Source organism: Nicotiana tomentosiformis, chromosome 7 (genome assembly GCF_000390325.3).
Source record: "Nicotiana tomentosiformis chromosome 7, ASM39032v3, whole genome shotgun sequence".
NCBI lineage: Eukaryota > Viridiplantae > Streptophyta > Magnoliopsida > Solanales > Solanaceae > Nicotiana > Nicotiana tomentosiformis.
Window position 1 is genome coordinate 7,047,002 of NC_090818.1, and position 72,089 is coordinate 7,119,090.

General features: G+C 36.6%; 4 protein-coding genes across 5 annotated transcripts; 3 read left to right on the plus strand and 1 right to left on the minus strand.

Moving 5' to 3' along the window:
- Positions 1 to 3,099: 3,099 nt before the first annotated feature.
- Positions 3,100 to 4,726, minus strand: LOC138895214 (golgin candidate 1-like). The gene is made up of 4 exons (XM_070179880.1): positions 4,181 to 4,726; positions 3,886 to 4,089; positions 3,409 to 3,777; positions 3,100 to 3,342 (listed from the first exon to the last, which is right to left on the minus strand). Exons 1-4 carry the CDS (start codon positions 4,724 to 4,726, stop codon positions 3,100 to 3,102), a joined length of 1,362 nt encoding a protein of 453 aa, XP_070035981.1.
- Positions 4,727 to 12,839: 8,113 nt separating this feature from the next.
- On the plus strand, positions 12,840 to 20,214 carry LOC104097368 (uncharacterized oxidoreductase At1g06690, chloroplastic). Its single transcript, XM_009603925.4, has 10 exons — positions 12,840 to 13,175; positions 16,099 to 16,190; positions 16,288 to 16,328; positions 16,432 to 16,596; positions 16,695 to 16,717; positions 16,820 to 16,891; positions 17,084 to 17,251; positions 18,529 to 18,611; positions 18,690 to 18,752; positions 19,826 to 20,214. The coding sequence occupies exons 1-10, from the start codon at positions 12,965 to 12,967 to the stop codon at positions 20,009 to 20,011; spliced, it is 1,104 nt and encodes a 367-aa protein (XP_009602220.1). The 5' UTR covers positions 12,840 to 12,964; the 3' UTR covers positions 20,012 to 20,214.
- A 2,273-nt stretch (positions 20,215 to 22,487) lies between these two features.
- Positions 22,488 to 26,996, plus strand: LOC104097367 (transcription factor PIF4). Its single transcript, XM_009603924.4, has 10 exons — positions 22,488 to 22,624; positions 22,748 to 22,819; positions 23,274 to 23,355; positions 23,446 to 24,196; positions 24,279 to 24,377; positions 24,474 to 24,539; positions 25,150 to 25,215; positions 25,455 to 25,757; positions 25,870 to 25,996; positions 26,577 to 26,996. The coding sequence occupies exons 3-9, from the start codon at positions 23,285 to 23,287 to the stop codon at positions 25,957 to 25,959; spliced, it is 1,446 nt and encodes a 481-aa protein (XP_009602219.1). The 5' UTR covers positions 22,488 to 22,624; positions 22,748 to 22,819; positions 23,274 to 23,284; the 3' UTR covers positions 25,960 to 25,996; positions 26,577 to 26,996.
- Positions 26,997 to 57,829: 30,833 nt separating this feature from the next.
- Positions 57,830 to 63,670, plus strand: LOC104097366 (polyamine oxidase 2-like). 2 transcript variants are annotated; one of them, XM_070181267.1, is made up of 11 exons: positions 57,830 to 58,269; positions 59,726 to 59,841; positions 59,917 to 60,005; positions 60,116 to 60,229; positions 60,387 to 60,474; positions 60,640 to 60,725; positions 60,829 to 60,931; positions 61,782 to 61,879; positions 62,003 to 62,432; positions 62,819 to 62,900; positions 62,993 to 63,091. In XM_070181267.1, the coding sequence occupies exons 1-10, from the start codon at positions 58,230 to 58,232 to the stop codon at positions 62,864 to 62,866; spliced, it is 1,212 nt and encodes a 403-aa protein (XP_070037368.1). In that variant the 5' UTR covers positions 57,830 to 58,229; the 3' UTR covers positions 62,867 to 62,900; positions 62,993 to 63,091. The 2 variants fall into 2 exon arrangements, with proteins under 2 accessions (XP_070037368.1, XP_009602218.1); XM_009603923.4 differs by lacking the exon at positions 62,819 to 62,900 and having other exon boundaries at positions 62,993 to 63,670.
- The last annotated feature ends 8,419 nt before the right edge of the window (positions 63,671 to 72,089 follow it).

Here is a 72,089-nt window from a genome sequence, read left to right on the forward strand (position 1 = left end):
AGGCATACCTATCATCACCACCCCTGCTTTCAAAACCTAAACCTGGGGAACAACTCCTCATCTATCTAGCTATCTCCGAAGTAGCGGTAAGCATAGTCTTGATCTGCAAAAATAAAGGTACGCAATCTCCCATCTATTACATTAGCAAAACACTCATCGACGTTAAGACGAGGTACCCACACATCAAAAAATTGTCTCTGGCCTTGGTCGTAGCTTCACGAAAGCTTAGACCCTATTTCCAATACCACCAATATTTCGGTCGTCACAACTTTTCCCCTGGGGAGCATTTTGCATAAACCCGAGCTATCGGGGAGGCTGGTCAAATGGGCTATCAAGCTAAGCGAGCACGATATCATATACCAGCTGCGGACGGCGATAAAGTCATAGGTGGAAAGCCGACTTTGTCGCCGACTTCAGTTCAAAAATAATGCTTGAAGTCGAAAGGGAAACCGTCCAAACTTCCTTCCAAACATAAGACCTCTAGGTCCTATACACCGATGGCGCATCCAATGCATCAGGGTCCGGACTGTGACTCGTACTCGAGCTCCCTACAGGCGAAGTAATTCGTCAGTCCATTAGGTGCCCGGATATGACTAACAATGAGGCCGAGTATGAGGCCATAATTGCAGGGTTGAGGCTAGCACTCAAGTATGGGGCGAAACGATTGAAACTCCGTTGTGATTCCCAGCTTGTAGTTAACCAAGCCACATAGACTTTCCAAATCAAGCATCAAAGGTTGCAAAAATACCAAACCAAAATCTGCAAGCTCTTACCTGAGTTCAATGAATGCCAACTCGACCAGATCCTACAGGCGCATAATGCTGAAGTAGATGGCCTCGCCAAACTGGCCAGCTACCAAAAGCATCACGATCGGGGATAAAAACATAGTCCATCTCCTCAATTGATCACTAGAATAAATCGAGGTAAGAACCATAAACCTAACTTGGGATTGGCACAATCGTATTATCACATATTTGCAAGATGACACACTCACAGGCGACAAGAAAGAAGCCAAGAAACTAAGAATGCAAGCGGTCAGATACAGTCTCCTTCATAACGACCTACACAAGAGGACTTACGGCTGCCCTCTGGCGAAATGTTTGGGCCCGAACCAAACCTAACACATCCTCGAAGAAGTCCATAAAGGCCATTGCGGTGCCCAGTCCGGCAATCGAGCACTGGTCAGATGCCTCATACGGGCAGTATACTATTGGCCCAACATGAAAAAGGACGTCGCAGACTTCATGAGGAAATGCGAACAGTGCCAAAAGTACGCCCCAATGATTCATCAAGCAGGCAAACACCTCCACTCAGTCACCTCCCCTTGGTCGTTCATCAAATGAGGAATGGACATAGTAGGCCCCCTCCCCTCCCAGCAAGGGCAGTGTAATGTACTCCTTTTGGTTTTAACTGACTATTTATCTAAATGGGTGGAAACATGAGCATTCACCTAAATACGGGAACAAGAGGTAATCAACTTTATATGGAGAAATATCATCTGTCGATTCGGCCTACCCAAGGAGATCAGTTGTGACAACGGACCCAGTTCACGGGAAAGAAAATAGCTGAATTCTTCAAGAAATGACATATCAAGAGGATACTCTCAACCCCATATCACCTAGCGGGCAGCTGGAAAGCATAATCCTCCAACAAGTCCATATTAAACATCATGAAGAAAAAGCTCGAAGACGCCAAGGGATTGTGGTCGAAAATACTACCAGAGGTATTATGGGACTACCGAACATCCCCGAAGATAAGTACAAGAGAGATGCCCTACTCTTTGGTCTATGGGACCGAGGTAGTAATATCGGTCGAGGTCGGAGAACCCATCCTAAGGTACTCCCATGAAAGAGCCACGAGTAAAGATGAGAGCAGAAGGCAAGAACTCGATGAAATCGACGAACGAAGAGATATGTCGTACATAAGAATAGCAACCCAAAAACAACAAGTAGAACGCTAGTACAATAAGAAAGCAAAGGTTCGGCTGCTTAAAGTTGGGGATTACGTACTGAAAGCCAAAACTCAAGAGAGCAAAGACCCCCGGGAAGGCAAACTGGGGACAAACTGGGATGGCCCGTACAAAATCACAGCCAAAGCGAACAAGGGTTCATTCCAACTAGAGACAATGGAAGGAAAGCAACTACCAAACAATTGGGACATCAACCACCTCAAATACTTCAACTTCTGAGAGAAAACGTGTCCCCTAAGTCACACTCTTTTTCCCTCACTTGAGTTTTGTCCATTTGGGTTGTCTCAAGGAGGTTTTTAACGAGGAGACGAAGGGACCACTTTGAGTTAATGTGCGCGAGGGTAGGACTGTTATTAATCTTTCATTGCTCAACTTCTCAATACTCTCAAAGTCAAGCAATGAAGGGACTAGGTAGACTGGGACTGGAACACCAGCCAACACTCAAAGTTTGTAACTTTCTCCAAGTATGTACCCAAAGAAACAATGTCATAGTAATAAGAAACTTACGTTTATCAGAACACCTTCGTATTAAGGTTATGTTCGACCTAGCTCGAACAAACACATATCGGCCCTCGGGCGCGATTTAACGAAAGTTTATGTTCGGCTAAACTTGAACAAACACCTGCCGGCCCTTGGCCATGATTTAACGAAAGGTTATGTTCGACTAAAATCGAACAAAAACCTACCGGCCCTCGGCCATGATTTAACGAAATGTTATGTTCGACTAAGCTCGAAAAAATACCTACCAGCCCTCGGTCGCGATTTAACGAAGGGTTATGTTTGACTAGGCTCAAATAAACATGTACCAGCCCTCGGCCATGATCTAACGAAAGGTTATGTTCGACCTCGTTCGAACAAACACATATCGTCGCTCAACCACATCTCAATAAAGAAACGCACGTGACATATGAATATTCGGCTCCAAGGCCACGACCAACTAAAAGACAACAACAATAAGAAGGAAAACAGCGAAACGAGCAAACAATATAATCAAAAAACATACAAGTACAGAAAATAAACCACGGGAAGGGTAAAAGATGCAAGGAACAACTTTGATATTTCATACTTAAACTGTTTACAAAGGCTTGTGAAGACGCCGGCAAAAATACACAAAAAAGTCAAAAAGAAAACTACTGGTCGCCACCATCATGACCTTTAGCGCCCTCGCTAACTCGTTCTTCAATGGCGTCGTCACCGTGACCACTGAGACCCTCACCTTCTTGATCTCCCTCGCCATCGCCACCTTCGCCCTCAGGATAAGCGATATCGTACCAGGGGTTCTCCTCAAGCCGGTCTACACCCTCGTCCCCATCCTCCTCATCGGCCTCAGGCGTAGCGGGATCATATCCTCTAGCGACTCGAGCTTCATAATCCTTAACACGAACATCTTCAAGGGCAGCCTCAGAAATGGACCTCACCGCATGCAAATCTCAAAATACATCTAACTGGGCCTCGATATGAATCCATTCTTTATATAACTCCCGAGGTATATTGGGAAAATCTGAAGTGTGGGAAGAGGATGGCTGTGCAAGTAATTGGGCCTTCTCGGCCTCCAAAGCGGCCACTCGATCATGAAGAACAGAGTTATCTTTCTCCAGCTCTTCGATACTCTCCTTGAGTTGATCTTCCTTAGCTCTCGCCGTTGATTGATTGTTCTCCCACTTGGCTCGAAGAGTCCTATTCACCAACTCAAGCAACTCTATCTTCCTCCGAGCATCCAAATGAGAGGACTTCGCCTTTTTGAGATCCTTTTGCTTCTCGGCGATCTCAATATTGAGGGCCTCCAGCTGAAGTCGACACTCTTCTAACTGCCCCCGCAACTCGACCACTTGAGCTTGAAGGTCGTTGCATTGGGCCTCTATTCCCCTGCTGACCTCAAGCTCCTCTTACTTACTCCTCAATGTCCCCTCAAGGACGTTACATTTCTTGATGGCCTTCACCAACTCATCATCTTTCTTTTTCAACTCGTCCTGAAGGGCCTGCATATTGTCGTATTCGCGAAATCGCCTGCATAGATCTCGGTACTTGCCACGATACTCAAAATACTTAGCTTTCAATTTCACAAAGATTTCTATATGCCTCTTCTCACTCTGGGCGCTCTTGATTTCCAAAATCACCGTCTGCAATCATTAAAAGGAAAGAGAAGAAAGAAGTCAGAACCAAAGTTGCTCTGAAAATAAAAAATAAAGAGGTCGAAGCACAAACACGCACCCTAAGAGCAAGGCTAGCAATGCTCCTCGACAAAGCACCGTCGTTTATTTCTTTAAGGGTCTTACCCTCTATCTCGAAACAGAGAGGGTCGAGGGCATGAACTACATCCTCGGTGTTCTTCAACAGGTCACGATCCATGGGGATCGCGATAGTCCTTGTAGGCCCCTCTAACCTTATCTCAAGCTGGGTAAGCCCTTCTTCCATCATCCTCAGGTCGTCCGCATCAATGTTAGAACCTGACTTATCGCCCTCCTCAGCGATGTCGTTGCCCCTCTCGTTAGCAGGCAAAGAGGTATATGTGGCAGTCCGAGAAGTTGATGCTTCCTCTCGCCGCGAAAGGTCAAGAACATCAGTAACCGTCTCTCCGGTCTCCATCACCGCAGAAGGAAGAGACAAATCTACATCGGCTCCCACCAACCTCGGAGCCTCAGAACTCGGCTCAATATCATCCCCCACTACAATAGTCACCGTCTCATGCAGTAAAAAGTCCCCTTCAGCCACATCAACGGCTCGGGTGGCTCCTTCATCGGCGCCCATAGACCTCATCTTACGAGGTTGGAGAGCTCCATCACCAAGCAAAGGCTTATCATCCTCTTCAATGAGAGAATATATAGGAGGAGCCTAAGTCTCCATGGCCGAAGTGGAAAGAGAGTCAGGCACGGCAACAGGAGGAGTTGGGACAAAGATAGGATCAGTCGCGGTCGAAGTAGGAGTGAAAACTGAGGGCGTAGTTGTAATGACCCGGCCGGTCGTTTTGAGTATTTCAACCATGTTTTCCCCTTTACTGCTCAAATTGTGCTCTACGGTTATTATTTGACTTGTCGGGGTAATTGGTTCGGGTCCGGTGAGGTTTTGGAATGAATTGGAATACTTAGTTCCAAGGTTTAAAACTTAAGTTAAAAAGATTAACCGGATGTTGAATTATGTGTCAACGACGCCGGAATAGAGTTTTGATGATTCAAATAGCTTCGTATGGTGATTTTGACCTTAGGCTTGAAATGGCTAAAATAGAAATTTAAGTTTGAAAGTTTGACCGGGGAGTTGACTTTTTGATTTCGAGGTCGGAATCCGATTCTGGAAATCAGAATAGGTCCGTTATGTCATTTGTGACTTGTGCTTGATTTGACCTTAGGCTTGATTTGATAGGTTTCGACATCGAATGTAGAAGTTGAAAATTCTTAATTTCATTAAACTTGAATTGGGGTATGATTTGTGGTTTTAGCGTTGTTTAATATGATTTAAAGTTTCGACTAAGTTGGTTTAATATTTTAGAACTTGTTGGTATGTTTGGTTGAGGTCCCGGAGGCCTCGGGTGAGTTTCAGATGATTAATGGATCGAAATTTGGATTTAAGGAAAAAATCTGATTAATGGTGCGAGCTCGTAGAAGCGAGCTGGGCAAGCGCAGAATCGGGGAGGGGCTGGCAAGGCAGTGTGCGCAGATTTCGTTATATCTGCGAAGCCGCAGAAGCGACTTTGTGATCGCAGAAGGGTGTCCGCAGAAGTGGACTGAATTCCGCAGAAGCGAGCTTCGCCGCAGAAGCGGCAGCTTCGCCGCAGAAGCGAAAAGCCTGGGCAGAATGTTAAAAACAAGGGTTCGCGATTTTGACTTCATTTCTAACATTTCAAGCACGGTTTGGGCGATGTTTAATAGGGAATTCACGGGAAAACTTGAGGTAAGTCACTTGTGATCATTGTTAGTCAATAATATTGGATTATCATTGAGTATTTCCCCTAGATTACGTGTTTTTGAGTTAAAATTAGAGGATTTGGGCCTAGGAATTTTAAAATAAGAATTTTAGATTTGGAGGTCGAGTTGATGTCGGAATTTGATAAAATTTGTATGGTTAGACTCGTGGTTGAATGGGATTTCGGATTTTGTAATTTTTGTCATGTTCCGAGATGTGGGCCCCACAGGAGATTTTTGAGTTAAATTTCGGATTTTGTTGGAAAATTAGTATTTTCATATGGAATTAATTCATATAATTTGTATTGACTGAATCGAATTAAGTATGACTAGATTTGAGGCGTTTGGAGACCGATTTGCTAGGTAAAGGAATTACACGGTTTGAGGTAAGTAACAGTTCTAAATTTGGTCATGAAGGTATGAAACCCCGGATGTGTTATGTGATTGGTTTTGAGGTGACACACATGCTAGGTGACAGGCGTGTGAGTATGCACCGTACGAATTATGACTTGGTCAATTCCATGGATATGTGTAGTCGAATAATTTGTTGTTACCCGTACATTTTTCCAAGTATTAGAGAAATCAAACTATAAATTATGTTTAAACCATGTGTTTACACTGTTAGGACCCATAGAGGTCGTGTACATGTTAAATTATCTGCTAAATTGTTGTTTCATACTCAGTCACGATTTTACTTGCATATTACATCTCAGTCTCTATTGCTCATTATTGATGCATCATATCATTACTGTCGGGCTGCTTATCATTATTTATGAGAGCCCGAAAGACTGGAGAGGTTGATGATTGAGTGAGGCCAAGGACATAATTGTGAGGATATTTATGGGATCGGGTTGTACGCCATAGCATGTTTCATTAATTTATGCCATGATTAGCCTGTTATAGCACTTGGGCTGAAGGAGTCCCTCAGGAGTCTGTACACATCCCCAGTGAGTGCAGGTACCTACTGAGTGCGAGTGCCGAGTGCTGAGTGATTGAGAGGAATGAGTGACTGTGAGGAAAGAGTGATTATGAGGTTGGAGCGAATGGGAGGACTGAATGATTGTTGCTCTGAGAGGATGCATTGATTTAATTATTGTTGCACTTCAGCTGTCATATATCACTGTTTTGATAATTTTTGAAAGATATTATCTTCTGTTTCAGTCGAATTTGATATGAAATTACTGTTTGAGTTTTAAATGATGAACTTTAAAGCATGACTACCTTCTTATGTTGGAAATTACTGTGATTAGACTTAGCTGTGAAGCTCGTTACTACTTTCAGCTCTTTATTTAGTATTGTTACTTGCTGAGTTGGTTATACATATACTACACCCTGTACTTTCGAACACGACGGTTGCTAGTGTTTCGGAGCTTTATCTGATGGAGACTATCAAGGTAGCTGCTTGGCGTCCACAGACCTTGACTCTCTTTCCTTTCAGTTTTTGTACTATTCTATATTTTCAGACAATGTTTTTATTAGTCAGACCTTGTTATCATTTAGATGCTCATGTACTCAGTGACACCGGATTTTGGGAATGTATTTTATGTCAGTAATTTGTGAGATTTTCTATGAAATTCAAATATTATGTTTTCAAACTTAAAATAAATTATGATTTATTGAGGTTGTCGGTTTTCCTAGCATCGAGATAGGTTCCATCACGACATGCAGATTTTGGGTCGTGACAGTAGTAGCCTTCCTCTTTCGGAACGAAGGCGCGGGAGCTCTCGACCTCCTTGGAGACCCCTTGGCCGAAGCTATGGAAAACCAGGAAAATGGAAAATCAGCGATGGAAAATGAGCAAAGAGATCAAGGCGCTGATGATAAAAAGAAAAAACTACCTGCCGAGGGAGGAGATGACCGAAATCTCAGAGAGAAGCTCGACCAGTCGCGTACCCCCGCTGTATGGGGAAGGATCCTTCTAACCCAATCAGCAAGGTGGGATACCATCTGAAGAGGCCAAATAGTAGCTGTAAAAAGGAAAAACCCGATTAATCGACCCACAACAAGGAGAACATTGAAAACATGAAATATGTAATCTAGTACGAGTACAGAGTAGGGTTCCAAGCCTTGGGGAAGTCTGCGGCAGTGGACACTATGTCTTTGGTCCTAACATAGAAGTAGTCGAGCCAGAAGTGCCGACTAGCTTTGTCATCCATCCTCACCACCAAGCATTCTCCCCACTGGTAGCGAAGATTTAACAAGGTCCCTCGGTAGAAATGAGGGACGAAGAGATGGACCAGGTGGCGTACTGTGATGTCGACACCGGCTAATTCGACGAATTTCGTCAACATCATGGCCACCTTAAAAATATAAGGGGCGAGCTGCGCCAAACACACATTGTAGTACCTGCACAGGTCTTCTATCAGCGGCGACAAAGGAAACGAGTATCCGATCAGGAACGAGTATGCGTAGAGGGCGCAGAAGCCAGGATGGCGTACCCGAACCTCATCCTCACCCGCTGGGATCAAGTCCACGTGACCCAGAAGGCCAAGTCTAACCTTGAGCTCGGCTAATCGCTCAACCGTCATCGTAGATTTTAACCGCTCCGTCACCACTTCCGTCGCTTTATGGAAGTCCGATTTGGCATCTGGGTATCAGGGCATAATCTCTTCTACATTGGGTAAACCTTCCTCCTCGGCGGCAATTCTGCCATCTTCTCCCTAATTGGGAAAAATGACGTCTAAAGGAACAAAGTGATATTCCATATGAACATCCGACAATTGCAAAGACATTGTTGCAGAGAAAAGATGGTGAGGCAAAAGAGAATAATCGTCGAAGAAAACAGAGAGTTGAAAGGATTCTGCGAAGAAGATGAAGGAGAAGCTATTGCTTAAAGAGAAGGAAGAGTTTGGAAAAAGCTTCAAAATCAACAAACCTTACCCTATTTATAAGGTTTGAGAGGCACCAGAATCAAAATGGCAGGTCATGATTAGCATGGAAATCGAAACGACAGAGCCAATCAAGGGTCACACCTAAATCGACACAATGCGTCGGGAAACAACGTCAGTATGACGCATGATGTCATGACGTTATTTTTTCTCTTTGACCAGATGGCTCCAACAAACTTCTCGAAAAATTCAAAAAATTCAAAATATGCGGACCTCAAAAGGCCACGTAGCCCTGTCTTTACGACCACAACCTGCATAGCCAACTCTATAGAATTGTATCACAAGCTACATTGTCTACTTACCAACCTCGCCCGCAGGAACGACCTCGATAAGCGGATGGACTAACTGTATGGGTCAAAATACATCTTTAGTTGAAATGTATTAGTAAAACATTCATGGGACGCCACGTGTCGAAGTAATCGAAATAACAATGAAGGTCGTGATCGAGAAGTCAGCAAGGACTGAGGTCGAAGAGTCATCAAGGATCGAGGCTGAGGTCGAGCACCCTTGATAGAGTTATAACGACTAGTTTCAAGATAAGACATAAAAGAGAATATTCTAGTGGATATTCTCTACACTTGTACTGTTAGAGTTTTTAGGAACATGTTCCCTATAAATAGAAAGAGACACAATGATAGGAGATATATGATATTCATTTGTAAAATACACTTTGACTTTAAAGGAGAGAATCAGATCTTATTGAAAGCATATAAACACAATCTTTTCATTAAGATTATTGTCTATACTTTTCCACTAGATCCGAGAATAACTCGAATATTCAAAGGATCGTCCATCATTCATCATTGTCAGAAAGAACATTCACTGATTCCATCATTTCTTGGGTGACTCATTCATTCTATTTACTTAAGTGCCATTTATTGCTATTCATCAATATTTAATGCTACAATATTTTCTTTGACTTCTTCAATTGGTTGTGCACTGCCGTTGCTATTAAAACATATCTACATAGTATTTATTGCACTTTTGAGAACTTCATCTTTGGGATATTATTGTTAACTAAGATTAACCATCATTCATATAAATCTAATTAATTGAACCAAAATATATATTTTTTGGTCAAACAAGTCCTTGAAAGAAATTAGGACCAAAAAGAAAGAAAAAGTGTGTAAGTAAATTCGTTTGTGTAATGAATGCATATGTCCAAAGAATACAAAAGCTCATGGCCTTAAAAGTTTAAGGGGCAAAAATTTTGTGGGGTCATGGTATTTGTGTGGTTATAAAAACTTCTCATTAAGGATAAAATGGGTAAAATAAATGTTTAAAGTTAAATTATTTCCAATTGTAGAAATGTATCATTATTTTTGGAACGGACTAATAAGGAAAATGTTTCATTTATGACATAGAGGGAGTAATATTTTTACAAAGAATGCAACCTGGCAAAACTAACCCCAGACCTACCTGAAATCTAACATTACTTAATTTAACATACTAACCACAACTAGCTACAGTTAACAAACTAAACAAAACTTAGATACAAAATTATACTCCCGTCATTTTAATTTATGTGAACTTATTTTTTTTTTAGTCTATATCAAAAAGAATGACTATTTTTTATATTTGGAAACAAATTACCTTTATGCAATGATTTATAGCCACACAAAATATATGTGCCTCATTTTACGCAACAAGTTCAAAAGTCTTCTCTTTTTTTTTAAACTCCATACCCAATCAAATAAGTTCACATAAACTGAAATGGAGGGAGTATCATTTTTTTTTATTGTTGTTACTAATATAAGTATCATTTTGGCAAATTTTGGTGGGCTTGGGCTCTAACTAGATTTGCTATGGAGATTTTTACATTGTTATACACTATTTGAAACTTTATTACCCTCCCTACTCAAGTTTCAATTTAATTATATCATATATACAAATTTATCAATTATATACACTTTAGGAAGTAAATGAGTATCCATTTATATTAGAAATAAATTATTTCTCTCTCTCCCTCCTGCGCTCTCTCTCTCTCTCTCATGCGCTCTCTCTCTCTCTCTCTCTCTCTCTCTCTCTCTCTCTCTCGCGCGCGCGCGCGCGCTCTACGTCTCTCCCTATCTCTCAATCCCTAATTCTAGTAATGTAGAGCAAAGAAAAAGAGAGCAACAATTCCACCATTGACAGTCATTAAAAAGCTTTGAAGCTTTGAATTCGAATTTGGGTTTTCAAAAACCATTATTTGTTTGGATTGGGTATTGTTGCAAACAATTGAGAATATTGTTTGAAATTTATATCTCAATTTTGAGGGTGTTTTAGTGAAGATTAAACTTGATTTTGGCTGAATTTCAGATTGAAACTCGAAGAAGAAGAAGAAGAAGACATGACATACATTATACTTACGAAATTGTAGTAAAGTTGTAGTAAAATTGTAGAAAAATTGTATTATGCTGTTTATATATATATATTTTTTATTTAAATATTATATGAAAGTTGAACAATATTGTATAAAAATTGTATTTAAGTTGTATGATATTGTAGTTATATTATATGAAAGTTGTATATAACTGGGTAGAAATAATGTATGAAAGTAGTAGATAAGTTGTATAATATATAATTAGTTGTATGAAATTTATTTTTACTATGTATAAATCAGATACAAAATATACAAAAGACATATTGTATAAAATTTATATAAAAATTATATTTAAGTGGTATGATATTGTAGTTGTATATAACTGGGTAGAAATAATGTATGAAAATTATAGATAAGTTATAGATAAGTTGTATCAAGCTATGTCCTCCTTTTCTTTTTTTACTATTAATGTCAAAATTTGCTTCATTCTATCCTAGTGGTCTCCACCCGTGAGCTATTTTGATATTCTTTTTTTTCTCTTTTCTAATGTCTCTTTCAGTCTCTATACTTTTAACGTGGTAAAAAAGGTAAATTATTTTTTTTCTCTCCATTTTTGCCGAATAAGAAAAGGAGAGCATAGTCTATCAACTGAAAAAATAATACCGAAAATTTAGAAGGATGTTAGTCGTAGAAACTTAGCCACTAGTGGCAGACACAATTGAATTCGAATTTTCAACTCAAGCTATATACATCAGTTGAGATATGAGGGATTAGATTCTCTAAATCCCTAAATATAAGTTCAATATGGAGAGAGAAGAGGGGGGGAGGGGGGGAGAAGAGAAAAAAATGAAAAGAGTATAACTAAATCCCTTGATTGAACACACAAATAATGGATTAAGAGCCCTTTAAGGTGGATTGTATATATTTTGTAACTAAAATGTGTTTAGGTAGGGTAAATACCGAAACATGAATATTTTTCGTAATAAGGTTTCAAATAGTGTATAAGAATGAAAAAATCCCTTTGCTATGGAACCAGACATTGATTTTGGGCTTGGATATGTTCATGCGTGTGAAGAATCCGAGAAAGCTATACAATATAGCCGCTCTAAAAATAATAACTGATAAATATATATTTTATATACATTAGTGTATAATATACAAAAGATCTATATTCTATACATAATCAATGCATATTATTTTATATTTGCTAGCGAATGTAATTATTTTTGGCCGATCGGCCAAATATATAACTTGTCCAAGAATCAAGTATTTTTATTATCTCATTTACTTTATTAACTTTATTTAAAGAAAAGGTGGACATATTTGATCCTGAATTATGTGAAGGTTCATCAATACTTTTCGTTAATTTTATTTATTATTTACCTATTCGTATCAGTCACTGATATTACCAAACGGTCTAAACTGGCTTGTATTTATCCTTATTCACTGACGGAAAATAATTAGAGATTGATTAGACTCTAATTGGATTGTTTAGCATCATATTGCCACGTGTCAATCATGTGGCTTAAAATTAAATTCAGCCATTCAATTTTACCTTTTCTTTTTCCTTCTTCTCTTCCATTTTTTCCTCTAATTGTTTTTTTTTATTTAATTTGTGCTATAATTTTTTGGGAAAAGTGTTGGACTTGCAAGTAACTTCGTGTGGTGGTAAGAAATGGGGAGCCAACTAATTAGGACATAACCATACGAGGGAAAAACATACGTGTAGAAACTAAAGCCTCCAAATGAATTATTGTCGTGCTTTTTATGAAAACAAAACAAAACCATAGGAAGTTTGTCATCATGTTTCTAACGAATTCTTGAAAAGTAGAAAAGGGAACCATTCTTCTCACTCTTTCCCTGCAAAAAGCAGAGTCTTTTGAATTCTTGAAAATTCAATAACGCAATGGCTTTGCATTTTAGCAGTGCGTGTTTGTGTTCTTTGAGCCAGAGGCGGGTGCAAACAATTAGAGCTGTAGCTTCTGAGAGTAGTATTACAGTGAAACCAGAAGAAGATAAGGTGAAACTTGGTGGGTCTGATTTGAAGGTTACAAAGCTTGGAATTGGAGCTTGGTCTTGGGGTGACACTAGCTATTGGAACAACTTTGAGTGGGATGGTGAGTTTCATAGAGTTCTTCGATTTTTATTACTAGTTGTTGTTTCTTTCGCTTCGATTTTCTTATGGGATTGCTAGTGTTACTGCTTGTTGCTATTGATTCTTTTTTTATCTTTCTTTGAGTCGAGGGTTTCTACGCTACCATACCTAGACCCAATTACTTTTTTTTTATCTTTCTTTGAGTCGAGGGTCTTACACATTACTTTACCCAGATCCCACTTGTGGTATTACGCTTGTGTTATTGAGTTTCATAGTATTCCTAGATATTACTACTTGTTATTTCTTTCGCTTCGATTTTCTTATTGGATTGCTTGTGTTATTGTTTGTTGCTATTGCTTCTTTTTTCATCTTTCTTTGAGTCGACCGTCTTCCACACTACTCTAGCCAGACCCTACTTGTGGGATTACACTGGGTTTATTGTTGTTGGTGGTGGTGAGTTTCATAGAATTGAGAAAGTTTTTGAAATTTTGGCAATTATGTTTTTCTCTTTATTTGCATTTTCTTGGGGTAAATCATTTTGCTTATTGGTTTCCTATATCCTGATTACATTCGTCGATGAATTTGATTCTGTACTAAGCTTGGTTATTCTGGAAAAGTATTTTCTAACTCGTTTCCCATCTCATCTAAAAGCTTTGTTTAAAAGAGCACACTTTTATTTATCTAATTGTCTTTTCAATACATCCCTCACGTGCGAGCTTCATTTTTCTGCCTGCTCTGATACCATGTTGAATTGTATCTCATCTAAAAGTTTAAGTTGTTAGAAAGAGTACACTTTTATCTATTTAATTGTCTCTTCAATAATATGCCCCTTTTCTCCCTTACTATCTTAGTGTTGTGTCTGTTTATTATAGTATAACTTTTTATTAGTCATTACTCAGGGATTTACTAGGATATTTATTCTGGAAATTTAAGAGATAATACGTATATAGAAAGCTGGATACTCTTGGTAAGATGGTCTTGTTTGCTATTGAACGTAGCTTGAAGGGAATGCCCCAATTTGATTGTGATTTGTGACTTTGTTACAAAGGAAAGAACGAAATTGGATTGAGGCTTAATCCCATTTTGTGTAACGTTCACCAGCTCACGATTGTCATTCACTAAGGACAATCTTAAATTGAAGTGTGACTAAAATTGTGCCTGATCCGTGCATTCCTACTTACATTTCCTTTTGGAAAATATTGCTATTAGTTACTATTGCTACTGCAATTACTGCCATTGTAGATATTCTTTTTCCTTCCTAATATTTTGAAGATAAGTCAGGAAATTTATACAGCTATTTGGCCTCTAGCTTATGATAATATCTTCATCATTGTTTTTCCTCACTGTAGATATTGAAGTTGCAATTGCTATAACAGGTTTAAATATGTTAGAAACAACAGAGATTATACATATAGTGTCAAAGAAGCAGTTCTTATAAGCAGAATCTTAAGTTGTTTGAGCAATAATAACAACCATTGGGGCACATTTTGGATTCCCTATCTGATTGGTGTAATATTTCAAGGGGCATCCTGATGGCCCAAATTACACTTCTTCTGCTTGTGATGAGTTTTTTCATTCGCTTGTGTCGTGTTCTGTTTATCTAGAATGTCTTCTTTCCCTAAAAATCAGATGATAATAATTCAGGATCAGATTTTTTTTTCTGTTTCTCTTTAAGTAAGTAGCATCCAATTTTTTACCCTCTATGTTCATCCAAGTTTTAGATAATAGAAGAGTTTCTAAAAAGGATCTTTTGGCTTAGTCTGCCTTTACTACAGAGAAAAATAGGACACTTGTTTTCCGGTTAATAAGGGAAAGTCTTTTTTCTTTTCAAATTCAAGTTTGGCTCTGATTAGATTCTTAGGGAACCATGGGTGAGCAGCCCCTAAACCAAATAAGAAAGGGCTTAGGAAACAAATTGAGAAAGCTCAACCTTCCGACGGCTATTCTTGTTATTCTCTTCTTGCATGAGAGACCACTGGAGATGTTCTTTTTCTTTTCAGCTTCTAGAGAATTTCCATTTCCAACCTCCTCTGTGAAAACTAGTTGTCTAGTTTGGAAAGTAGAAAATATTTGTTCACATAACTATGCACACCTAAACACTAAGCACGCGCAAGGGCACGTGCTTCGAGGTATGAGACGAGGAAAGGGCTTAACAATGGGTATGGTGGTCGGAGGATGAAGATATGGGAGCTAACAGTACCGGTGACTGCAGAGAATTGAAGAACTGGCAGTCAATGTAGTCAATACTTGTTAGTGCAGAGGCTCAATCTCATATATTCATGCAGCACTTACCTATTTCTCTTAACATGGGAAAACCTTAAATTACTTTGGAGCTTTCCAATGTTGTCCAACTCTGAATGTTTTCCTTAAAACAGAAAAGACAATTAGCCAAGGTTTTGCATTTTCTTAATAGAAAAAAATGGAAAACTGGAAATATTGTAGAACCAAACATGACATAACATTTCCATTTCTTTTCTGTTAAGATCTTTTCTGGCCACGTAGGGTTTTTGTCTAGGGTAGCTAGTGACAATGTTGTGTTTTACTACTTCGCTTTTCAGTGCATGTCCTATTTACTAGCTATCGTTTTTGCTTTGCATCTTTCTTCTGCATTTCATGGTGTTCCTATTTTTTCTATGATTGTTGTGGTGATACTAATGTTGTCTCCTCTTGTCGTTTTGTCTTTTTGTTTTCTTGAGCCGAGGGGTAGGGGTAAGGTCTGCGTACACACTACCCTCCCCAGACCCCATTAGTGGGATTCTACTGGGTTGTTGTTGTTGTTCTGTTAAGATCGATCTTATGGTACTTACTAATAGCATCTGAAGTGTCAGCCACTTTTCTGTTTTTCCGGCTTAGTTATTCTGTTTGAGTTGTTACCTAGCTTGTTCAGCTTCTGCATTATCAAAACCAACATGTTAAACTCTTTTCTTGTACTGCACTGATCACAGATAGGAAGCTGAAGGCTGCTAAGACTGCTTTTGACGCCAGCGTTGATAGTGGAATAACATTTATCGATACTGCTGAGGTCTATGGTTCAAGGGTGAGTAATGGTTTTTATTTTGTCAATTCTCTTAGTCTGCTAAATTATACAGAAAAGATGTACAATCACGAGAAACCACTATTTCCTCTACTTACAGTTCTCATTCGGTGCGATAAATTCAGAAACACTGCTAGGAAGGTGAGCTCTAGTTCTCCTAAATGTTCATTATTTTCACTTGTGACCAAAAGAATATCAATTTGCACGTTCTTCATGACAATTAAAGTTTTTGCTTTTATATTAGATTCATCAAGGAAAGAAAAGAAAGTAATCCAGAAGTCGAGGTTGCTGTTGCGACTAAATTTGCTGCATTGCCGTGGAGGCTAGGCCGTCAAAGTGTCCTAGCCGCCCTCAAGGATTCTCTTGCACGTCTCGAACTTTCTTCAGTTGATCTTTATCAAATTCACTGGTAGGCTTCTTGGACCCTCTCTTTTTGGTTAATTTTCTGTAATTCTGTTAAACAAACAGTAAATAATTGATCAAAGCTTCTTTTGGTATAATTCTCAGGCCAGGAATATGGGGAAATGAAGGTTTGTCTTGACTGATTACCTTGTTCCGTTCAACAAATCAGCTACTTTTCTTTCACACGTAAAATTGGGAAAAGCTTAGTCTATGAGAAAATCCCTTTTCAGGTTATATTGATGGTTTAGGAGATGCAGTGGAGCAGGGCCTTGTAAAAGCTGTGGGAGTATCTAACTATAGTGGTAAACCTATTATTTCTAGTCACTCAAGTATTGTGACAGTTATTGATGATTGTTTTTAGTTCACTCTCAACTCGGTAGCATTTTGGATTGCTTACTTTACAAGAGTGTTATGAAAATATGACTCTTCGGCAAATTAACCAAGGATTCATGCTAAATACAATATTTGGCCGATTGAAGTAGTTCTTGTTTCAGAAAAGCGTCTTCGCGCTGCATACGAGCAGCTGAAGAGGAGAGGTATTCCGCTAGCTTCAAATCAAGTCAATTATAGCCTGATATATAGGTTTCCAGAGCAAAATGGTGTAAAGGCTGCCTGTGATGAACTGGGAGTCACGTTGATTGCATATTCACCCATTGCTCAAGGTAAAACCTGATCTTTTTTCTCTGTTGTGATAAGTTCAAGGTAAACCCTGATTATGCAGTTAAGTTGCCTATTTTTGTTAATTCTGGGTATGCAACTGTATTCTTGTGAAGATTTACGATGGCCTGATTAATGGTCTCACTGAGACAGACATGAAATAAATAGTTACGGAGGCTTTAAGTTGTTTACCACAACAACAACAACAACAACAACAACAACAATAGACTCAGTGTAATCCCACAAGTGGGGTCTGGGGAGGAGGATAGTATGTACGCACCCTTACCCCTGTCTTGCAAAGTTAGAGAGGCTGCTTCCGATAGACTCTCGGCTCAAGCAAAGCACAGTAATAGCAGTTTTAAAAAGAAATACAGTAGTGGAAGAGGCTTTAAGCTGTTTATGTACATAAATTTGTAAGCTGGTTTCCTGCACCTTTGTCACCCTGATATAGAAATTATTTTCGTCATCGCACATGTATATAGTGTTTCCTAATTCCATACTAGTATAACTTACTGAACATTCCTCTCTATAACAAACGTCTTCTGTGCCAATCATTGCTGTTGCACCAAAGTTTAACCGACATAGTTAATAGTTCTTTCCAAACGATCATGTATCATTATTCATAGTCGTAGAAAACCTGCTGAAGCATACTATTTGTGTAAATAGGGTTCTTGCTTCACTTACTATGAAGTAACTCTAAGCTGTGGTTACACTACTGCCGTTGAATCTACATACCATGTTTCACTAAGGCTAACAGGAGCACTATATTGTGTCTTTACTGTCGGTAAATAAATTACAACAAAAATTATGTCTCTCCAAGTTGCCATATCTAAGTCTTTGCCGAAGCTACTGATAAAAGCAATACTTTATCCCTTATTTGCTCTCTTTTGCTGTCTTTGGAGGGGAAATACTTTTTACCAGTACATTATGCTGTTTGGTTCAAAGAACTTACTGTTGCACCCTGATATTTAGGTGGGGTCGGGTCGGTCCTCTCTTAATTATGTCAATATTTATTAGATTGAAAATAAAAAATGAAAAATGTGGAGTAAAAGAATTGCATCGGAAAGTTAGGTTTTCCAGCAATTGTGACTTTTGTGTGAGCAGATGAAACTGTTTTGATTTTTGTGTTAGAAAACATAGCTATATGATTTTGATGAAAAAAAGTCATAGTTATATGACCATTTGTGAGATTTACCCATTGTTTCAAGCTAGAAGTAAGAAAATCTTCGTCAACTCTGCGTGGAATTATTTGGCTCAGATTTACATTTTTAAACTCATGCAGGGACTTTGACTGGGAAATATACTCCAGAAAATCCACCCACTGGCCCTCGAGGACAGATCTATACTCCTGCATTTCTAACCAAAGTAAGGCCTCTATAGTATATGACTACAGATTATTAAGAATTTCACTTCTTACGTCTCACGAACTTTTGTGCACTGCAGTTGCAGCCACTCATAAATAGAATAAAGGAGATAGGAGAAAGCTACAGTAAGACTCCAACACAGGTATGTCTTCCCTGTTTCTAGAAATTTCTTGGTTTAGCTTAGCTTAATTTCTTCAGGTGTAGTTTTGTTTGGGATGCTGTTACGCTAGTCGTAGTAGAAGCTATAAGTTACTTGGTTACACCACCTTCATCCCAAATATCATACTCTCTTTTAGCTGGAAAAGATGAAGGAAAAAGTGACAATGGACCGTCATATGAACCCTACTAACTAGGTGCATGTCATGAGTTCGAACCTTACTATGGACAAAAGGGCGGTATTTATGTGGAGAAGGATAGAAACTGTTCCATTATCCATTGAGTTCGAACCGTCCGCTATTTAGTCCTCAAGAATTTCTAAGTTATCAAAAAAGGAAGCCTACTAGCTTAGTATATATGATCCTTTAATCAAAATGAGATTTTTTTCTTTCTCGACGGTCCATTGAGTCAAGATTTATAAAATCATAAGGAAATTCCAAGTTCACCTTTGAGTCAAAATTCAATATATTTTAGGGATTTAAGTTAAATACATTGATGGTGTATTAATGATTTTATACGTCGGTGAATTTTAACTTGTAATAGTAGGTTAGTTATTATATTTACTAGATTATAAATTAATGCTTATCAAGAAATTTACCTATAACTACTTAATAAGTGACCTGATCGTGTAAATATTTTATATGTCATCAGTGCATAGACCTTAAACTCGTATTTTAGATGGTTCTTGGATGACTTTAGGAATATGATAGTCATTACTTGGGCAATTCTTGGAAAGTCTCAAGGAGAAAAGGCGAAGGGAAATAATGATTTTCATTGTGTAAAGATATGCCACTTGGGCCTAACTCAACCCCAAAAGTTAGCTTGTGGGGGAAGGATTGACCAAGTTCATATAAGGAGACCACCAGCCCATTTAGTAACCAATGTGGGACTCTAACCTACTCTAACACCCCCTTGAACGCCCGGACCACCAACTGGAGCGTGAACAATATATCATAGGGGCCCAAACGGGAACGGACCTAGCTCTGTTACCACGTAAAATACAGAGAAAATGGAAAATGCTTTTGCACTCATTTGCTCTTGTCTTGTTACCTTCCACAGGTGGTCCTGAATTGGTTGATTGCACAGGAGAATGTTGTTCCCATCCCAGGAGCCAAAAATGCAGATCAAGCTAAAGAATTTGCTGGTGCATTGGGTTGGAGACTCACTCAAGACGAAGTTGACGAACTTCGGTCTTTGGCATTAGATTTGAAACCGGTTACAGGTTTCCCTGTCGAAAAATTATAAGCTGACAAGTTAATTTTTACATGTACATCAATTTTTTTCCTTAAATGTCTACATGTATTTCACAGTGATTAGTTTTAGAGAGTATAAGATTTAGAAAGTCTTGAAAATATAATGACTGCTGAAGCCTTGAATACTACTCCTATTCTCCATGTGAAACTGCTGTATGTTAAGCAAAAGTATAAAATCCCCTGGTATTTAAATTATATACACTAACAATGTGAAGAAATTTTACAGTATTAGTGCAATTTCAATTGGCTAGAGTAGGATATTATTCTATTTTTTCAAGGTACTTATTATGTTTGTTATTGAAAAGCTACATGTTGTAGGTCAACTTAACGTGATGGCATTAACAGTTTATACGCATTTGACACAATATAACTTAAACTCAATTTTTTATTTTTAGGCATGTGAAAAGCGCCAACTATTTAACAGATTAAACAAAATAAAAAAATGAAGTGATAATGAACATTAATTTTCATTCCTCTCCGAAAGAGGGGGGCTATCTCACTATTTTTAATTTCACTTGTCTTCTAAAAGCATATATTAGGTAGGGAAGAGAAAAAGTTATTGTTGATTTCACCTTATGTTATTTTCATTTTAAACATTTTTTAATTTAAAAAATATGTACATCTTTAACCTATTGAATGGGAAGGTAAAAACTAATTACTCCATCTAGTATTCGCAAAACTTTTGACAGTAAAAATAACTCATATGTTTCACTATGCACTATTATTATTTCTTTAACCACAATTGTTTTTTTATATATTTTTAATTATTTTAAATTATTAAGAAATTTCGACTTAAAGTACTTTTATGTAGTTTTAAAATATATAATTTTTTTTAAAAAAATATTGAAGATTTTATTTCTGAATTCATGCCGAAAAGTAGTTTGATCCTCCTAACACTACTTAAAATGGAATGGGTAACTGTCATATTACTCCTATGAACTACCCAATATCATTTTTTAAAACCTCGCCCAAATGGGGTCTTACGCGGGATGAATTCGGATATAGTCGGGCACTAATGCGGATACCGGACATCGGATGAAAAACCAAAAAATAATATTTTTTAAAACCTGCAATTTTGACGTATTTTTTAAAACCTGCAGTTTTTTTTTCTCTCTTTGAATTTAGATGCCTATATGAAATGTTAGTTGAAGGAATTTTCTATCCCCATCCAACATGTGAACAGTATATTGTTTTTCAAATATGCGACAGTGACATCACTCTATTAAATTAACGGCAAGAATGACATAAAATTCATTAAAAACGTGGAATAAATAGGGAATCAAGAGCAAAACATCTTCCGTCCCTATAATAAATTTTAATCCACGTTCAATGTGAATGTGTTTGACTGGACACTGATTATAAGAAAAAATGAACATTTTTAAAATTTGTGGTACTAAACAAGTCAAAAAGGGTTCAAAGTATTTATGTGATTATAAAAACTTCTCATTAAGGGTAGAATAGTAAGTTTAAGCTAAATTATTTCTAAATTTAGAAATAAGTCATTCTTTTTTAAACGGACCAAAAAGTAAATAGGTTCGTGTAAACTGAAACGGACGGAGTAATTCTAATTGACTTCATCAATGAATAGTTGAACATAAACAAATTCAAGAACTTAGTTAAAATAGTATACATTGGAAAAAGGACTCTATCATTGGTTACCAATTCAAGAAAGTAGAAACCAACATTATAAAAAATATTAGTACTGTAATATAGTTCAATCATATTATAATAATTGATCCCCAATCTTCTTGTCTCCTTAATCAACATCATTACTCCCTGAACACAATATTTAAATAAAATATGTACAACTAAAATAAATTATGGACTTGTTTGTCCATAAATATTTTTCTTTCTTTTTTTGATTTTTATGTTCAAAAACACGTTTGACCATGAAAAATTTTCGAAAATAAGTTTTTCAAAAAATCACTTTTTCAAAATTTTCAGAATTTTTTTTCCCCACTCAAAATTGTAATATTTTTTCAAGTGAAATACATGTCCAAATATTATTTCAAACTTCAAATACCATTTTTTAACTTTAACTCAAATACTAGTACTTTTTTAAAAAAATTACAATTTTTATGTCCAAACGCTTACTATGTAAAAAAAATAAAAAATAGCCTGGTGCAGGAAACATCCCGCATTTACACGGTTGGAAGAAAGATTGTACCCTGAATGTGATGCCGGTAACTTTACAAGCATAATGACTCGAACCCGTAACCTATACGAAATATATAACTTTGTTGTTGCTCCAATATATGTAATAAAATAAGAGAAAAAAGGAAGATAACTGCTAACGTGGCTACAGGATTTAGCAGCATTAGATCCACAAGGTGGAAAGGGGTCCATAAGAGAAGAGAAGAAGATTTCATACAGCTAAGGCTATATGGGAATAGGGACCCTAATATTGACAGCTAAAGCCACTGGTTTTTGCTGTATCCAAAGATAATTCACACATCATTTTCTTTTCTCATTAATACTACTGTCCACTTCCAAAAGTTATGATTCTTGAATGAGTGAAGCAGAGGCCATATAGTTTTTTTCTGAGTTGAGTTTGGTTTTTTCCATTACTATATTTTTGGTGTTTGTTCTATTTGTAAGTCTAAAGGTATGATCTTTTGAGTTCACTTCATTTTTTGGTCAAGTTATGTTGTTATTATTATAAGTGGGGTGCAAAAAAGATTGTATTTTTTAGCCATTTTTGATGTGTTGGAGTTTCTGTTATGTGCAGGTTGGTTCTTTGGTACATTTAACTTGTCAGAGATTCTCTGTTCTGTTGTCAATTCTTCCTTCTTTCAGTCAGGTAAACTGCAGAGTAATTTCCCTCTACTGAGCAAGAAAAATCCTTCTTTCCATTTTTTCTATATTTGGTTTTCTTCCTCTTGTTTTTCCTCTGGGGGTTTGATTTTTTTTTTGGGGGGGGGGGGGGGGGGGGGACAAGTTGTGAAAAGTAGAGGAACTGTTTGAAGCTTATGTGTTATGTCATGCTTGTCTATATTTAGTTATCTCAGCATACTTTTTAGAGATTGTACTAATCTCCTTTATTTGCTCAATTTTGTATTTTTTTGTGGTGCTCATGTTTTACCCTGTTCTATAAATTCTACTTTTTCTTGATATAAAAAAAGTATTCTTTTTTTAACTTTGTCCAAGTAATATATTAAGCATTCAATTCTATCTGTTTTTCTTTTTCAAAGTTTGATGATTTTAGGACTATCTTTTTACTGTGTGTAAAGACTGTTTCTTTCCTTCATATGCAGTAGTTTTAGCCATGAATCCATGTCTGCCTGAATGGAATATTGAGGCTGAACTTTCTGTTCCACATCAAAAGAAGCCAATAGGGTAAATACTCTCTCTTTACTATCATAACCAAAGTATATCAAATTTGTCTAAAATCTTGAATTAGCTTAAACTGGATTGCCTTTTCTACAGATTTGATCATGAGCTAGTGGAGCTGTTATGGCGAAACGGAGAGGTAGTATTACACAGCCAAACACATAAAAAACAGCCAGGTTATGATCCTAATGAATGCAGACAGTTTAACAAACATGATCAACAAACAATAAGAGATGTTGTCTCCTGTGGAAATCACACCAATTTGATTCAAGATGATGAAACCATCTCGTGGCTTAACTGTCCTATCGATGAATCGTTTGAGAAAGAATTTTGTTCCCCTTTCTTATCTGAAATTTCAACAAATCCAATTGAGGTTGATAAGTCAATTAGGCAATCAGAGGACAATAAGGCTTTCAAGTTTGATACATTAGAGATCAATAATGTTTTTCCACATTCACATCATTCCGGTTTTGATCCAAATCCAATGCCCCCTCCAAGATTTCACAACACTGGATCAGCTAAGCAGCATAATGTTAAGGAGGGGTCCGTGATGACAGTTGGTTCAAGCCACTGTGGTAGCAATCAAGTTGCTATTGATGCGGATACTAGCCGATTTTCAAGCAGTGCAAATATAGGGTTGTCTGCAGCAATGATCACTGACTATACTGGTAAAGTTAGTCCGCAAAGTGATACAATGGACCGAGACACGTTTGAACCAGCTAACACATCATCTTCAGGCGGATCGGGTAGTAGTTATGCTAGAACATGCAATCTATCTGCAGCAACCAATAGTCAAAGCCACAAAAGGAAAAGTAGAGATGGTGAAGAACCAGAATGTCAAAGTAAAGTAAGTTAATTTAGCTTCTAAACCAAGGATAACATATCTTTATCATGAAAGGATTACTGAAATTACATAATTTTTTATGTAGGCAGGTGAGCTAGAATCAGCTGGAGGAAACAAGTCAGCCCAAAAATCTGGAACTGCGCGTAGGAGCCGTGCTGCAGAAGTACATAACCTCTCTGAAAGGGTAGAATTGTTGGACCTTCTTATGAATATCTATATATGTTAGGACTTATTTCAAAAGAATTACACCTTAATCATCAAATGACTTTTGTCTTTACAGAGAAGGAGGGATAGAATCAATGAGAAGATGAAGGCCTTGCAAGAGCTTCTTCCTCACTCTACTAAGGTATGTTGATTACACTTTTTATGGGCAATATTTTTAGTTTTCATCTGATTATGAATTTGTTAGCATTGCAAAGTAGAATAGTATCCGACGCAACCTATAGTAACACAGAAAAGATACACATTCTGTATTGAATAGGAAGTAGTTTCTATGTAGACACTATAAAGACATTAGTGAACTATGTAAAGTGAATAGCTCAGTTTAAACTAAGCACAGGCAACAGGTATATCATGACTTAGAAGTTAGATATATGGGATATTTTTCAACAATGTAGAGCAGGCTTATTTTACTCTCTATGCTGACTGCAAAAGCTAAAAGGGCAGCCTGGTGCACTAAGCTCCCGCTATGCGCGGGTCCGGAGAAGGGCCGGACCACAAGGGCCTATTTTACACAGTCTTACCCCTGCATTTATGCAAGAGGCTGTTTCCCCGGCTCGAACCCATGACCTCCTAGTAACATGGCAGCAACTTTACCAATTACGCCAAGGCTCTCCAACTGCAAAAGCCAATGTATTGAAAATAAAGATTGGGAATATTTGATGCTTGGGTACACCTACTCAGCTTGATTTTTTTCTTGGATTTCTGATGTTGTGTTCCTTGTCTTTCTTTTTCAGACAGATAAAGCATCAATGCTGGATGAGGCTATTGAATACTTGAAGTCACTTCAGATGCAACTTCAGGTATATATAAACTTCTGGAACTCTTGAAATAATATGGGGTAGTTTAGCCAATCATTTGTCCAAGGCATATAACTTATATTCATTTACAGTGAATTTTACTCTTATTTTCCAGGATACAAATCTCGGTTATACGAACAGTTACTTGTAGTTATATTTAGATGACCTGATAGTGTAAAAATTCCTTTGTACTAACAGTGAATATAAGTTAAACCGAATGTTTCTTTTATGGTGGTTTTTAGATGATGTGGATGGGAAGTGGCATGGCATCGATGATGTTTCCTGGTGTCCAACACTACATGTCGAGAATGGGAATGGGGATGGGTCCGCCAACGGTTCCTTCCATTCACAATGCCATGCATTTAGCTAGGCTTCCTTTAGTTGATTCAGCAATTCCTTTGAATCCAGCTGCTCCTAATCAAGCTGCAATGTGCCAGAATTCAATGCTGAATTCGGTTAACTATCAACGCCATTTACAGAATCCCAACTTTCAAGACCAATATGCCAGTTACATGGGGTTCCATCCACTTCAAGGTGCTTCTCAGGTTTGATCTTCCACCTACCTATACCAATTTTGATCATGTACCCTTACTATAAATAGCAAAACTTGTTTCCTGAATTCTCTTTCGATTCACATTTATTGCTTTTCTTTTGCAGCAAATGAACATTTTTGGCTTAGGTTCACAAACAGCACAGCAAAGTCAGCAGTTATCACATCCTACTAATAGTAATGCACCCAACACTTGAAGAGTTATCGCTGTGGATGCTATTAATGGAAACTTAGGTAAGGGATCCTCTCTTGCTTTACCATTTGAAAGTTGTATGGAGCTGTTTCTGCATAGGTAATTAATTACTCAGAGAGCTATAGAGTCACTCCAATTTTCAAGTTGAACCTGTCTAATTTTCGACGCTTATAACAATGTTTTTTCACTTCTCATTGGAAGTACATGGAAAATCGGTGAAGATAAAGTAAACCAATTAATGTGTTCGCTCCCATTTTTCATACTAACTTCTCTACAACAACATTCTTATATAACATGTATTCACTATAAAAGTCAAGTTTTACTCGAAACCGATTTTTATATTATGTTATATATATGTCCTCTGTAACATCACTTCACTATAACAGCCAAAAAATATCATAACAAATGAGGCTGTTATAGAGAGAGGTTTGACTGTATATATGAAAATCTTTGTATTTCGAGTGGCAACATCTGATGATTAGGATTACCATGACCTCTCATTTCTATTGATGACATTATCAGTCAGCTCTATTTCATGATTGTTCATTCACTATTTGATTATGCTTACACAGATTAGTAAAGATCATCTAAATTTATAAATCATTCTATTTTCAATGACAGGACAATGAAATAGCTTCATTTGGCCTATGTTTATCACGGTACGAGACTCTAGCTATCGTTGCGGACAGATCTTAAGGATTTTGGAAGCTAATCTTCCAAAGATGTAAGTGCTGAAGGCACCAAATTCATGAAATACATATATTTTTTTGTATGAATTTGTGCCAAACTCATCAAGACTTCCTCATATATGTGAGAAAAAAGCAGCTATAGCAATACTGGGGATCTATAAGCTTTATTCTATACGTGCATATTTTTCATGTTGCCAACTTTTATGCCGTCAAATGACAGGATTAGTAGTTGGCATCTATCTTGAATATATCTAACGTTTAGTTGGAATTGTAAGCTACTGTATATAACTGAATTAATGAGGAATAAGTAAACCATTCGTCAATATTAATGAATGCTAGTTGGTTTATCTCACTTTTACTATTTCTGCTGCTTGTTTAATGTTTTTTTCCTGTGTATCACATCAGATATTTCCATGGAAATCAAGGTTATTCACTATTCTGTGTGGCTAGCCATGAGTGTTCATTTTACAGTTTAGCTTTTTCTTTTGTCTTAATCACATCATCGCAGAGGCGGATCCAGAATTCAAAGTTTATGGGTTCAACTTTAAGGTTTTTAATATTGAACCAATTATATTTTTAAAGCTATGGGTTCAGATCTACTGTTTGTTCCAATTTTAGTGAATTTTTACACATAAATTTATACTCCGCGTAAAACGTTATGGGTTCAATTGAACCAGGCTCTTTTACCTTGCATCCGCCCCTGTCATCTGGCATATCATTTCTAGTGCCTATGCCCCCACCTTCAAAAGTTACTGCCATGTTACCAGGAGTTCACGGGTTCAAGTCGCGGAAACAGCCTCTTGCAGAAGTGCAGGATAAGACTGCGTACAATAGACCCTTGCGGTCCGGCCCTTTGCCGAACCACGCACATAGCGGGAGCTAACCTACTAATAACAACCTTCATAGCACCAAAAAATTAAGAAAAAAGGAAAGAAGCTTCACATAAAAGAAAAAAACTATGAGCATAGTGTAACTGAATATCTGCTATGACTATATTCTTCTTTGCAAAAGCTAATGATAGAAACAGATATAAGTAGCAGATATCTTTGTGTGATGTTTGAACTTTCAAAGACATTTTTCCTTGGTCAAGAAGGATGGCTCTGTTGTCTGCAATGTTCAGATATTTATCATGTTGTTGTGTTCAAAGTTGTCTCTTACTATCCCATCAGAGGGAAGGCAAGTATCTCAGATCATGTTCTACTCCATTTCACAACCACAAAACTATGAAATGGCCAATTAACTTCATGTTTCAGTTGGACAATAACTAGTTCTTTAGAATGGGAGTCTTGGCGTAACTAGTAAAGTTCCTGCCGTATGATCAGGAGGTCACGAGTTCGAGCTGTGAAAACAGCCTCTTGCAGAAATGCAAGATAAGACTGCGTACAATAGACCTTTGTGGTCCGGCCCTTCCCTGAACCTCGCACATAACAGGAGCTTAGTGCACCGAACTGCCCTTCTTTTAATAACTAGTCACTTGAAGATTACTACCTAAATGCGCGTACTAACAACTACGCCTCATTTCTAGCAATTAAGTTATTGTCGGCTATGTGAATTCTTAGTTGCGCAAGAACCAGAAGTTCTTCACATTTTCTACTTGACATATAAATTTCTGACAAGACTAAAAAGAGTCCGTCCTACCAATATATGGTGCTTTTTTATACTTCACAATTACCCAAACAATGCCTTATCAGCTAGCAAATAGAATCATATTGACTAGTTCTGTTGATGCAAGTTGTGCACTTGTGCTTCACAATACTACTTTAGAGGGGTGGAGGGAAAAAGATTTGGATCCCAATAAAAGAGATCTGAAGTGAGAAAAGGACAAATGGATATTACATAGAGCTAATAAACACCACTCAAATATGGTAGTGTGTGGACAAGTGTTTTTTTATTTTTTTAATGTCCATCTTTTTCTTGATGTTTACAGTTGGAAAAGATTGATGCCTCAAAAATGGGATCCACCACTCCAAAAATTGATGTTATCTTTGTTTGGTTTTACTCCACAAATCTTATCATATGTACCATTTAGTTCTCAAAGTTTTTGTCTGCAGGTCATGTTCACAACAATTCCCTTAGCTACTTGGACAAGACTGATCAAGAATGAGAAAAGAAGGTGGAGCTCTAAATAAAGCATCATTCTTTCTCAAGTCTCTTCCTTGTCAATGATTTCCCACTTTTATGAGGCGGACCTAGGATTTGAAGATTGCGAGTGCACTTTTGGATTCAACTAAAATCTGCTTTTATATAGGGCGTCACTGCTATAATTATCACTATTTTCTAAACATATATACATGTGTACATGAAATTTTTGCCGAACTTTGCGAGTGCCGGTGACCCCCCTACGTTTCATACTTAAAAATCTTTGTACATGCATCTCATGAGTTCGAATTATGCTGTGTGAACAAAATTTGGTATTTAAATGTATAAGGATAGAAGGACAGATGCATTATAATCCATTGACTTTCTTACTTAAGTAGAATTAATGAATTTCTCGATTAACAACAATAACAACAACCCAATAAAATCCTACAAGCGAAAAAAAAAAAAAAGAATCTAATTAAGTAAGAAAGTTGGTGGATTATATGATTATTAAGAAAGTCGGTGGATTATATGATTATTAAGAAAGTCGGTCATAAAAAAATTATATGATTATTAAGATTCTAACATGGGAGCTTCAGCCTTCAGCATAATTAGTGGAGTAATAAGCTATGGGACCTCATTAAGTAATCATTTGGGCAGATTAATTTTAGTGTCTCAACTGATAAGGAAAGTACAATAAGTCTGCTTTCAAGGTCAGTGTCACGGCACTGACTGCTGATGGAGGTAATTTAAAGCTGAACATGATTGATCATTTATCTGCTGCTCAAAAATGAAAGTTAATAATTATTCCATTCGTTTCAATTTAGATTATCGAAAGTTAAATTAGGTGAAGTTTGACTAATATTTTTAAAAATATTTTTTTATCACATTAATATGAGAAAAATTACAACTTAAGTACTTTTCGTGTAATTTTTGAATATCTAAATTTTAAGTTTAAAGTATTAAGTTGAACTTATTTAATTTAGCTTTGAAGTTTAGTCAGATTGACTTTCGATAAGCAAAATATGTCATCTAAATTAAAATAGCGGTAATAATAAAAAGGCGGCATTTGGTTAAGGCAGAATAGCCCGAGAGATACTTGTACTAGTTTGATTTTGTTATCCCGGTTACTCTACTCCACAAAATTTCAACCGGACACTTGAACTCGATCAAAACATAAATTTTAAACACTTGTGATGCTCACTCGCTTGACATGACAGACATATCATATCCACCTCAGCTAAATTAATGCCGCATCATTATTTATTACAAAATATTATTTTTTATAAAAATTCCAAATCCATCCCCTTTTTCCAAAAAAAAAAAAAAAAATCCGAAACAGTCCTCTCTCTTCCACAATTCCATTTCTCAATCTTCTACCCACCATCACCGGACATCACCATCCCTTCCTCCTTGTCTGCAAATACATAACCAAACCCACGTTTAGTTATAATTTTCAATCAGCCATGTTATCTCCACTATCACCGTTACAGGTGAATCTCTCCAAAACCATCAGTACACTCCTCTACTTTTCACTTTTACTATCACTTCTCAAAATCCAAGCAGTCCCTTACTGCCTATTTAGCAGAATACTACAGAAAGTACAATGTTTAACCACCACAATTTAAAATATTTCATAAAATAATTGAAAAAATTAACGAAAAATAAAGAAAATCAGATGAAAATTATGAGATTCTTTTACCAGCAGTAGCATCTTCCCTGATACCATTGTCGAAATCGAATTTTAGAAGGGGAACTAAAATTGAAGCATCTTGTTTCATGATTTAAGCCATAAATTTTAATTGATTATTTTGAGTAGACTTCACAGCAAAAAGTAAACATGCAAGTGATTATTCATTCTATGAATTCAAGCCTTCTCATCAGAAATTGAAAAAAGAAAAACTCAAAATTAAATTAAATCATAGGGAAAAAAAATTTGATGGCAGAAACAACCATTTTCAGTAAGGGATTGCTTTATTATTTTTTTCTCTTTTTTTATTTGGTGGGGGGGTGGGGGGAGGGGAGGGGAGAAGAAATGAACAGGGAGAAAGAAAAGGCAACGAGATGGGGTGGGATGCTGGGAAGAACGATAAGTCTCTTATTTTGCTTTTGCTTATTTTTTTTTAACTTTTTTGACTTTATCTTTTTATTTATTTTTTCTTCTTATTTTAATAATTTATTGTTCAAAATATTCATATTCACGCTCATTGCCCCGCTTGAATTATACCCATCTTGTCCAACTCAATATTTTGTTACCACATGTGCTCGGTCAATGGTGAGAGGTATTTAAAAGTTATATTTTGCATGAGTTCAAGTGTCCGGTTGAAACTTTATAGAGTAGAGGGACCTGGATGACAAAACCATACTAGTACAAGTGTCTACTAGGCTATTATGCCTTTGAATAATAGTAAGTAAGAAAACAGTAATATGTGATCATTGTTTGTTTTTGTTGTTATTATTATGGGCAAAAAGGCAAGGCAAAGAGAGGCCAACTATACCTCTTTGGCAATATTATTTATCTACTAGTAGTATCTTTTTTAGCCATACTAGTTTTACGATACGTGCGTTGCGCGTGTACCCTATCTCAACGAATACAAAATTTTAGAAAATTACATAAATATTATAGAAAATATTAATTATTATTGCAAAAGGTATTTGTAGGCATATAAATTTTATTAAAATTAAATCCATAAAATAATTTGAATTATATTTTAAATTCAAGATATATTAGTCCAAATAAATATTATTGGATAATATAATTGAATTAATTATATAAGTTCAATATATATAGATTAAATAAATAAGTCTTAATCCATTGGGATAACCTATTTAATTGGGTTAAAGTGATGAGCCCACTTCATTAAGCCCAATATGTCATCTTTCTAGAGGCCCAGTTTGGTGCCACGTGTCAAATGACATGGCGCGCCAAGTTAAACGGAAGAACCAATAGGATCGTGCCACGTGTCAAAATGACAAGGAATGCCAAGTCAAATTAAAAGGCCAATTAAACTGCGCCACATGTGCAAGTGACATGTTCTAACTAATCAAATGCGGCCATGTTACACTTCAATTTGATTGGTCGGAAAGAGTTTGTTCTTATCATAACTCTTCCTTCCCACAACTATAAATAGAGATTTTCATAACCCAAAAAAGATACCAGAAGTTATAACAAGAAGCAAGAAAGAGCTCATGGATCAAACGCTGCAAATTTCTCTACGAGTTTCAAGCTTCAAGCAATCAAGTTGAAGTTCAAGAAATCAAGTTCAAGCTCAAGGACGAAGAACTTCAAGCTCAAGAACGAAGAACAAGTCAAGATTCAAGGAGTACGAGTTCAAATCAAAGTTCGTGCTAGTTGAATTCAAGATCATCATTTGTGCAAACAAATATAGATTCAAGATCAAGCTCAAAGACCCTTGAATTTATTTACTATTGGAAAGAAGAATCAGAGGATTCATAGAGATTGTACACTCAAATATTTGAAATAAAATACTACGATTATTGCAATATTTTCTAGTCTCGATTTTTCTGACGCAAATTTATTGTCTACAAATTCAGCACGCCCAGTGGGACAATCTCTACCTCTCATCTTAACTTTTCAATCACCAAAGTTTAGGCACATCAAAATGGTTTCAAAGAAAATCAACCCCGGATCAACTTCCACCAAGGTTGCTAACTCCAGGTTTTATGCTGATGTGGAAAGCATCCTCGATGTTACATTTGGAAGCTTTGGACCAGTTACGAGGAGCAAAGCAAGCTCTTTAGGACAACATGCACTCCAAGTTTCGTCCGCATCAACCCTATTTTCGGATCTTCATCCTCAAAAGGAGCAAGATCTTCCACAAACGCACCCGAAGGAGGAAGCGATGTTGCTGAAAAGATCAAGAAAACTCTTGCTCTGCTTGACCTCTCCAGATCTAAGAACTCTACTATGAAGGAAGATGATGATGCTTCAAGTGATGGATCCTCCCTACTTACACCGCATAGCGCGAGCAATTCGAGAATCAATCTGCGTGACAATACATGCTACTCCCCATCATCTACAACAATCATGCAAGCCATGGTGACAAACACTTCATATGTGGAAGAGCAGTTGGCAAACTTGACGGAAGCAATCGCTGGCTTGACCAAGTGCATGCAAAATCAAGATGCTAGAATCAACAAGATAATAGATAGGGTGGGAATCTTGATGGAAGAAGAATCCACCCACGCACCTGGCAAGCTCACAGAAGTTCCAGAGAGTGATTCTCCCCCAAGACAAGTAGCATCCGCTAAGGCTATCCCTGTCTCATCTGAGGAGATGATTCCAATCGATCAACTGGATGAGTTTATTGAAGGAACCATTAAGAACAAGTATGAAGTTGCTGCTAAGTCCTCCCTTGCATACATAAAGCCCTACACTGCAAGGATCAATATGTTGAAGATGCCTGCTTTCTATCAACCTCCAAAGTTTCAACAGTTTGATGGTAAAGGCAATCTAAAGCAACATGTGGCGCACTTCGTTGAGACATGCAACAATACTGGGACTTATGGAGATTACCTTGTCAAACAGTTTGTCCGCTCGCTAAAAGGAAATGCTTTTGATTGGTATACAGACCTCGAGGCGGGATCTATTGATAACTGGGATCAATTAGAGCAAGAGTTCGTCAATCGCTTTTATAGCATAAGGCGCACTATGAGCATGGTGGAACTCACAAATACTTGCCAACGGAAGGGTGAACTAGTCATTGACTTTATCAATCGTTGGAGAAATGCAAGCCTCAATTGTAAAGACAAGCTTAGTGAAGCTTCTGACATAGAGATGTGCATCCAAGGCATACATTGGGGATTGCGCTACATTTTGCAAGGTATCAAGCCTAGCACATTTGAAGAACTTGCAAATCGTGCCCATGACATGGAATTGAGCATGGCCTCTGCTGGAAATGAAGGGCTACCCATCTATGAACCTCGCAAAGGGAACGACAAGCAAGAAGTCAGGAAGTGGGGAAAGTTCGTACCCAAGTCTGAAAGCAAAGAGGCTATGAATGTCAACACATCAACTGTAAAGTTCACGACGAAAGTGAGCAAGAAGCAGAGTATGAATTCCACTTCTTTTCAAGATAAGCCAAGTGGAAAGATGACTTTAAAAGAAATGCAAGAGAAAGAGTACCCATTTCTGGATTCTGATGTGCCAGCTATTTTTGAAGAACTCCTCGAGTTAAATCTCATTGAGCTTCCGGAGATGAAGCGACCAAATGAAGCTGGGAAAATAAATGACCCGAATTACTGCAAATATCATCGACTTGTGAGCCACCCTCTGGAGAAGTGCTTTGTCTTCAAGGACAAAGTTATGGACTTGGCTCACGAAAAGAAGATCGTGCTTGAAGATGAGAAAGCAAGTGCAAACCAAGTCTCTATCACCTTTGGCTCATTCAGTCCGGATGAATTATATGGTTTTAAAGAAAATAAAGATGAAGAATTACTGGAGAACGACAAAGATGAAGTCAATCAACCTAATGATGATGAAGGTTGGACGTTGGTGACTCATCGTAGGCACCACAAAAGGAGCCCACGAAAAGAATCAATAGAACAACCAACAAGGAAAATGATGGTAAAAAGACCAAGGAGATGGAATCCAGTTAAGCACTTAAAGAAATCAAAAGTGGAGGTGCACCACCCTCAAAAGCTACGACATCTAGTGACTTTGGAGAAGTTTTTACCAAGTTGGTTCCGCACGAAGATTTCCCATGGGGGTATTGATGCCTCTTGTTGCCATGCTGATGAAGGGGAAGAAAAGAGTGATGACCTACCATTGGAACCATCTTCGGAAAAGCTCATCGAGTCCGCTCCTCAAGAAGTTAATGCTTAGGTGACCCTCTTCATAACCGCCCATTGTACCCGGTTGGATATATGCGTGATGAAAGGGTAAATCGAATTTTGGTTGATGGAGGATCCTCAGTGAACATTTTGCCAATTCTCACTGTGAAAGAACTTGGTATTCCCATGAACGAACTCTCAGAAAGTCGTGTGATAATCTAAGGATTCAACCAAGGGGGGCAAAGAGTCATAGGCGCGATCAGGTTGGGAATCACCATTGAAGATATGCAATCAAGTGCATGGCTACATGTGATCGATGCAAAGACTTCATACAACATCTTGCTTGGAAGACCTTGGATACATAAGAATAAAGTTGTTCCATCTACCTACCATCAATATTTGAAATACTACGAAGGTGAAGTCTAAAGAAGATAATTATTGATGACGAGCCATTCACCGAAGCTAAGTCACACTTCGCCTATGTAAAGTTCTACTTGAAGAACCGCATTGTGAAGGAGCTAAAAGCTGATGATATCATGAATGACAAGGATGATGAGTCCACAACTAAGAGAGCTGAAGTGATTGCTGACAAAACCAAAGCTGTTACTGAGAAGGTACACCCCAACCCAAATAAGTCTCATAAAGAGAACATTGTGTCTCACGGCAAGAAAGTAACTCCTTCGCTCCAATACGTCCCTAAAAAGAAGAAAGATGAAGGTGAATCATCTAATCTCCAAACTAACATGCTAAAGGGGTTAACTCTTCCGGTCAAACGAATTGAGTCAGTAAAGTCGTCCTCAATACCGCTTGCAGGGTTTGTGGCCCAAAATCGTTTGCAGAATGTGACACTCCCTACAAAGCGAACAGATAAAGGTTTTGATCCTAACGCTTACATGCTATTTGCAAAAGCTGGATACAATTCTAATGAGCCGTCAAAGTTAGGGAAGCTACCATCAGAAGCTGTGACGAGACAACCACGTGAAGGTTTGGGATACAAGCAACCGTCACCAATGCGCATCTCCATAAGAAGGGCGAGCAACAATTATATCACTGTAGAAAATGAATCTGCCGCTTCTAACAAGCCTTCTGTCTTTGATTGACTTGGAAAATCAACTGTGAGGACTTCCGTGTTTGAGAGATTGGGTCCATTAAAGAAGGGGAACAAGTTCCAGAGAAATTTTCAAAGCATAAGAACACTCGCTTCGCCTAAAATCCATAAGATATCTAAGGATTTGCAAAGTTTGGTTCCTTTTAGAATGAGGCGACAAACAAAACTTGTGGTTTCATGCAAAGAAGTACTGAAGGTAAAGCCATATATTGTGTTCTACACTAAGGAACGTGACAAAGATAAAGAAAGTGTGGGTTCTTCGTATCATGTTACTGTACAAGGCGAGAATGGTGTTCCATCTTCAATGGAGGATAATGCAGAATTGGAGGATGTTTTACCGTGTTATCACATATCCTTCAACGATGAGGACTCTCAAGAAGATGAAGATGTGGAAGATGCACCACCTGAACTTGAAGAAGGAGTGAAAACTACATTTGATGCCTTAAAAGAAGTTAACCTTGGCACCGATGAATCACCAAGACCCACCTACCTAAGTGCTTTACTAGAAGTTGATGAAGAAAGTACTTATATTGAGTTATTCAAAGAGTTCAGGGATGTCTTTGCTTGGAGCTACAAAGAGATGCCTGGCTTGACCCAAAAGTAGCAATCCATCACCTTGCCGTCAAGAATGGTGCTCGCCCTGTTAAACAAGCCCAAAGGCGCTTTAGGCTGGACTTAGTTCCCTTGATTGAAACTGAAGTTAACAAACTCATTGAAGCTGGCTTTATTCGTGAAGTTAAATACCCAACATGGGTTTCAAGTATTGTCCATGTAAGGAAGAAAAATGGCCAGATTCGAGTGTGCGTTGACTTCAGGGATCTCAACAATGCGTGCCCGAAAGATGAATTTCCGCTTCCTATTCCAGAGCTGATGATCGATGCTACTACTAGGTACGAGGCAATGTCATTTATGGACGGTTCATCGGGCTATAACCAAATTCGCATGGCACCAAAAGATGAATAGCTTACTGCATTCCTTACCCCCAAGGGCATTTATTGCTACAAGGTAATGCCTTTTGGCTTGAAGAATGCTGGTGCTACTTACCAAAGGGCTATGCAGAATATTTTTGATGATTTTCTCCACAAGAATGTCGAATGCTATGCTGACAACTTGGTGGTAAAATCAAGAGAGAATAGCGACCACTTGAAAGACTTGAGAATGGTGTTCGAGTTGCTCTGGAGGTACCAACTTAGGATGAATCCATTGAAATGTGCCTTTGGAGTTACTTCTGGAAAGTTCCTTGGTTTCATTGTCCGACATAGAGGGATTGAAATTGATCAAGCCAAGGTGGATGCCATTTTGAAAATGCCTGAGCCTCGGGATATTCACGAATTGAAAAGTCTGCAAGGAAAGTTAGCGTACCTTAGGAGATTCATCTCAAACCTAGCTGGGAGGTGCCAACCATTCAGTCGCCTTATGAAGAAAGGTGTCCCTTTAAAATGGGACCAAACGTGTAGCAATGCCTTTGAGAGAATTAAATCCTACTTGATGAAGCCTCCAGTTTTGGCAGCCCCTATACTTGGAAAGTCGCTGATACTATACATTTCAGCACAAGAAAGATCTGTTGGAGCGTTGTTGGCCCAAGAAAATAGTGAGGGGAAAGAAAACTCTCTTTACTACTTGACCAGGATGATGACACCAAACGAGCTGAATTATTCGCCAATTAAAAAGTTGTGTTTGGCGCTAGTCTTCTCAATTCAAAAGTTGAAGCACTACTTTCAATCTCATGTTGTTCGTCTTATTTCTAAAGCAAATTCCATCAAGTTCGTGATGTCAAAACCTATTCTTAGTGATCGACTAGCGGGATGGTATCTCCAATTTCAACAATTCGAGATTTTGTACATCCCTCAAAAGGCTGTAAAAGGACAAGCATTGGCAGTCTTCTTGGCAGATCACCCTATACCTGATGATTGGGAGCTAACTGGCGAACTACCTGATGAGGACGCAATGGTCATTGAAGTTCAATCTCCATGGAAGATGTACTTTGATGGTGCTGCACATCGCGGAGGAGCTGGTGTTGGTGTAGTATTTGTCACTTCTCAAGGTGAAGTTCTGCACTACTCTTTTACGTTGAGCAACTATGCTCTAACAACGTTGCTAAGTATCAAGCACTAATACTTGGGCTTGAAATGGCTGTCGAAATAAAACGGTTGCAATTGCAAGTCTTTGGTGATTCTCAGTTGGTGATCAACCAACTTTTAGGTAGTTACGAGGTCAAGAAACCTTAATTATGCCCATATCATGATTATGCTAAAAAATTAATGGGATGGGTCGGTGACGTGACTATTCAACATGTGCCAAGGAAAGAAAATAAGAAGGCTGATGCTTTAGCTGCCCTAGCTTCATCGTTAACCCTGCATGATCAAGCGCAAGTTACTATCTGCCAAAAATGGATAGTACCGCTGCCAAATAAGGCTGAAGGTGAAGAAAATGAACTCAAGCATCTTGTCATTGTTTCTGAAGCTGAGAAAGAAGAATGACGACAACCCATTATCGACTACTTAATCTATGGGATACTTCCAAACAATCCGAGAAGAAGGACTGAAATCCGCCGTCATGTACCTCGCTTCATTTACTACAAAGATACTCTATACAGAAGGTCATTCGAGGGAATACTCTTACGATGCTTAGGGGAAGAAGAAGTACTCCAAGTTTTGCAAGAGGCACATTCCGGGATATGTGGGTCACACCAGTCTGGACCAAAGCTCCACCTTCATATAAAAAGGATGGGATATTATTGGCCAACAATGGTAAAAGGTTGCTTGGAATACGCTCGAAGATGCAAGGCTTGTCAATTTCATGCGAATTTTATTCATCAACCTCCTGAAGTGTTGCATCCGACTGTGGCATCCTGGTCGTTTGACGCTTGGGGATTGGATGTTGTTGGACCACTGCCAAAGTCCTCTGGTGGGCACATATACATCTTGGCTGCAACTGACAACTTCTCAAAATGGGCTAAAGTTGTTGCTCTTAAGGAGGTAAAGAAGGAAAATGTTGCAAGTTTCATCCGAGTAAATATAATCTATCGCTTTGGCATTCCTCATTACATAATAACGGATAATGGAAAGCCATTCGATAATAGGTTGATGAACAAGATTTTTGATCTCTTTGGCTTCAAGCAACATAACTCTTCGATGTACAATGTTGTCGCCAATGGTCTAGCTGAGGCATTCAACAAGACTTTATGCAACTTATTAAAGAAAGTCGTCTCTAAATCCAAACGATACTGGCATGACCGTATGGAAGAAGCTCTGTGGGCATATAGGACAACTCACCGCACGACAACACAAGTGATCCCTTATGCACTCGTTTATAGAGTCGAAGTTGTCTTGCCACTCGAGCGTCAAATACCTTCATTACGATTCGCTATTCAAGAAGGGATCACTGATGAAGAAAATGCTCGACTTCGATTAGCAGAGTTGGAGGCTCTTGATGAGAAGAGGTTGGAAGCTCAACAGAGTCTTGAATGTTATCAAGCTCGATTGTCTCGCGCCTTCAAGTAGGAGATCAAGTACTTGCCGTATGAAGACCCATAATTACTTCCCATAAACATGTGGGGAAGTTCACTTCAAAATGGGATGGGCTATATGTCGTACAAGAAGCTTACTCAAGTGGGCTTACAAGCTAGTTGATGCAGATGGCATGAGAATCGGCCCTATCAATGGAAAGTTTTTGAAGAAATATTATCCTTGAAGTTGATATGCTCCTTGACGCATGAGCCTAAACTACATGTTCCTACACTCCTGGCCCGCATGAGTCTAAACTGTGTACGACCCACAAAATAAAAGTTAGCTAGGTTGAAAACCTCGAAAGGGGCGGCCTAGACAAAAGTTAGGACATAAAAAAAGTCCGCTAGGTTGAAAACCTCTAAAGAGGCGGCCTAGGCAAAAGTTAGGACATAAAAAAAATAAAATAATAATAATAATAAATAAATAAATAAAAAATCACTCATTCTGAACTACGGTATGACTTGATCCTCTTCACCAAGGTACGTAGGCAGCTTAGAGTTTCATTCTGAGTTCAGTCGCATAAGTTCAAAGATACATATTGCCCTAGTCGTTGTCCAAATGAAGTACGATGGAAGTAATTCATTCAAACAACACTTGAAAATCAGGCTGAAATTTTATTCTTCTTTTGAACTTTGGATCTCATATGATTTAGAGGGGGCAAGCCTTCATGATAAACCAGTGTCTTCAATAGGGAGATTATAGTCTTTTAGGAGGCTACCAAGTATTTGCACTGAAGTTCAGGGATTTACTACGTCTTCATGTTCACCAAATCCTTAAGTCCTCCGGTCTTCAAGTTTGCTGCTCTTCAAGTTGAAATGTTTAAACCCTCCAAGTCTCCAAGTTGAAGTCTTCAAGTCCGTCGGTCTTCAAGTTGAAGTCTCCAAGTTGAAATCTTCAAGTTTGTCGGTCTTAAAGTTGAAGTCTTCACGTTCGCCACTCTTCAAGTTGAAGTCTGCAAAGTCCGCCAAATCTTCAAAGTTTCCAAATATTCAAGTCGATGTCGTCAACTCCATGAAGTCTTTAAGTTGAAGCTTTATAATTTTCCAATCTTAAGGTGGACATATAAGTCCCTTTGCACCTTAAGTTGGCCTCTTCGTGGGTTTGTCCTTAAAAGGAAACTATAACTTTCCAATCTTAAGGTAGACATATGAGTCCCTTTGCACCTTAAGTTGGCCTCTTCGTGGGTTTGTCCTTAAAAGGAAACTATAACTTTCCAATCTTAAGGTGGACATATGAGTCCCTTTGCACCTTAAGTTGGCCTCTTTGTGGGTTTGTCATTAAAAGGAAACTATAACTTTCCAATCTTAAGGTGGATATATGAGTCCCTTTGCACCTTAAGTTGGACTCTTCATGGGTTTGTCCTTAAAAGAAATCTATATTTTCCAATCTTAAGGTGGACATGCAAGTCTCTTGAGAGTAATCTCTCCGATAGTCGGGACACATTGAGAGTAATCTCTCCGATAGTCGGGGCACATTAAGAGTAATCTCTATGATAGTCGAGGCACATTGAGAGTAATCTCTCCGATAGTCGGGGCACATTGAGAGTAATCTCTCTGATAGTCGGGGCACATTGAGAGTAATCTCTCTGATAGACGGGGTACATTGAGAGTAATCTCTTCGATAGTCGAGCACATTGAGAGTAATCTCTCCGATAGTCGAACCACATTGAGACTAATCTCCCGATAGTCGTACCATATTGAGAGTAATCTCTCCGATAGTCGAGCCACATTGAGAGTAATCTCTCCGATAGTCGAGCCACACTGAGAGTAATCTCTCCAATAGTCGAGCCACATTGAGAGTAATCTCTCCGATAATTGAGCCATGAGAGTAATCTCTCCCATATTCGGGTCGTAATGAATACCCTAAGATTGTCTTCTTCATGCATGGATCATTTTGTTAATCAAGAACATATCCTCCTCATTGACCTACAAAAAAAAAAGAAAAAAAGAAAAGAAAAAAAAATACTTACTTCACGGGTGCTCGCAAGTCAAACCAAAAAGTTCACGCAAAGGCCGCTTCTTAATGTTGAAGCTGAAATATAAGGTGCTATATATAGTTGCGAAGTTGCGGCTACCCAAAATGCTAACCTCGATGTGGGATCAGTTTTGAGGCGGCACATATTTCATTTTCGAGTTAAAATCGAATTGCAATTCGAGTTGTATTCTGCTAGCAACGGGTTGTCGTGTAGTTACCCTTGAAATTCTAAACTGATTAAAAATGGGTGTTGGACATTAAACTTGACCACGTGGAATTTGAACTAGAATAGTGTAACACCCCGAAATTTTTTTGAAGTACTTGAGCGCTAGTAAGAAAGTTGATATGTGCTAATTATATTATTTTGTGTGTAGAAAAAGACTATTAATATAATGGATATTAATTGGATATGATCATAAGTGTACGAGGTATATTATAAGTGATGTGGGGTCTAAGGAGAGCCCTAAGTCCAAGTCAAGTTGAAAATTTCATGATAGACTAAAGTTCCAAATGAGTATGCACAAGACCAAAATTTGGATGAGTATATATATATATGGTGTTATGTGATGTATGACCTATAAAATTAAAGGTCTTAGAGACTAGTTTTTAACACTTCAAACCGTTCGTCATTTGGACATTCCTACAAGCAGTTATGATCAAAATTACCAAATGCTGGCGGAGGAGTCTGCGGATGCGAAGCATTCGAGGCCGCATCTGAAAGAAAGGCTGGCAGTGAAGTACTACCATAGCATCCAGGTCCGCATCCGAACTTCAAAGAGGAGTGAAGTGGGGATGCGAAGCATCCAGGGCAGCATCCGAAACCCAGAAATCTGGGCCTATAAATACAATACAATTTCGGGGTTCATTTTTCCCATTTCTTTTGGACGAATTTTGAAGATTTTCTCCACTCTCTCAAGACCACCAACACCCCTCTTCTTCAAGATAAGCAATCCCCATTATTTTGGTGTGAAATTCCATCATTTCTACACTAAAATTGATGAAATCTACACATAAAATACATAAATCTTCAAGAAATTTCTTCAAGAACTCAAAGGAGAGTTTTGCAAGATTTCTTCCAAAAGGTAATCATATACCCTTAGACTTACATGTATGGATATATTATGGGAATATGAGTATGAATTAAGTATAGTAACTCATGGTATGGTGATTGGAAGCCATAAGTTCCCAATTTAAATACATAACCATTATAGAGATTGAAAGGTGATTACAGGATGGAATTTTTTTGGTTGGGTGAGAATGGTTGGTCACACATGTGATGTTAGGATTATAAGTTGTTAAAGAATGATGGTTGGATGAATTGTTGGTAAATGATGGTAGTTGGAAGTACTAATTATATGATTAAGAAATGTATAAATGTATGCCCACTAGGTGTTTGGTAAATTGTCTAAATGGCCTAAACTATGGAATGGGTTACTAATGTTGGTCCCAATGGATGTTGATATTGTAGATTGAAGTTGCTTAGTATAGTAGATCGTTGTAGTATCATTGAGGGGTGAATTTCAGTTTCGGATCATTGGCATTGAATTGAGGAGACAAGAAGGCATTCAGAGGTGGATATGCACGGAGTGAAAATTTTCTGAGTATTGATTAGCTTGCTCGACGTTGGATTCGTCTTGTTGAGGTAAGTAAATCTTCTAATCTTGGAGTAGAGAGTATGAACCCTTAATATATGTATTGTGTGAATTGTTGGGAGGTGACGCACATGCTAGGTGACGAGCGTGTGGGCGTGCACTATAGAAATTGTGACATAATTATTTTTGTGGAATTTTATAGTTAAATAATCTTGGCATTTTCCATGTGATTTTATGTGTTAAAGAAATTAAGCTGAAAAGCATATTAAAAATTATGTTGAGGCTATGTGTCAGTATTATTGGGACCCACAGAGATTATATTGCTGTCAATTATTTGTTTTAAATTAAAAATTCATACTTAGTCATATTCATGTCATTACATATCATATCTCAGTCTTTGTTATTAATTATTGATACATCATATCATCATTTTGGGGCTATTTTTATGACATTGTGAGCCCATGAGAGAGAGACTGGAGAGATTGATGACTGAGTGAGGCCGGGGACCTGATTGTGAGGATAACTATGGGATCGGGTTGCACGCCACAGCAAGCCAGATTGGCTTATTATAGCATGTGAGTTGGCTGTGCAGCACGTGAATTGTCCATGCAGATCCTTATATTATACTATAGCACGTGTGTTGGTCGTGGCACATGTGAGTTGGCCGTGCAGATCCAAATATTATTATATCATGTGAGTTATCCGTGTAGTATGTGAGTTGTCTGTGCAGATTATAGCGCTTGGGCTGAAGGAGCCCCTCCGGAGTCTGTACACACCCCCAGTGAGCACACGTACCTACTGAGTATGAGTGCCAAGTACGAGTGCTGAGCGATTGGGAGGACTGAGTGACTGGGAGGATTGAGTGAATGCGATACTATGAGAGTATGCATATAATTTTATCACTGGGTTGCATCGCATTGATATGCACATGTGACATACAGGCATAGAGATGGATTTTTTCTCATGTTGTACGATATTACATCATTCATGATTTCTCACATATGTTGATAGACGGGCATAGTGATGCATTTGTTTTACATGGGTTATCTGGAAAGAAAATGAAACATCTCATTTATTATTGAAAGGATTTCGGGAAAATTATTGTTTCCAAACTTATTCATATTTCTGGCAACTTCGGTAAACGATTTGGGTTTTTTAATGATGTACTTGAAAGGAAGAACTATTTTTAGAAAATCCTGATTTAGCTGAGCATTTTATTTCTGAGTTACTTCTTGTATTATTTGCTTTACGTTGTTATGGAATATTGTGGACTATTGGTTTGGGACCCGACCTTGGTAAAAGCTCGTCACTACTTTTAACCTAAGGCTAGGTTTGTTACTTACTTAGTACATGGGGTCGGTTATACTGATACTATACTTCTGCACATTGCGTGCAGATATTGGCTGTTATTGTTGATGTACTCAATAGTTGCCGGATTTGAAGATGTACCTGCGTTCTTATGGTAGTTGCCTCTTGTTCATGGTAGCCTTAGATTATAAAAACTCTATTAATGTACCTTTCAAACAGAAGATATATTTACTTCATATCAGCTTTGTAAATTCTATTCTTAGAAGCTCATGAATTGTACTACCAGTCCTTGGGGAATGTATAAGATTTAGATATTTTTTTTTACTTAATTGTCTTGTTAAGTTACATTGGAATTGGATAATGGATAATTGACTTACCTAACGGGTTGGGTTAGGTACCATCACGACTAGTCAAATTTTGGATCGTGACAAATAGATGCCTTATAAAGAAGCAAAACGTGGCTGGTAACTTTATGGCTTGTTAACACGCCACGTGAGAATGAAGGCAAACGTACAAATTCAATGCTAATCATGGCAATTGGTAAAAAGATATAATTTTAGTAGATTGGCAAAGTTAAAATTCAAGAGCACTAGACTTCAGATCTGCGTGTTTCAACCATCCTCCTTATATGAGTTGATACTTCTAGCTTTGACTGGATGAACAAAATATATATCCTGACAAGTCTTGAAGTAGGAGGCATTTGTAGGTATATAAATTTTATTAAAATTAAATCCATAAAATAATTTGGATTATATTTTAAATTCAAGATATATTAATCCAAATAAATATTATTGGCTAATATAATTGAATTATTTATATAAGTCCAATATATATGGATTAAATAAATAAGTCTTAATCCATTAGGCTAGCCCATTTAATTGGGCTAAAGTGATGAGCCCACTTCATTAAACCTAATATGTCATCTTTCTAGAGGCCCAATTTGGTGCCACGTGTCAAATAACATGGCGCGCCAAGTCAAACGGAAGAGCCAATAGGATCGTGCCACGTGTCAAAATGACAAGGCATGCCAAGTCAAATTAAAAGGCCAATAAAACCGCGCCACATGTACAAGTGACATGTTCTGGCCAATCAAATACGACCATGTCACACTTCAATTTGATTGGTCGGAAAGAGTTTGTTCTTATCATAACTCTTTCCTCCCACAACTATAAATAGAGGTCTTTATAACCGAGAAAAGACACCAGAAGTTATAACAAGAAGCAAGAAAGAGCTTGTGGATCAAACAACGCAAATTTCTCTACAAGTTTCAAGCTTCAAGCAATCAAGTTCGAGTTCAAGAAATCAAGTTCAAGCTCAAGAACGAAGAACAAGTCAAGATTCAAGGAGTACTAGTTCAAATCAAAGTTCATGCTAGTTGAATTCAAGATCATCATGTGTGGAAACAAATATAGATTCAAGATCAAGCTCAAAGGTCCTTGAATTTATTTATTATTGGAAAGAAGAATCAGAGGATTCATAGAGATTGTACACTCAAATATTTGAAATAAAATACTACAATTGTTGCAATATTTTTCAGTCTCGATTATTTTTCTGACGCAAATTTATTGTCTACAATATTATTTAACTGCTACATTTTGATTAATCTACTATTTCTTTATTTTGAAGTGAGTTTTCTTTCATTGTCTAAGTACATAACTATGCATCAGATATTTTCTTTTATGGAAGTAAGAGTCTAAGATTGTAATAGATTAATTACCATTTATGGATTCTAGAAGGACCATGCTAATCTATGAGCCAAAAATATGGAGGTTATGTTACAAAAATCCTCTAAACTTTGCACGAAATTAGTTACACCCCTAAACAAATTATAGTCTTAAGTACCCCCGAAGTTGGCTATTTGATTGTTGTTACTCCTGGACGTTAACGTGGTAAAGAGTGTAGATAAATACACTCTCCTTTAGGCGCGTGAAAGTGAAAAAAATAAAAAAAATTAACTTTGATAAGATGTAATATTTTTCAATCGTTAATATAATTCTTTATTTATTACAATATAATTATGTATTTTTCTTGCTTCATGTTAATATACAGACGTATACTTTATCCAATTTTATATTTTTAATTTCTTCTTTAGATATAATGTCTATTTGATCCAATTGTATATTTTATCTTTTCGGATCAAATTTATAAAAACATTAGCTAGATAAAAATAGTTTATCTAAAATAATAAAGTAATAATTGTGTATTATTTGTTATTTTTTAGATGCAAATAACTATCTATTTTAATTATGTATTTTTATTTTTGGGTCAAATTAATAAAAAATTTGGCTAGACCTTTATTATTTTGTTGCTTAATTTAAAAGGTACAACCAACATAGGAGTTGTAATTATTTTCAGAAATTTACAATATTTTTGAAATGCTACCTACTATGTTGTTTAAATAAATAAAATAACTATTATAGTATATATTTTTTTATTTCTTTGACAAGCCTACACGTTTGTTTCCCATTCAAAAAAAATTTCTCAAAACTTGGATAACGACTTCTAAAGTCATCTAATTACTATTGTTTTAGAAGATATCGAAAAACTCAACAAATAATTCTTTTAAAAAAATTAATTTAAATAAGGAAAGAATCTTATATATAATTTGTACTAAGTATTAGGAGTTTTTACCTAACACAAATAAGGAAAGATTTCATAGTCAAACTTTAAATTAATGTGAAAAGTCCAAATATTAGGAAAATAATTAATGACTATTTTGTCCAGTGTGAACTTTATATTAAAAGGGTAAAAAAGGCGAACGATATTTTGCTAAGTGCCTTTGTGCTTTTAATTTAACTAGCCTCTATGTTCGTGCGATGCATGAAAATATCTTGTGCCAAACATTAAAAAATGTGTATCAAAAGTAATAAATTTTCACTTGCATATATATTCTAAAACTATTTGTTACTAAATATGTGAGAATTTCATAATCAATTAAAACAAAAAAAATAAGAATATAAAAAAGTCATTCAATAATTGAATTAGAAGGATACGTTTTGGGGGGCAAAAGGAACTATTGGCCTAATCATAATAATTTACTCATATTTCTTTTTAATCCTACATAAATTTATAGACTATTTTGGTATAAACAATAGAAAATAAAATTATAATTTAAGACTACCTCTTGGTTTTGAATCCATACGTCTTTGGGGGAAAAAGGAACGAATGGCCTAAACATAATAATTTACTCATATTATTGTTTAATCCTACATAAATTTATAGAATATTTTGGTATTAAACAATAGAAAATAGAATTATAATTAAAGACTACCTCTTGATTTTGAAGCCGAAAACAAAATAGGCAGCTTATTATGTATTCTCCACTTTTAAACTTACTCTAATTTTTTGTTTCTTTTAGATATTGTTAGGATGGCATGTTATATTATGGCTTAAGAAATTCTTTTTTTTCAAATGACATTTAAGAAGTTCTATTATTAGTTGGTAACAAACTCCTATATTTTAGGCACTATAACTTAAATTGACATTATTTTATGTTTTTGTAATTTTCTTGTATTAATTGGTTTCAAACTCCTATATTTTAGGCATTTGGTGTTACTGTTTTATCTCATATTCTAATTTTTTTTAAAGAAATAATTCAATTGTGAAGGGTATAAAAGTCGGTCAATATTTTGTGGTTATTTTTGTCGTTCAACATTTAGCGTTCCAACATTCATGCTTTTATAATAATATAGATAGATATAGTACTAGTCTCTATGTTCGTGCGTTTCACGAATACCTTGTATCAAATATACAAAATGCATAAAAAGATTAATAAACTTTGTACCTCATATATATAAATGGAACTAAATATTATGGAATCACTTTGTTATACCATTATTTAGGTAGAAGTAATATCTCAAGATTAAGATACAATAATAATGGAGAAAATAAGATAGAAGTCATTTAGTCATCCCTGCTTTTACGGCATTATCTATTTTTTTATGTGTCGCATGTAATCTTGTGTCAATTATTACAAAAGGTTGTTTCTAGATAAATTCTTAATGACACAAATTCAAATTAACCAAACAAATATTCTTTGTTTGATTGTGAAAAAGAAGATCAAATTATACAAAAAGTTACACAGCTATATTTGCTCATGCTTGAAATGGTTCAATATACAATTTTTAGTTAGAAAGAACACAGCTGTCTTATTGTGCCTCATCCACAAATATACTTGCTCATCCTGAAATAATTCAACATGTCCATATCGATCGTCATCAGTGTACCTACATAATTGTGTCATGATATATATCCAGTTTAAATTCAAAATATCACTAATTACTTTAAACAAGTCGAGTTAGAAAAAAGAAACAACTCTTCCAAACCAAAAAGTAGTATGAATATAAATAAAATACAAGATAAGCAAGTTTGAGAGACGACATGCAAGATAGAGAAGACCTAGCTTCGCAGTTGTCCTCGGAAAACCTAACCAAAGCAACTGATTTAGTTAAGGGCATGACAATCAAAACAAATTAAAAATGACGTTCCTAGTCTTCTATGGAGCATATAGACACGCAACCCTTTATCTAGCTAGTTGTGGAGCGTGGTTAGAAGTGTTGTAATCTATATCGGATTGGTATAACTTTGGAACATTAACGTATTGGTAGGACACTTAGGTTAGTATTAGAATTCCATGCAAATTTATGTTAGAAAGACGTTCTCAATGTACAATTATATCCAATATTTATTCAGCGTTTTGAATAAATATTTTAACTTTTGAAGGGCATAAAAGTCGACTAATATTTTAGGGATATTTTTGTCGTTCAACATTTAGCGTAAAACATTCGTGCTTTTATAATATCTATCTATCTATCTATCTATCTATATATATATAGAGAGAGATAAATAGATTAAATGACTTAAACATATATGATAATAAAACTACGGCAGATAATGTTAGTTTTTCAACGTTTCTACACGATAATACGCAAGAAAATATACAGACGATTACAAATCTTTATAGCTATCTAAGCTTCTAATAGCTCCTTTCTTTAGCTGGTTTGCAGGTGCACTTATATTTTCTAAAAAAATGTTTTTCAATAATATAAATCATTTTCATGTATTTGATTGTCGCAAAATAGTCAAATATTTTTCGGGGAAGAAAATGACTTCCCTCGCTTTTGGATCGAATTAATTCTTTTTTTCCTTTTAAAACTATCTCAACACTTGGACATTATTATCAATATCTTATACTGAAAAAATCATGGGATTATTACACAAATAGCGGCCAAATTCATTTTTTTTTATCAGGCACACACACACACACACACACACACACACATATATATATATATATATATATATATATATATATATATATATATATATATATATATTATGCATCTGTCTGCTATTTTTAGTTTAAGATATTAGGTGAACGGTTATTTTGGTTAATTCTTTGAAAATCATCGACCTGGGCTTCTAAGAAAAATATTCTCCTGGGCTTTGACCTTTAACAATAATTATTGGGCCCACTAAGAAAAAACAATCAGCCCAAACAGAAAGAGACTCTTTCAGAAATCGCAATTGCTATATGATAGGTGGAGGGAGTTCTATTTTTTATTTTTTTTAGAGGCCGCTCAATAATGATAATAGCTGAATTATGTAAAAGAAACAGCATCCCATCGTGTCATTTCTCGGTGTAGGGAATTTGACTTTTGGTGAATCATATATTTTGAGAAACAAACATATAATTAAGTAATTTTAGTAATACAAAAAATAGTTTAGTGACTTTATTAATGAACGAATAAAAACTCAATAACTGTGCATGAGATTTACCCCTATGTTTACCAAATGGAAATGTAATAATCCATTCAAGATTATCAGTGTTGTTAGCTTGTTGTGAACCCCATACTTGCGAATCCTATACTCCTTAACACTATTTTACATTCGTCTCAATTCTCAACCAACAAAAGTTAAAGTTGGGTTCTACAAAAAAAAATCAATTGACTCTCTCTTTTCTTTCTTTTGTTTTCCCTGAAACTACACTATCAGAGTCGCTTCTAAGTCGACTAGATAGCCCGTTGATTTCCTGTATGGCGGTGCTTGTCTTGACTTTGCAATGTCGGCATTGGCAACAACATATGGTTGCGTCGCATGTTAGGATGCGCTATTGTTGGACGTGTATCGACGATGCAAGTATACATTCGGCTCATGAGTGGTGTTCGGCTTGTGTGACTAGGTTGGATCCTGTTTAAGCAGCGAAGTCCTATTTCGCATGTTATTTCAGTCATGGCACAAGTACAAATTAGACTTATTTGACGTGAGTTTTCTGTGTCGGTTTCCTTTCGCTCCTTGCATTCTACGTGCGGGGTGACCCAAAAACTTCAGTTGTATCTCACGTCATCCTCGATTTGTCGTGCAATGGCTTGTTAACATTGGCATACTCAGTCGTTTTAGCGTCATCCATAGTATTAAAGGAATTCGTGTTGTTACATTTTTTGCTTCTCTAGACCAATCGAAACCAGTAAAGAAATGGTATTTCTGTTTCTCAAGGTCAAAGACAATGACGACAACTCTTGAATTTGTACAAAAAAGAAGATGCTCCAAAAATATATCAAAAGTGTTAGAAAAGTATAACGAGTTGTATTTTTTCATATCAAATTAATAAATGAGCACCATTAGAAGTATTTAACTTTCAGAAAGCAAAAAATATATGAATAGAATAGGTTAATCAAATTGTCAATTTTTTATTTGACTTTTATGTAGCTTAAAAAAACTACTATTCGCATTTACTTATTGAGTTGACCAATGAAAATAGAAAATAGCTGAAAATGGTATGAAGAAATACAAATAAAAGAACCGACATAAAATTCCTCAACTAGATAAGCACACGTGCCACAATATATATTGTTGGGATCAATAGAGCTAATAAGAATCCCTCGTCCTTAATTAAAGATTTCAAGTTTAAACATTAGGAATAAAAAAAAAATCCGATAGAAACGGTTTTCATTTCGAATTAATCTAAGCTTTTTATACGATGTGAATTTGAATTAGTTTTAGCTTCAATAGTGTTGAAAGTTGAAACAAAAAAAAGACAGGTGAATCAGAGGCGGAGCTAGCCCATTAAGTACAGGTTCGACCGAACTCAATCGTTTTGGTTCAATCCAAGTATTTATAATAAAAAATCTATTGAATATATACAAATTATTAATTTAGAACCCAATAACTTGTAATGGTGAAAACCACGAACCCATAAATTAACACGTGAGATGTTAGAGATGTGGCAACAATTAAACCGCGCGGGCATTTTCTACGGAGAGATCTTTATACTGAAATGTCATTTCGTGGTGCAGGACCGGACGAGGTGACAGGTGGCAAGCTACTATCTCCGTTGTCTTTTTTCTACTATTGTAATTAGGGGTGGGCGTCGGTCGGTTATTATGAGAGTAAAGTTCGGTTTATCGATTTTCGATTTTGTAATATTAATAACCGAATCAAACCAAAGTATTTACGGTTCGGTGCGGTTTTTTCAAAGTTCGATTCAGTTATTTCCGGTTTATTTTTTCGGTTATTAACGATTCAAGATTTTTATATCTTGGATTTACTTCCGGTAGTCATAAACTTCCAGTGGTCATAAAATACAAGAAACTTTGTTCTAAATCAAGCATTAATGCAAATTGAGTGCTTTCAGCTACTCTAATCTAGAGAATCTTGGAATAAACAAATACAAATCTAGTTGTACTAGAACAAAGTTCTATTGTTAATTATTGGATTCAATTCCTTTTAGAGCAGCCCACTACTACTGTTTCTAGTATCAATATGAACAACATAACAATTAACAAAATAATAATTAATCTACTAGCAGGATTTCACGTCCAAACAGAACACAATAGCTACCAAAAATTGCTCAGAGATCAATGAAATATCAAAATAACTTAGCAGAAAATTACAGAAAGTCAAGTCCATGTTCCTATTTAACAAAATAACGTAGCATAGAAAGGGATCAATAGAAGAAAGTTACATGTTGACTTTCACTTAGCGGAATAATCAACACAAGAAATTTCCACCAAAATCGAATGAGCTGAGGAACATAGAAAAGGAACTCGAAACTCAGAAGAAGTCGCAATAATCTGAGGAAGAAGGATGAGCGACGAGCTGAGGAAGAAGGCAGCAGTCGCACAGAGGAACCCTAAATCTAATTTTTGATTTAGGTTTGAAAAATGAGAATGTATCAGTAAGACTAAGTCTTAAGTAATTAGGTTTGAGTAAATTGGGTGGGCTTCAAATGGGTATTGGACTATTGGGCTTCAGTCTTAAGATGGATAATAAGTTTTGGACTCTCAAAAGAACCCATATGTTCAAACGTATTTTTCTCAACTAATACCCAAAATTTCGGTTTTTTGGTTTAACCGAAAACCGAAACACCAAAACCGTAAACCGTACCGAAAAATCAAAATTTAATAATTTAAAAACCGTGCACCGACTGAATAACCGATTAAACCGAAACCGAAAAATCAAAATTCACGATTTGGCTGATTTTTTCGGTTCGGTCGGTATTATGCCCACCCCTAATTGTAATTTTGTTTTTGATAGAAAATAAGTTCACACATCTATTGAAGGTGAAAATGGCAAAAATGATCCTTTATGTTTGAAGATAGGTTTAAAGCGGTCCCTTAACTATACACTGAGCAGTTTTAATTCTTTAATTTTGTTAAAAAATAACACTTTGGTCTCAGTAAACTTTATAATAAAAAAATAATTTAACTTTAAACACTAGGAAAGTCCCATCAAATCCAAAACACACACACAAAAATACAATAAACGCTAAAAGAGACGAAAAATAGCAAAAAATACAACTCAAAAAGCCGAACCAAACTCTAAAAATGAATAAAAAATAGCAAAAGCTACAAAGTTTATATCTCAAATATAAATTCCCCTTAATTTCTTTTTTTTTTTAATAGTTTCCGTGAAATCTAATAGGAAAAATTAAATATACGAAGACCGAAAATATTAACTTTTGATAAACTTAAAAGGATGAAAATTGCTTAGTGAATACTAAAAAATTACTTTGAATATAACATCAAATATAAGGAACCATTTTTGTTATTTTCTCTCTATTAAAGTCTCAATCACTTTCACATGGTCGGTCTCTAAAACTACACTCATTAAATTAATTTTTTCGACCTTTTCTTTCGCTTTCCTCTCTTTACTTCTTTCAACTACCAATCTTCTTTTCTACTTCAGATATCCTTTCTTTTCTGTTGTAATTTTAGCTGTGTCTAACTAACAACCCCAGGAAATATATAGTTTTATATGCGAGTGGTCATAAAAATTCGAAAAATTAAACCAAACCAAAAATCAAACCAAACCAACTAAAAAAATCGATACTTTTTAGGTTTGGTTTGGTTTTGATTTTAAACTTTAAAAACCGATCAAATTTGGTTTGGTTTTGGTTTTAATAAAATAAAAATAAAAACAGAAAAAATCGAATAAAATCGATTATAAAAGTAGCTATTTAAATTTATTATCATACACACACACACACACACACACACACACACATATATATATATATATATATATATATATATATATATATATATATATATATATATATAATTTCTAAAATTTTATGGTATATATTAGTCATTTGTATTTTTAGTCTAGTTCTTTGCTATTATAATAATCTAATTCTTTACCTTCTAGTTTGATTGGTAGTTTTCTTTTGCTAAGTACAAGAATTTATTTCATGTTAAAAATAATCAATTTTTAATTGAGTGCTTAAATTATTCATCACTATTTGAGTCAGTTATCATCAATATATCTTGGTAAATGATAGATTTCTCAAAGACCAATTGATTTGATAGCGTTACGTTAAAAATGTAGTCGTCGGAATATGCGTTTGGTAGTGTATGTCTCGTATTTAAAAAAAAAAGAAAAGGAAAAGGCCCAAAAATGACCTTGTGGTATTCGAAATGGATCAATTATAACCCCGTTTAAACTTGAGTCCACAAATGACTTCGCCGTTATAGAATGAGTCTAATAATGCCCTTGTGTTATTCGAAATGGATCAATTATAACCATCGTTTAAATTTAAGCCCACTAATGACCATGCCATTAAAGAATGGGTCTAATACTGTTATTTTCCTAAGTTAGTAATGATTAGGGGTATAAATGGATATTTAAAAATCGACTAAAGCGATAGAATTGTACCGTGCCGAACTGATTTTTAGGTTTCTTTTAATAAAATCGTAGTTTTTTATATAAATCTATAACCGTACCGATAATTAGGGTAGGTTTTTTATTTTATAAAAATAAACCGAAAAAATATCGAACCTTACCGATAAATTTATATGTGAAACATATATTTATATATTAAGTTTACAAATAATAATGTATTAAAATTTGTACATTATTTATATTAATACATTATTATTTACAAATATAAATATTAGACCCATTCTTTAACGGCATGGTCCTTAGTGAGCTCAAATTTTAAACTTATGCGACCCATTCTTTATAAATATTAGACCCATTATCATTTTTAAACTTAATATATAAATATCGAACCGTATCGAATAAATTTACATGTGAAACATATATTTATACTGGGTCTAATAATAGGTCCGATATATTTACATGTGAAACATATATTCACATGTAAATTTATTCGGTAAGGTTCAAATATATTTACATGTGAAACATATATTCACATGTAAATTTATTCGGTACGGTTTAATATTTTTTCGGTTTATTTTTATAAAATAAAAAATCTACCCTAATTATCGGTTCAATTATAGGTTTATATAAAAACCTACGATTTTACTAAAATAAACCTAAAAATCAGTTCGGCACGGTTTTGTCGGTTTTTAAATATTTATTTACACCCCTAATCATTACTAAGTGAGGAAAATAGCATTATTAGACACATTCTTTAACGGTAGGATCATTAGTGGGCTCAAATTTAAACGAGGGTTATAATTTATCCATTTCGAATAACACAAGGATATTATTAGACTCATTCTATAACGACAGGGTCATTTGTGAACTCAAATTTAAAAGGGGCTATAATTGATCTATTTCGAATATATCAAGGTTATTTTTGGACGTTTTCCCAAAAAAAAAAATAGATGAGCTTTCACCATGTACCAGTTTCCTGTCACCATTTAAGACGGGCTTTCTTATCGATGATAGTACCACTTTAATTAATTAATCAACACGTGGAAACACTTTTACCCATTTTGCTTTTCTATTTCACAAACTTGTCCACTTGTCACTCCAAAAAGAAAAAAAAAATCTTTTTCCCGATTACAAAAACATGTTGAATAAATAAATTATTTCTTCGTTTTTTTTGGCCAAACTTTATTTTTGACCAAAGTTATTATTTTTTTGCCAAAAGTACTTTTGGCAAAAAATTGAGGTGTTTGGCCAAGTTTTTAGATGAAAAAAAAAGTAATTTTGAGGAGAAGCATAAATAGTTTTTGAGAAACAGAAAAAAGTAGTTTCTCTTTAAAAGTACTTTTCTGAGAAGTACTTTTGAGAAAAATACACTTAAAACAGTTTTTAAAAGTTTGGTCAAACACTAATTACTGCTCAAAAGTATTTTTCAAATTAATTAGTCAAACATAAATTACTTCTCACCAAAAATATTTTTTTGAAAAGTACTTTTGAAAAAAATATTTTTAAAAATAAGCAGATTTTAGAAGCTTGACCGAAGATGCTATAATGGGTCATAATGGGTCAGCTCAAAAGTTTTTAAGGTTGAACTTGAATAATAGTATTCTTCTCTACCATTTGAAGCCCAAGTTTACCATTCATCCGGAAAAATATGTATAACACAATAGTTTAAGGGGAAAAAATGACAAAATGGAAATAAAAATTCAGAGGATATATATATATATATATATGATCTTAAACATATTTGGATCATCATTTGAAATCGTAAGGGAAGAAATGTTTTGCAAATTCAATGTTAAGTAAATCAAATAAAAATATACATAACGTCGATATGCTTGAAAAGATCATATAATGGTAAGATTATGTAAAGTATATGTCACATGTACCAATATATGATAAATCAAACATTTGGTATGTCACCTTATGTAAAAACTTATTCTACCAAAAAAAAAATAATAATAATAATAATAAAATAATATATATATATATATATATATATACACACAATGTTTTTGTCAGACATTTTATTTTTATTTAAAAATTAAAAAGAAATACGCTACCTCTGAATATCATTTGGTGGGTAGACCAGTCAATAAAGCAATACTTTGTAGTGCGACTTTTTAAATATCCACTAAAGCAATACTTTGTTCAGCCTATTTATTTATCGTCTTTTGATTTTTGTACATATTTTAAGAAACAAAATCTCAGTGTTTCATCCTATACTATCTTCAGCCTATTTATTTATCATCTTTTGATGTTTGCACATATTTTAAGAAACAAAATCTCAGTGTATAATTCTATTCTATCTTCAGCCTATTTCTTTATCGTTTTTTTTAGATTGTTATACACATTTTAAGAAAGACATTTAATACTCTTACGTATAAGGTTAAGTTTCTAATATAATATCCATTTATTTTTCTCTTAAATATCTTACTTATTTAACAAAAATTCACTAATTAGAGCAGTGAGAGCTAATTTAAAAAACGAAAGGTAATTAATAATTCATATATTTCAAGTATTTTAAAAATAAATATCTCAAAGCAACTATTATTTGGTCCTAACGAGAGAAGAAATAATAAAAAGAGACAAACATATTATTTAACAATATATGAGATGTATGTTTTAGAAGGTAGGTGGATTTTGAAGCTGACTTAAACATTTGAGGATACATATAGTGACCTATATCAGTTTTGGTCACTGGTTTAAGATTCAGCAGTTGATTTTTCTACTCAAAAGGTGAAGAAGATATTATTTTTCAAATTCAAAAAGTTGAGGAAATTAAAATGAACTTTATTTTTTTGGTTTCTCACCCGGTGTCCGATATTCGCATTGGAGCCCGACTATATTGGGATTCGCGCTGCGTATGGCCCCATTCGGGGGGAACCGCTCTCTACCAAGGATTTTTCCATACCAAGGACTCGAACCCCAGACCTTTGGTTAAGAAAAGAACAACCACATCCGATGCACCACATTGATGTATTTTTCTTGAAAGACCGAGATTTATCTCTCTACGGACATATATACTAATATTGATTGGCTAACCAGGATAAAAATACTAATATTAAATTACTTTATTTGATGTAAATAGTGAGTGAAAATAAGCATTACTGTAATTGGAGAAATAAAAAAAATGAAAAAATAAGCATTAGTGTAACAGAGTCAATGAGTTAAGGAAGAATTAAATTAAATAGATGCTCAACTAATTAATTAATTTAAAAATAATTAGCGGATGTATAATATATATATTCATGTATAATATGTGTACAATTATTTATAATTAGTGTATAATATATATATATATATATATATATATATATATATATATATATATATATATATATATATGTTAAGAAATGATAATAAAATAAAAAAAGAAAAAGATCTGATTCTTTAAACAAGCAGATTTTGACTTTTTTTTTAGCACTCTAATTCTCTTGTTGGCTTTAATACCATGAAATAAAATAAAGAAAAAGACTTTCAATAGAATAAAAATAATAATAATAAACAATAAATTTGACTGATTATTTATGTAAAAATCATCTAAAACCCTTAAAGTAAATTTACTCAAACCATAAAAAAGAAGACTTTTCTTTTTCTTTGTTTTTCCTAATTAAAAATTACAAAGGAAATCACACACGGCAAAAGAAAGCGTAAAATCTGTCTATAAATCTTAAACCAAATCCCCCACTTTTCTTCTCTCCTTAATCTACGTAGGAAACCAATTTGGACTCCATTACCAAATCTCCAACCAAACAACGTTCTTCTCTCTCTCTAGAATCTTCTTTTCATCTCCCAGATTTCTCTTAATTCCCCCAATTTTTTCTCTCCGATCATTCCCAAATATTTCTCATTTAACGGAAATTGCCTTAGAATTCCGTCGAATAGATAATCCATTGTTTGATCCGGAGAGAGATTTTTTTTCCTTAGGTTTTGTATACGCATGAGCTGGTTGATCAAGCTGGGTTTTTCTTCAAATTCTAATATCAATTCTGTTATTCTCAGATTATTGAGATTATTAACTTTAATTTTATTTAATAACCCCTTAATTATTTCTAATAGTAATTGTTTATCTGTCAATAATCGCCGATCATCTACTTTTGAGCATGGATTCTCAAAACAAGAGTAATCGCCAACTTCAGAGAGGTTTGTATCTTTTTATAAAAAGTTTTATCTTTTTGTCGGTGATTTTTTTTTTACTTTATTTTTTAGCGTGATTAATTTGATTCAGCAGTTATTTTAAGTTAAATTTGTATTGTTTGAGCTGAATTGTCTTTTTGGTGATATTTGTGATTTACTATGGTTTTACTTAGATTTAGTTGAATTTTAGCATAGAATTCAATTTGCTTGAATTTTTTGGGTTTTGTCTTAACATTTCAATTTAGTTTGTATTACTTGAGCTGGATAAAGATAATTAACACTTGATCTATGTTCTTATAGCTTATTAAAATTGTGAATTGTGAACTATGATAACGAAACCTTTAGTTTTTTTTATTTTAATAAAAACGCTTTTGCAGTTTTCAAGTTGCAAAGATTATTAAAAAATTGCAAGAATATGCTTTTTAACGTACCTGTTTTTGTGACGTGGGCCGCTCTATTTTAGTATTCAAACAACTGATGGGTCCGAAATGTCGACTGTTAGGTACTTGGGGCCCTCTGAAAATCTTTTAGTGGCTACTTTTGATCTCGCTTACCATCTTGATAAATTAGGAGTTACATTAAACTTTTGATTTGATTGGATAATTAACGGTTAGGCAAATGAATATGACGACAACTTTATGATCTGTGATATTTCTATTCTATGAAGGAAGTTGGCTAATGACGAATAAATAACATGAATCTTTGACACACACACACAAAAACAAAAGAACCTTTATTTTTTAGGATGGGAAAGAATTTCCACATGCATTGCTCATGAAAAAAGAATCAAGCTGCACACAAGTGGGTGTGTTGAATACATAGTTAAGTAAATAAAAGTGGGACTTTAAAGCTAGCTTTTAGATGAAATGGTGACATTGTTAAACAATTATAGTTTTTATGCCATTATCAGCCTACTTAACATATTATGGAGTAGTTAAATGGGTAATTGGAGGCACAAGAATTCTTTTTTTTTTCTTTTCATTTCTATGTTCCCTGTATTTGGAAATCCTATTTATCAAAGGACAATTTCACAAATATAGGTAGTATTGGTTCTTGGTTAAAAGGGCACGATAGCAAACTATTATGTTCCTTTCATTTTGTGAATCAGAAGCACATCAAAACTGTAATTATGGTTGTTGCACAGGCTCTGTGCAGCTGTATACACACACACACAAAAAAAAAAAAAAATGTTACAATATTCCTCTCTCCCCCCCCCCCCCCCCCAAAAAAAAAAGAAAAAAAAAAAGCAGCACTTCAATACAGTTAGAGGCTTAGAGCTTATAACAGCAAACAACATGGTAACCTTTTATTTGGTGAATTAGTATGCCACTTTGTCAGCTTTCGAGTCAGTTGCTGTCTTTATAAGTTACCTCAGATTATTTTTGTGTGTAATTGTTGGTTGCTTATCATTTTTTATCTTACTCAACACCTTTTCTGACTGAGTTTTGGTTTTGTCATCTAGCTCCTTGCTTCTCAGGTGATGGACAGCGGGCTGGGGCTTCACCATCTGTCATTGTGATTGGTGGCGGAGTTGCTGGCCTTGCAGCTGCTCGTGCTCTTTATGATGCATCATTTCAGGTATGCATGTGAAAAAGCATGTTTTCACTTGGTGTAAATGGTGATATGTTTAACGAGGATAATATTTTCCGTTAGGTGGTTGTTTTGGAGTCACGAGATAGAATTGGAGGCCGGGTTCACACTGATTACTCATTTGGTTTTCCTGTTGACTTGGGTGCATCATGGTAATGTGTTCTACTCTTGCTTTTGCTTTACATTCAAGACTTTCCTCTTTATTGACAAATTAAGCACGTTTTTGCTTGCAATTTGGAAACTAATTGGCTGACTGCTTTAGGTTACATGGAGTCTGCAAAGAGAATCCTCTGGCACCTCTCATTGGAAGACTAGGACTGCCTCTCTATCGTACAAGTGGTGACAATTCTGTGCTGTATGACCATGATCTGGAGAGGTTTGTATTTCATGACCTTCCTACCTCTCACATGATTGTGTTACGTAATGTACAGATTCACGTACAAATACTTGCGTTAGTCTTTTGATATTATATTTCCAAGTTTGATTATATGTCAAGTAATGTATATTCATCTGACCTAGCTTTGATTCTGCAGTTATGCCCTTTTTGACATGGATGGGAATCAAGTTCCCCAGGACTTAGTCACTAAGGTTGGCGAAACATTTGAGAGCATTTTGAAGGAGGTGTGTTCTCTTTCTCTTTCTCCCTCTCTCTCCCCGCAACTTCATTTATTTGAACTCTGAATTCTGAAATATCTATTTCTTTCTTCATGGAAAAGAACTTTACATGTCTTTAAATCGTGTGGTGCTTTGGACATTTTCTGACGAGAGCTGATTCACTTTCTGCAGACTGATACAATTAGACAAGAATTTAGCGAAGACATGTCTATTAGCCGTGCTATATCTATGGTTTTTGAAAGGAGACCGGACTTGAGGTACCATTTGTTCTGTTTTGTTGATAACGGATCCCCCCCCCCCCCCAAAACTGAAAAGGAAAAAGAAAAACACCACTTGTGCTAAGTGAGATTCTTGTTACAGGCTCGACGGCATTGCTCATAAGGTGTTGCAATGGTACCTTTGCAGAATGGAAGGCTGGTTTGCTGCAGATGCTGATACCATCTCACTCAAGTGCTGGGACCAGGTAGATTTCTTTGCCTCCTTAAGAAGAAAGAACTTGTTGGGAGAATGTCTATACCTAACTGACCATTTTCTTGCAGAGACTACTGGATAACTAGGTTAATACATACAAATGTTCTCATTCACCTTATAAAAAAAATCCTCTCATTGTGGTAAAACAGTTCGTGCAGAAAGAGGGTGGGGTTTCTATCCGTGTTCGCATGTGGGTTCTGTGACATCTGTTTGCGTAGCTCATTAGAGATGATACAGTGGATGAAGAAAGCATCACCTTGATGATGATATAGGATAGAAACTGGATTTTGATATTAGGCGAGCAGGATATAACCATTCTAAATTTTACTGCCAATTGTTTCCTTTGCTAGATCCACTACATCCACCTGTGTCTGTGAGAAGAGTGATACATAATGAAATCATACAGATAGTGGGCGAGAGTTTTCTTAATGTAGGACCAATAACTTTTCTTTTATCTCCGGGCTCTAGATTGTTGTGAGAAGTTCGACCATTTATTCTAAAATATAACTGAAGCATTCCTCCATGCAAGTACTTGGTGATATAGTTTTGTAATTAACAGGTTAAAAATTGAAATCCCATGTATTAGAATGAATCCTCCTAATTCTAAGATTCTAAGCAAAGCTTAGATCTTGTAACCTGTTCGTGTGTCAAAGTAACTGTAATGTAAGATGTGTAAGGTTCTGAAAGATAAAAATGCTCATATTTGTGTTATGGATGTGATTGTATTTTTATGCTTGTATCAGTAAATATTAAAGAGTAAGGTCAAACAACTGTGTACAGTTTCCAGTCCTTGCAAACATTATTTCAATTATGTCTTACGTACACACTTTTGTGATGTACAGGAAGAATTGCTTCCCGGTGGGCATGGTCTTATGGTCCGAGGATATCGTCCTGTCATCAATACACTAGCAAAAGGGCTTGACATACGCTTAGGTCACAGGTAAGAGAAACCTACTTCTTGACATCTCTGCTTCCTGCACCTCCCCTCTCCTCTTCTCAAACACCAAAAAAAGGAAAGAAAACAGTCTAGCAATTAATTTGCTCTTTTCTGAATCTTTCTCAGGGTTACACAAGTAGTTAGACGTTATAATGGAGTGAAAGTGACAGTTGAGGATGGGAGAACTTTTGTAGCTGATGCTGCCGTTGTTGCTGTACCTCTTGGTGTTTTAAAATCAAAAAGGATTAAGTTTGAACCCAGATTACCTGAATGGAAGGAGGCTGCAATCAATGAACTAGGTGTAGGGATTGAGAACAAGATTATTCTGCACTTTGAAAAGGTGCTTTGGCCTAATGTTGAGTTCTTGGGGGTAGTTGCAGAGAGCTCATATGAATGTAGTTACTTTTTGAATCTTCACAAGGCCACTGGCCATCCTGTCCTGGTTTATATGCCTGCAGGGCAGCTGGCCCGTGACATTGAGAAACTGTCAGATGAGGATGCTGCTAATTTTGCTTTTAAGCAACTTCAGAGGATTCTTCCCAATTCGACTACTCCTGTAATGTTACTTTTCTTCTTGCTCCAGTGCTTATTTTTAGGGTTCACTTTTACATGTTTCCGAGAATTCCCTTCCCAGGTTTGTTTGGGCAGCATCATTCTGTAACTTAATGCATCTTTTCCTTTGGTTTTCTTAATCAAGCTTGTGACATATATGAACATCTGGTTATGGTATTAATATGGTTTTAGATGATAGTTGTCTGTGAAGAGTTGCCACATGACCGCAATTTTCTAGTTTTAAAGATTTTGTTTATCATGATGTCTCTTAATCAAATAGTAGTGTAATATTTATCAAGATTTCTGTCATCACCGAAAACCTAACAGAGTTGGTTTGTCCTGCTTATCTTTGAGCGTTCTGCTGATTTCAATCTGAATTCTGGAGATCAGTGGGAACCTGTTCAAAAGATGAATTTGACTAGCTTGAGATTCTGTTAGCTCAATGAGTTTGTTACTGGGGAAAAGAGAACTGGTATAGAAAGCAAATATGGTCTGCATCATGCTTTCATATTATATTATGATAATCTTGTAGCCAACCATCTTTTTCTTCTGGTCTTGCTGCAGATTCAATATCTTGTTTCTCATTGGGGTACAGATGTAAACTCACTTGGATCATACAGCTACGATACAGTAGGGAAGCCCCATGAGTTCTATGAAAGGCTGAGAATTCCGGTGGATAACCTATTTTTTGCTGGGGAGGCGACGAGTATGGATTACCCAGGTTCTGTGCATGGCGCATATTCAACAGGTCTAATGGCTGCTGAGGACTGCAGGATGCGTGTTCTGGAGCGGTATGGAGAGTTGGATCTGTTCCAGCCGGTGATGGGTGAAGACACTCCTGTTGCTGTCCCCTTATTGATCTCCCGTATGTAACTCTCTTAGTTCCCTATTATATATGTACGGACACAGTATTTGAGTGCCATATGGGATTGACTAACACATCATGTGCCGACTGCTTAGTGAAAAATTGTGGAAACCACAAGGTTCCTCAATGAATGATCAAGCGTCAGCTAATGTGTATAGTCATCTGTATGCAGTATTTATAGCATTTCTAAGTGAACAAAGAGACAGAACAAGGTTACTATGGTACAATGGTACAGATGTGGAAGTCTGCGCATGTAGGCGCGATCGCGATCGACTGGTAACAGCTGCAAATTGTGGTGCTTAAGAGCACCTTTCAGTTTGATAGCTACTGTGTGTAACAAGAACTATGTTATAAGATGTGTGTGTTTTCTAAGACAATTTATTCTCATTTGGGTGAACTCTCACCTTGCTCTTGGGGTGACTCAAACTCACAACTTGTTGGTTGGAAGTGGAGGGTTTACTATCTCAACAAATCAAAGGGTTTACTATCTCAACAAATCAAACCTAAAAAGACAATTGAATATGAGGATTACCATTTCTAAATAGCTTGGGCACTCCAATATACGTCATTATTTATTCCACCAAACAGATTAATGTGATATATTTAGGGTGTGTTTGGTACGAAGGAAAATATTTTCCTAGACAATGAGTGGTCTTATTATTTATTTTTCCTTTGGTTGGTGAGTGAAAATATTTTTCCGAAAAATATCTTTTAGTATTTTTTAGAGTATAAAATATTTTTAGGAAAATAATTTTTTATGTTACTCTCCTCAACCCACCTTTCTCAAAATTCCTATGTTTCCTGTAACTCCCCCCTCCCCCCGAACTCTATTTTCTTCAAGGATTTATTATTCTTTTTAAAGTTCACACAAATCCAAAGGAACTAATGTGCTACTTTACTTTTTAAGACAAGAACAACGTTGAAATTTGAGCTCGATAACAAAAAGAAAAATTCTTTATTTTGTTGAAAAATGTTACATTTCGCGTTTTCGTACGTTAAAGTTTCGTCGTAAGTTAATCGACGTAGGTTCGGGAATGAGATTATTTTTGAGGTTATAAATATTTATGCTATTTATAACATGTGATAAGTAAGTGCCGTGAAGGTTAAAGAGTAAACAAATCGAAGAAAATGAGTTTCGTTGAAGTTTGACAATTTGGGATAAAATACGGTCCAAGCTATCATACCCCGTATTTATGGACTAGTGCCATATAATGTACCACATGACCATGATAATAAGGTATATAAAGTGTGTTAAAAGTGATTAGTATTTTAAGTAATTTGAGATAATTTTTAATTATGTGGGTAATTGATTAATTATTGATTTAGTGGGAGATTAAAAAGCTAATTAGGAAATTGTGGATAAGCTTAATACCTCCCTACGTGGCAGCAAGTAAGGGCTCTTAAACAAGCCTAATATTGACTAGGTAAGTTATGGGACTAGGTGGCATATTTAGGGAATTCTTTGGCTAAGTCATCTTATAAAGTGGGGCCCACACCCACTATGGTAAATACACCTCCCTATATCATTAAAGGGAAATGCATATGCTTGCTAGTAACGGATGAAAATTCTCAAAAAGGAATTCTTATGAACCCCTGCAATGCTATAGTAACGTGGGTTGCAAATTCTAAGGGAGCACGGTACAATCTTTCTTAAGAATATCATACGAATTTTTCCCTACTTCGATCCGTCATTACGTGTTTTATCGCAAAAGACGTGGGTTAGAGGAATTGTTAAGAGAATCGGCTCAGGTATGTTAAGGCTATCCCTTCTTTCCTTTTGGCATGATCCCTATGATACAACGAAACGAGAAAACGCACAACTTTCATAAATGACTCTATTCATACAAGTACTAGGAGTGCCTATGTTATTGATTCCCCATGTGTCCTATTATTATATCGTCTGTTCATGGGTTGCAGAAAATACGTAAGTTGATAAAGTTTATCCGAAGGCATATTGATCTTATAACATTCCGAGAAATCTTATTAACTTACTTCTTATGCATTTCATTCATTTATACATGTACATTGACCCATGACCAGATGACGTTATATATGCGTATATTATATGTATATGGGATATGGAAAAAGGTTACGGCGTTATATACGCACCACCACCTGATCAGTTGGTATACGTTGATGATTTTGCCCACAGAGGCCGAGGTGATATGATGGGATGCCCTCAGAGGCTTGATGATGTTATGTGCACATATACCTATGCATGATACGACATTTATACGCACATGCATGACTTTATAAATATTTCAGGATTCACTAAGTTATTTAGACTTACAAGCGGATTTCTTTACTCCATGTTTTTTTTATGTCTTTTATGTACTGATTTTCATGCCTTACATACTCGGTACATTATTCGTACTGACGCCCCTATTTCCTGGGGCCTGCATTTCATGCCCGCAGGTGCAGGTAGACAGGCTGACGGTTTCCATTCTTAGGATCCTTGCTCAGCGAGAGTTAGCGTGCTCTATTTGATCCGGAGCTGCTTTTAAGTTTTGGTACGATATGTTTGTATACATATATGAGTATGATGGGGTCCAGTCCCGTTCTTTATACAGATGTACACTCTATTAGAGGTCCGTAGACAGTCATGTATAGTCGGATAGTATGTGGCCTTGTCGGCTCACCCTACCGTATTCCGTATATATATGTATATATATTTTTGGCACATTTTCTCACGTATGTTATTCACACAATTAAGTAGTTTGCTGCCAGACGTTATGCATTTCCTACACTTATTTCATATTTTATCTTAGATGTATGCTTAGGGGTGTTTGACAGGTAGGCTCGGGCACTCGTCATGGCACATCGGTTTGGGTCGTGACAAAAGTGGTATCAGAGCAGTTATCTCCTAGGGTTGTCTACAGACCGTATCTAGTAGAATCTTGTTTATGAGTGTGTTGTATACCACATTTATAAACACGAGGCTACAGGACATATAGGATGTTATCCTCCCTTCTTATCTTAGATCGTGCGATATAAGAATTCATGTTCCTAACGATGTGTTATATTTTCAGCGATGCCTAAGAAGGCTACAGTCGTCCAGAAGGGCATGTCTGTGGCTGATGAGACTACTAGTCAAGCGCCACGAGTTACCAGGGCTCGGGGAGAGTCTCATAGTGAGATTCCATCTCAGACTTCACATACCCCGCCCTCTCCAGAGGAGCTCCGAGGGGCACCACTCCAGCGCTTGCCACTGTTCACCCAGCTCCTCATCCAGATGCACCGGGTCAGGATATGAGAGATACTATTCAGCTATTGACTCGATTAGTAGCCGCACAATCTCAGCGTCAGGAAGTAGGTACTGGTCATGTAGATAGGGGCATCAGTGCGAGGGTTCATGATTTCACTAATTTGGACCCTCCGCTATTCACTGGAGCAGATCCAAACGAGGACCCTCAGGTATTTATCAATAGGATGCAGAGGACTTTGAGGGTAATAAAGGCTACTGCGACTGAGTCAGTTGAGCTAGCTTCCTATAGACTTCAGGATGTTACAGTTAATTAGTACGAGTCTTAGGAGTTGTCCAGAGGTGAGGATGCCCCTCTAGCGGTATGGAATAAGTTTACAGAGGCTTTTCTTCATCATTATCTGTCACCAGAGCTTAGACGGGCCAGAGTTGATAGGTTCTTGACCCTTCGGCAAGGTAATATGAGTGTTCGAGAGTACAACCTTCAGTTTGATTGTTTGGCTAGGTATGCTTCCACTATTGTAGTTAAAATGGAGGATCGGGTTCACCGATTTGTGATAGGCTTGGAGCCACACCTGCTTAACGACTGTATGTCGGTTTCACTTCAGCCAGGCATGGATATTTTTCGTATTCAGGCATACGCTCAGGGTGTAGAGGAGCGTAAGCAGAAGTAGAGGGCCGATCGTGAGCATGATAGGGGCCAGAGTAAGAGAGCGAGATCTTCGGGTCCTTCTGGTGAGTTTCGAGGTGGTCAGAGAAAATAATACCCGAGGTATCCAGCCCAGCCATCGGCTAGCACACCCCCTCAGTTTGCTGATAGGAGAGTTGATCGTTCTATATATTTAGGGCCTAGTCAGAATTCCAGGGCCTTAAATTCTCAGTATAGGGGTGAATCAAGTCAGATGAGGCCGCCCTTGCCACGATGTGCTCAGTGTGGTAAGCAGCATGTCGGGCAGTGCCGTATGGGGTTGGGTGTTTGTTATACTTGTGGTTATCCAGACCACGTTATGAGAGATTGTCCAACGAGAGGTGGTGCAAGCATAGTTCAGCCAGCGGGATCTGTAGCTGGTTCGTCATCATCAGTACGCCCCCCTGGGCAAGGTTCACAAGCACCAATCGGTCGTGGTAGAGGCAGAGGTGGAGCATCTAGCTCGAGCGATCCTCAGAACCGCATTTATACATTAGCAGGTCGACAGGATCATGAGTCGTCACCTGATGTTGTTACAAGTATATTATCAGTCTCCTCATATGATTTATATACATTGATTGACCCAGGTTCCACCTTATCATATGTCACTCCGTTGGTTGCTAGTAAGTTTGGGATAGAACGTGAGTTGGTTAAACCATTTGAGGTGTCCACACTTGTTGGGGATCCAGTGATAGCTAGACGGGTATATAAAGACTGTATAGTAGTAGTTCATAGTTGTTCTACAGTAGCAGACCTGATTGAGTTAAATATGGTAGGATTTGATGTTATAATGGGTATGGATTAGTTGGCTTCTTGTTATGTTAACGTTGATTGTAGATCAAAGATGGTTCGGTTCCAGTTTCCAGGGGAGCCAGTTTTGGAGTGGAAAGGTAATACGGCATCGCCGAGAGGTAGGTTTATTTTCTATATCAAGGCATGGAAGATGATTAGAAAGAGCTATATTTATCACTTAGTTCGGGTTCAGGATGTGAAAGTAGAGTCACTAACCGTTCAGTCTATCCCTGTGGTTAATGAGTTTTCTGATGTTTTCCCCGATGAGCTTCCGGGTCTTCCGCCAGAGCGAGAAATTGAGTTTACTATTGACATATTACCAGATACTCAGCCAATATCTATTCCTCCCTATAGAATGGCACCTACAGAGCTGAGAGAGTTGAAGGAACAACTAAGGGACTTGCTTGAAAAAGGCTTTATCAGACCTAGTACATCACCGTGGGGAGCACCTGTGTTATTTGTGAGGAAGAAAGATGGTTCCTTGCGGATGTGTATTGATTATAGACAGTTGAATAAAGTGACGATTAAGAATAAGTATCTGCTCCCGAGGATTGGTGATTTATTTGATCAGTTGCAAGATGCCAAGTGTTTCTTAAAGATAGACTTGAAGTCCGGGTACCATCACGTAAGAGTTAAGGAGAAAGATATTCTAAAGACAGAATTCAGGACCAGATACGGGCACTTTGAGTTTTGTGTTATGTCATTCGGTTTAACCAATGCCTTAGCAGTATTCATGGACTTGATGAACCATGTATTCAGACCCTTTCTAGACCTGTTCGTGATTGTATTTATTGATGATATATTGGTTTACTCCCGTTCAGAGACTAAGCATGCGGATTATTTGCGTACGGTGCTCAGAGTTCTACAAAAAGAGAAGTTATACGCAAAACTCTCTAAATGTGAATTCTGGTTGAATTCTGTAGCTTTCCTTGGACATATTATTTCAGGTGAGGGTATCCGGGTTGATACCCAAAATATTGAGGTAGTGAACACTTGGCCTAGACCCACGACACCGACAGAGGTTCGTAGCTTCCTCTGTTTGGCAGGTTATTACAGGAGATTCGTAGAGGGATTTTCTACTCTTTCAGCACCATTGACAAAGTTGACTCAGAAGGGAGCTAAGTTTCAATGGACTGATGCTTGTGAGCGGAGTTTCAAGGCATTGAAAGACAAATTAGCTTCAGCACCGGTTCTAACACTCCTGGAGGGAAGCGATGGTTATGCTATCTATTGTGATGCTTCGGGCATTGGATTGGGTTGTGTACTGATGCAACATGGTAAGGTTGTAGCTTATGCTTCTAGACAACTAAGAAAGCACGAGAAGAATTACCCGACCCACGATTTAGAGTTAGCCGCGGTGATTCATGCATTAAAGATGTAGAGGCACTATTTGTATGGTATTCATGTTGATATCTATACGGATCATAAGAGCCTTCAGTATATCTTCAAGCAAAAGGAATTGAATTTACGTCAAAGGATATGGTTGGAGCTACTGAAAGACTATGACGTTGATATTTTATACCATCCAGGGAAGACGAATGTAGTAGCCAACGCCCTTAGCCGTAGATCTATGGGTAGCCTGTCATATTTACATCCAGAGAAGAGGGGGATAGCCCATGAGATTCATCAGCTAGCTAGTCTTGGAGTTTGATTGCTGGATTCAGGTGATACTTGAGTTACTATTCAGGACACAGCAATATCCTCTTTAGTAACTGAAGTGAAGGAACGCCAGTACGAGGATCCTGTGTTAGCTCATTACAGAGATACAGTCCCTCAGAAGGAGAAGACACCATTTGAGATTACAGCAGATGGAGTCCTCAGATATCGAGGACGATTATGTGTCCCCAATGTTGCAGGGCTGCACCGGCAGATTATGGGAGAAACTCACTATTCTCGTTATTATGTTCATCCAGGAGCAACAAAGATATATCATAATATCAAGGAATTATATTGGTGGGACAGAATGAAAAAGTATATAGCGGAGTTTGTTGCTCAGTGCCCTAATTGTCAGTAGGTTAAGATTGAGCATCAAAAACCCGGTGGATTATTGCAGGCTATAGAGATTCCGACTTGGAAGTGGGAAGTAATTAATATGGATTTCATCATAGGCTTACCTCGTACCCAGCGTAAGTTCGATTCTATATGGGTGATTGTTGATAGACTTACAAAGTCAGCCCATTTTCTGCCTGTTAGGGCTACATATTCCGCAGAGGATTATGCAAGGCTTTTCATTAAGGAGATAGTACGACTTCATGGTTTCCCTATATCTATTATCTCGGATAGAGGTTCCCAGTTTACAGCTAATTTCTGGATGTCCTTCCAAAAAGGATTAGGGACTCAGGTAAGTCTTAGTACAACATTTCATTCCCAGACAGACGGACATGCTGAGCGTACTATTCAGACACTTAAGGATACGTTGCGGGCTTGTGTGATAGAATTCAAGGGTAGCTTGGATGATCATTTGCCGCTTGTTGAGTTCGTGTATAATAATAGCTATCATTCCAGTATTCAGATGGCTCCATACAAAGCTCTTTACGGACGGAAGTGTAGGTCACCTATCGGATGGTTCGATATTGGGAAAACTAAGTTAGTAGGACCAGAGTTGGTACAACAGGCAATCGAGAAGATTAAGCTTATACAAGAAAGGCTATTAGCAGTTCAAAGCCGTCAGAAGTCTTATGCGGATAATCGACGACGAGACTTGGAGTTTCAGGTTGACGACTGGGTATTCCTAAAGGTATCACCGATAAAAGTCGTTATGAGGTTCGGTAAGAAAGGAAAACTTAGCCCTCAGTACATTGGACCATATTAGATCATACGCAAGGTAGGCCAGGTAGCATATGAGTTAGACTTGCCTTCTGACTTGGAGTCTGTACATCCAGTCTTTCATGTGTCTATGCTCAGTAAATGTATCGGAGATCCTTCCAGAGTCGTGTCAGTTGATGATGTTCAGGTCACAGAGTAGCTATCATATGAGGAAACTCCCATTGCTATACTAGATAGACATGTTCGGAGATTGAGGACTAAAGACGTAGATTCAGTGAAAGTAATTTGGAGAAACAATAATGTGGAAGAAATGACTTGGGAAGCCGAAGAAGACATGAAGTCTAGGTATCCTCACTTATTTCCTCTTCCAGAGGAGGATCCGACTGAGACATCACAACCTTAAGGTGCGTTTATGGATTCTTGTGTTAGTTATTGTCATTGGTATTGTGAGGCCATTGTCGTTATTGATGATTGTGGCCCTATGTGGCATTCAATTATTAAGTTTTCTACAGGAAGGGTTGGTAGTAGTACTGTTACAAAGGCGACTCTACCAAAATTTATATAGATCCCGGGGAGTTAAACATTCGAGGACGAATGTTTCTAAGGGGAGAAGGAGAATCGGCTCAGGTATGTTAATGTTATCCCTTCTTTCCTTTTGGCATGATCCATATGATACAACGAAACGAGAAAACGTGCAACTTTCATAAATGACTCTATTCATACAAGTATTAGGGGTGCCTATATTATTGATTCCCGATGTGTCCTATTATTATATCGTCTGTTCATGGGTCACAGAAAATACGTAAGTTGATAAAGTTTATCCGAAGGCATATTGATCTTATGACATTCCGAGAAATCTTATTAACTTACTTCTTATGCATTTCATTTATTTATACATGTATATTGACCCATGACCAGATGCGTTATATACGCGCATATTATATGTATATGGGATATGGAAAAAGGTTACGACGTTATATACGCACCACCACCTGATCAGTTGGTATACATTGATGATTTCGCCCACAGAGGCCGAGATGATATGATGGGATGCCCTCAGAGGCTTAATGATGTTATGTGCACATATACCTATGCATGATATGACATTTATACGTACATGTATGACTTTATAAATATGTCAGGATTCACTAAGTTATTTAGACTTACAAGCGGATTCCTTTACTCCATATTTCTTTTATGTCTTTTATGTACTGATTTTCATGCCTTACATACTCGGTACATTATTCGTACTGATGCCCCTATTTCCTGGGGCCTACGTTTTATGCCTGCAGGTGCAGGGTATACAGGCTGATGGTTTCCCTTCTTAGGATCCTTGCTCAGCGAGAGT

What these genes read in the sequence shown, in the direction of transcription:
- LOC104097366 (XM_009603923.4), top strand. Translation starts at nt 58,230, where the DNA reads ATGGATTCTCAAAACAAGAGTAATCGCCAACTTCAGAGAG. An exon ending in TTGAGAGCATTTTGAAGGAG is followed by an intron (nt 60,475 to 60,639) that starts GTGTGTTCTCTT and finishes CACTTTCTGCAG; the next exon opens with ACTGATACAATTAGACAAGA. An exon ending in GACATACGCTTAGGTCACAG is followed by an intron (nt 61,880 to 62,002) that starts GTAAGAGAAACC and finishes AATCTTTCTCAG; the next exon opens with GGTTACACAAGTAGTTAGAC.
- LOC104097367 (XM_009603924.4), top strand. Translation starts at nt 23,285, where the DNA reads ATGAATCCATGTCTGCCTGAATGGAATATTGAGGCTGAACTTTCTGTT. An exon ending in TACATAACCTCTCTGAAAGG is followed by an intron (nt 24,378 to 24,473) that starts GTAGAATTGTTG and finishes TTGTCTTTACAG; the next exon opens with AGAAGGAGGGATAGAATCAA. An exon ending in CACTTCAGATGCAACTTCAG is followed by an intron (nt 25,216 to 25,454) that starts GTATATATAAAC and finishes GGTGGTTTTTAG; the next exon opens with ATGATGTGGATGGGAAGTGG.
- LOC138895214 (XM_070179880.1), bottom strand. Translation starts at nt 4,726, where the DNA reads ATGAGGTCTATGGGCGCCGATGAAGGAGCCACCCGAGCCGTTGATGTG. An exon ending in AGGCCATCAAGAAATGTAAC is followed by an intron (nt 3,778 to 3,885) that starts GTCCTTGAGGGG and finishes TTGCGGGGGCAG; the next exon opens with TTAGAAGAGTGTCGACTTCA. An exon ending in ATATCGAGGCCCAGTTAGAT is followed by an intron (nt 3,343 to 3,408) that starts GTATTTTGAGAT and finishes GTTCGTGTTAAG; the next exon opens with GATTATGAAGCTCGAGTCGC.
- LOC104097368 (XM_009603925.4), top strand. Translation starts at nt 12,965, where the DNA reads ATGGCTTTGCATTTTAGCAGTGCGTGTTTGTGTTCTTTGAGCCAGAGG. An exon ending in CTGAGGTCTATGGTTCAAGG is followed by an intron (nt 16,191 to 16,287) that starts GTGAGTAATGGT and finishes CTCTACTTACAG; the next exon opens with TTCTCATTCGGTGCGATAAA. An exon ending in GATCTTTATCAAATTCACTG is followed by an intron (nt 16,597 to 16,694) that starts GTAGGCTTCTTG and finishes TATAATTCTCAG; the next exon opens with GCCAGGAATATGGGGAAATG.